This window comes from Sitophilus oryzae, unplaced genomic scaffold (assembly GCF_002938485.1).
Source record: "Sitophilus oryzae breed Bouriz unplaced genomic scaffold, Soryzae_2.0 scaffold_1059_pilon_pilon, whole genome shotgun sequence".
NCBI lineage: Eukaryota > Metazoa > Arthropoda > Insecta > Coleoptera > Curculionidae > Sitophilus > Sitophilus oryzae.
Window position 1 is genome coordinate 197,952 of NW_022145681.1, and position 72,089 is coordinate 270,040.

At 32.8% G+C, this 72,089-nt stretch overlaps 2 protein-coding genes and 1 long non-coding RNA gene across 3 annotated transcripts; 2 read left to right on the forward strand and 1 right to left on the reverse strand.

Annotated features, from left to right (window-relative positions):
• Positions 1 to 15,680: 15,680 nt before the first annotated feature.
• On the reverse strand, positions 15,681 to 17,519 carry LOC115876416. Its single transcript, XR_004049137.1, has 2 exons — positions 17,374 to 17,519; positions 15,681 to 15,807 (listed from the first exon to the last, which is right to left on the reverse strand). It is a non-coding gene; the product is annotated as an uncharacterized LOC115876416 (long non-coding RNA).
• Positions 17,520 to 29,948: 12,429 nt separating this feature from the next.
• On the forward strand, positions 29,949 to 30,731 carry LOC115876161. The gene has a single exon (XM_030891849.1). The coding sequence runs from the start codon at positions 29,949 to 29,951 to the stop codon at positions 30,729 to 30,731; it is 783 nt and encodes a 260-aa protein (XP_030747709.1).
• Positions 30,732 to 32,114: 1,383 nt separating this feature from the next.
• On the forward strand, positions 32,115 to 37,989 carry LOC115876521 (venom allergen 5-like). Its single transcript, XM_030892334.1, has 3 exons — positions 32,115 to 32,437; positions 35,373 to 35,618; positions 37,532 to 37,989. Exons 1-3 carry the CDS (start codon positions 32,250 to 32,252, stop codon positions 37,884 to 37,886), a joined length of 789 nt encoding a protein of 262 aa, XP_030748194.1. The 5' UTR covers positions 32,115 to 32,249; the 3' UTR covers positions 37,887 to 37,989.
• The last annotated feature ends 34,100 nt before the right edge of the window (positions 37,990 to 72,089 follow it).

A 72,089-nucleotide genomic window follows, 5' to 3' on the forward strand; every position in this document is an offset into this window, starting at 1 on the left:
ACTTTTTTGCGGTACCTCGTATATTTTGCCTGATAAAATCGACCGTTCTATCAGCGATCCTGTATATGACTTTTACAATTCCCAGGGTTCAGAGTTGTCGCAAGAGATCTTTAATTTATACTTTTTCAACCAGAAAAATCATACTTTTTGTTTAAGATATTTAAACAATGATAATAATTATCCTTTAATTATTGACTGAGGCTAATACTGGCGGATGTATGGTGGAGGCTGTACAAAGCAAATATACTCAAGGTGGTTTACCATTGCCTTCCTTGAGGTGGCGGCTCGCTTGTCGCTCTATTTAGATAAATCAATATTTTTATTTAAACAAATAAAGCAACTGTACTGGCTGGGGATCGAACCCAATACCATCCCATATAGTAGCTTTAATTCTTCATTTGTTCTTCTAGTCCATATGTTGTCTATCTTCTTTCCTCCAAAAATCTTCCTCAGTGTGTAAAATCGCTATTTTTGGGGCTTACTCAACCGGGTCTCACAATGCAAATTCACCTCAAATATCCATTTAGTTGGTCATTGGCAAGCACTCTCTCATTGTACATGAAAATAACAAAACAAATGATCTGGATAAAATTGATAGTTAAATAGTAAGACTCACCCGGGGGTACTCCGCCCCCTAGCCACTGACATCACTGATATTCTATTCAGTATATCACATTCCATATCTTCCATCTAATTCAAATATTATTCGGATCTATTGGTTAATAATCTTCAACAACTAGCTAGTGTCACCTGAAATAGTATAGGGGCTTCCCCCGGACGCAACTCTGCCGCTAAACAGATTCGCATCCCAATCGAATAGGCTATTGGGTAGCACACTATCCCAACGCCGCATCGTCAATCGAGAAGACATTATGGAGACCTCAAACTCTCAAGACCAACTCGAAGGCAGGACGTCACAAGAGGTTTTCTTACCGTGGTCAAACGACCCCGTTGGCTTACAGTCAAACGACTTGCAACTATATTAGTCAAAAGACTCGCAACCTCCATTTGTCAGCTCTGTGACAAAACACAACACTACACAGCCGGCCGGCCTATCAACAACTGACCTGCCGCGCGCCGCCAAGCTAAGCCTCCTCTTACATCACAATTTTACCTGATCACAAATATTTACATCGCTTGTCAATGAATCATACTATTTTCTCTAATCGACTTTCAAATAGAGTGTTTTAGCATTACTAGATAAATAAATAGAGAGTTGCCGAAGGAATGCATATTTTTTATTAGAATAGTGAATAAATAAAAGCATTATTATGACGAACTTATTTTCCAAGTTTTACAAATGTTTTTCTTTCCCAAATCACTAGCCACGAACTTTCCGATGCATTGAACGTCCACGTTTCACATGCGCACAGCACTATTGCTCATACAATAACATATTTTCGTAACCAATAATTAAACATTACAATCCAACTGAAATAAAATTAAATTTGTAAATTGTTTCCAAATGAATTAATATTTTGTAGAAAATTAATACTATATTGTAAAGCTCATACCATTTCTAATTATATTCGAAACAAATTCAATTTTAATACGCTTGCGTAAAGTAAGGTTCTCGAGAAGGACAAAAAGCAACAGTCTCGACATATTACACAAACATATGGTTTTCTTTTTAAATGGAAACCATAGTTGGCCATGACTTCAAAAATAGCGCTATTTTTTAAACTTTTCAGCGATATACCTATAATAATATATTATATTAACCAATTCTTATCTTTCTTGATTAATTACTTAAAATATCTAGTAAGCCATGAACTTTTCCAAAAACCTGAAGGGCGCATATTTATGACTCCACAAAACTGCAATTCTTTCTCCATTTAACCGTCTTTCTATCTCCAGTAGTTTCCGAGATACCCATAGAGAAGATCGTAGGAAACTCACCCTGTATAGTTGTTTTTTGTAAATATCACTAGGTTAGAATCCAATGTAAACTAACTTTTCAGCTCTTTTAAGAAAGTTTCTTTATTTAACTAGGTAACAACGATAAAAATAACAATTTTCATTTTTTAATTATGTTCATTATGTTCTAATAATAGTTATTTTTTATAAAAGACGATAAAATGGTATTTTATCGCCGACCGATATTTTTATGCCTTATTAATTTACAAGCGATGAAATCGCGAGTGAATTAGTTTCGGGAGACGATAATGAAATTTTATCGTCGTGTATAAAACAATATATTTTCCATAGCGAGTTACGTTTTAAAAAATATTCAAAAATTATTATTTCAAGGAATTTATTACGAGTAGAAAAAAATATTATGCTGGATTGGGGTTGGTTTCTATGTAATTTGACAAATAAATAAAGCTGTCTCTTTAGTTGCCAGTTTTGAGTCAATATTTTTTAATTCTCTTTCGTGTCGATTGCTGATTGAATTGGAGCCAGAAATGGCTCAAAACGAAATAAGTAAATTACCAACAGATATTCAGGCTGAGGAGACAAACTCCGTATCCAAGCTACTTCCATTTAAATCCCGAATAACTTATGAAAAGGAATACAAAAATTTTCAAAAATGGAAGCAATTAAAAAACGTGTGAGAAGAAATACAGTTTTTAACCTATCCTCGCTGTTAAAGTATCATTCAATCTCCCCTTGCGGTTAAAGTACTATTTTTGATAGCTATAAGGCAATTTTAACAGTTGCTTGAAAAAAAATATATCTTCCTTTTTATACAATTATAAATTGTATACAATTTCTAGCAAAGGATTGATTTAGAATATTTAGATTTAGTAGGCCCGTTTAATGTATTTTTTAAATTCCTCTGATCACACCTGTCCAACCAAAAACATCTGTCGAAGTTTTTTTTTCCACGAAAAAGAAAACACGGTTTACTACCGATAAAAAACGGCACGTTTTTCAATTTCAGAAAGGAAGTTAGCAAAAAATCGTTCAATATTTATCATCCACTCATCCGTTTAAAAATGCCTTCCCTTTAATTCGCATTATCGAAAGTAGAAACAGCGATAAAAGAAAAACAACAACCGAGCCAAACCTGCCCTTGCTTCGTTAAAATATGGAGCCGTTATGGAAAAATGCGAACGGTAAAATAGTTTCCGCTAAATTGGAGAACATTGTCAGGCAATTCTTTTAAAGGTAGCAGTAGTAGCAAGCGAAACAAACTTCTGTGTCGGTATATATTCGGTAATATTTTCTCGCCACAAATGTGTCTGAGTGTTTTAGAATACTTTGCTTTCCGAGATAAAGGAGGTATGTTGCCAGTGGCTGAATAAAATTCACGAGAACTTCTAATTTTGCTAGTATATTTTCTTATTAGTGGCTGTTAAAATAATGTACTTAAAATGGACATAATATATGAATAATAGTTATATTATTGTTGGGTAATACCAAAATATAATACTTGCTCTCCATTATACACCAAAAAATGCACAGTCCTTTCCAAAGATGCAACCGGGGGGGGGCATTGAAAATGATGAATAAAAACGTAAAAATATGATTAGTGTTAATATGAGTGTATTACATACATCTGATTAAATAACGAACTTAACAAAAAACAACAGATTTAAAGATTCACTGAAAAAGTAGTAATGTTATTATTAAATAAAACATTATCAATAATAATTATGCGATGGCACCTATCCGTAAAACAAGCAAGCAAAAAAAAAGAATTCTTACGGAAAGTTACACTTTACGATATAATTTTTTAACTGTTAAAGGCAAACCCCATTTAAACACAAAACTTTTTAATACCTACTACTGTATCTAAAAGACTTTTTTTTAAATTACTAAATTCTTAGCCACGCTTCTGTTTTTCTTGGCTGTTGTGCGTCACGTCACAGATTAACAGGCCCACGTTTGCACCACAAGGCGATGCTGCAGACCACTAGGTAGACCGGTCGTAGAAATTTATGTTATACAACTTGTAGTCAATCTACACAAATATTATCAAAAACTTTTTTTCTTTTAAAATGTGTTCAGATTTTGTAAAAAGTATAAGTCAAAATCGCAAAACTTAAATTTGATATGAGTTTCTTAGTTTTTAATTAATATAGTGGCGAATTACAAAAATTCCTTTTCAATGAAAATTAATGAGTTAAATAAAATAATTTAATAAATTACTAGCTTTTTCTCGAGACTACGTTCGCGTTACACCTCGAATGGTTCATGCATTGATTTAAATGATTTTTTACTTCTTTATAGAGAGCTAGTGAGCATAGATGTTTTTTATTTTTCATCTTTTTTTAATTTATTAAGAGCACTAATGCTCTCTTTATAGGTTATTTTTATTCTTTGAAGGATAATTGAGGAAGATATATTTCGTTATGCTGTCACTAAATAAACCCTTGTATAAAATTTTATACTGTCTGGTTTATAATATTATAATATTGCATTTTCGTACAGCAAACTTTCATTCCCTATTCTACTCCCTAAGGGTATAAATTTCATAAATTCGCTTTACCTTGTGCCCATTTTTATGTGTATAATCCAGAGGTCACCAAGTTTTATATAAATTTTTACTAACTTTACCCATTTGGTTGATGAATTTCAAAAATTTCTTCTAATTTTTTTTGTAGGATTTCATTCTTCTAGACCAAATAATAAGGAATTTTCATACAACAAACTGTTCCGAGATAATTTTACTCTCTAAGAGGATGAATTTCCTAAAATCGCTTTGTGTAGCTAATTCACTAATGTCGTTTAAACGAACCTTTGAGCTAATATTTACGTATGTAATGCTGGCGGCATGAACTCACTCTAAAATATCTAAAAACGTAATATACAGGCTCGGCAATGGATCTCTAGGCATAGGAATTACATGCATTGGAATGAAACGCCTATAAAAAGTCTGTGCTTAAACAGAGATGGATAACAACTTCCCCGTTTCCACTTCCACTACGACTGTCTACTTAGCCAAACTCCAATAAGATAACAAATTTCGGAAATTCCGCCACCTCCCATCCACTCATGATACCCATCTCCCTGCCCTTTATTTATCGCCATTATTTTATTTCCCTTCCCGCGCCCCCGCAACTCGCTATTCCGACTCCCGTCAGTTCATCACAGAGTTGCCAGGTCTACCGGTTTCGTCTGTAAGCTACCGATCTACCGATTTAAAGAAAAATCTAACGATATATTCAACTGCGTCTTTAGTTTTTACAATAGAAGCTCTTTTAAAAAGCTGACTTATTTGACTAAAAATTAAGCGACTGCCGCGTTGGAATCTGTATAATCTGACTTTATTATTGTTTCATTAAATTTTATTTAGTAATAACACACATACAGGTCATCGTTCTGTCTAGTTGCAGAGTTACAGAGATATTCCTAAAAATCCTTATTACTCCTTATTAGGCGCGGTATTGGCGACATGCCCGAAGAAGTTGATATCTTTTGAAAAGATTTTATTTCATTCATCTACTAAAGTTGAACCCATATTTTCCCCCAAAAAATGCAACTAAAAAACAAAATTTAAGTTAAGAAACAACCTAAATTCGGACAAATATTTTAGTGATTTTCCAGTCAAAAAAATATATTAATATGAAAAAAGAGTTGAGAGTTGCTACAGCTTTCCCATTGAAATGAAATTAATTTTAGATATCACTGATCAAAATTTGTACAAAGGTAAAAAGTGACTGCTACACTAATTTGTGACTGCTATCCCTACTTGTTATAGTTTTATATGTTTTTATTAATATATTAATATTATTTAATTCAATATTTTTTTTAATATTAAATAATATACCTAGCTATTTCTAATTCTTGTTATATTTATTATATTTGTATTTTATTTGAGTGATCTATTATTACGACACATAGGAATGCTAATTTTGGACTTAAATATTATATTTTATTTCGTTTCTGTACTTTTAATTTTTGTTGAAGATCTACCGAGAATTTTGTTCTCGTATGGAATTATAATCTAACAAACCCGGCAACCCTGTTCGTCTACTCCTTATAAAGTTTTTTTCGGCCTAATTCCTTTGTCCAAGCCGCGGCTTTGTGAAGCGCCGCCGCCGACCGCCTGTTTCGGGGCGACTGCTAGGAAGATCGTACAGTATTGCCATTTCATAGAATTGCACTTGCTATTTTAGAAATGATATCAAAGTTTTGCATGTTACTTTTTTTTTAGAAAGAAGTTATGTGCCTAGAGAAAACATTCTTAAAATTGTTTCGTACTTTATTTAATATTTCATTAAGTAGGCAAGATAATGGGATTAGAAGATTTAGGATTTTGACAAGCCAACATAATTTCGATTTAATTGAATGGCAACACTGTCCGTCCTGTTTCTATTTTTTCGATTCTGTTCTATTACTAGGCGGTAGCCTCCACACAAGCGTCTTAAAGACCCGCCCGGCGCCCCCTCTCGCAGGGGCTCTCTCGTCGTATCACTTCTATGATCACTTCCCTTATACGATGGTAGGGAAAAGACACTTTATCCGTCTCTGTTGCACTGCAGCGTATTTTGCAGCCTTACCATCTTTTTTATCGCATTGAAAACCTCCTATTGCTAATATTCCTTTGCCAGTAGTGTATATAAAAAAGACATGTAACGAACTAAAAACGTTACAGTAATGTTCATAAACACACTTGTACTGTAAATAACTATTAAGTGGTATTTACAATCGTATGATATGATAATATCAATCCAGTAATGCTTTAAATGGTCTTTAATTCTATACTTGAGATCCGTAATGATTTCCTTCGAGCATTTTTTCCCTCAATGGCATTAGAAAAAGCATCTCTTACTGAAGTGGAAATTTGTGGTCGCCGACGCGGATAAAAATTAGAAAGTTTTAATGAAATTTTCTGGTCAGTGAGTCTTCTTTTCCTTTAGTTTCGATCAGTTAGATGTTTTTTAAGACCCTTTTTACTTCAGTGGGTATTAGAGAGTGTAAAATTACTTTAAAAGTGTGGTGTAGAGTTGTTAAAACAAAAATTGCAAAAATGTATAATTATCCGTCGATTTTCAAACTCAATAGGACATGGCTAAAATGCAGGAAACGTTCTACTCTTACAAACATCGTCAGAAAAGGGTACGTTTCCAATATATACCGGGTGAAAACAGAGTCGTTGCTAAAGATTCTGTTTCATTGCATTTTATCGAAAAAATATTAGTAGATACAGACAAAATTAGTAGGAATTTAAACTTTTCTCTAATTCTGTACAGGTTGAGTCAAATTGGACGCTTTTAAAGGGAAACACCCTTTTCTATAGGGGATAGACCAAAACTAATACAGTGTCTGGAGCTCAATTTTTATCAAAAACATGATGGCCCAAACCGCACATTGATATCTGCTACTGTTTCGGAGTTACGGGGTGTTTTTCAAAGATGTGCATTTTTAACAAATCGCTGTAACTTTTGTGCAATGGAAAATTTTGTATTTTTATGAAAACATCTCCATATCACCATTCTACATAGAATTTAACGGTTTAAGTATAATTTTTTTTTAATTAACAATTTAAGAGTTATCAACAGAAAAAAATGACTTTTTATTTGAAACACCCTGTATATTTTTAACTAACTGAAAAGAACTTAAAATTACCTTTTCAAAAATATAGCATACCTGAGTTATCAACAGCAAAAGAGATTTTTTATTTGAGACATCCTGTATATTTTTAACTAACTGAAAAGAACTTAAAATTATCTTTTCAAAAATATAGCATACCTGACATTTTGTTATAGTCCCCATTGAAATACAAAATTTTTTAAAAGTTCGCCACTTTTAACTAGTAGGCTTTGGACCTCTTATTGATGATCTGCCCCTAATGGAACTCGAAACCATATTTTTCCAGTAAAACGAGGCACCGCCCCAGGACGCTGAAGTTATAAGAAAAGTTTTGCAGCTAATTTCGAGAACAATTGAATAGCTAACCAAGATCCCAGCCGTTGGCCGTCGAGGCCGCCGGACTTACTGCTTATGGATTTTTATCTTTGCAGAAGAATTAGGTTTCTTATTTTTAAATTGCCCGTATAATGTAGACAACTTCCCCTAGGAGATGCAAGACCTTGTCTTTGGTGGGGAAGCTCCTGGTCAGGTGCTGGGGGGAATCCCCTCTAGCATTTGGCTTGGTCTAAGAAGCATCTCACTCATCGTCTTGTCCCTGACTGTAGTGTCGTGGCCAGGGAATTGCACCAAGACATATAACGATACCGGGCGGGGCTACGGACAGCCTCAACCTTGGGACACTCCATTGTATTTTACCCCTTACTTCTACATGCGGGGCTCTGTAGAAGTGGGCCGACTGTCCCTAGCGACTCATAGGAACACTATGAGATCTGATAATAATAGTAATAAAAACATCACCGGTGAAGCTGTGGGGAAACCCCATAGCGACACTGGGAACAGTAACAATGAAAGTTCCAAGGGGCCAAACCCAAAGAGAACTACAGGAGAGGTGGCTGACACTTGCGTGAGACCATCCTCCGCAAGTGGCATACAAGCCACCACCTCCTCCAAGGGTCGGGAGCCTACCTCCTACCTCTAAACCCAACAGGCGACACAAGCTACCGTTTCGTCTACCCGGCCTGGGTCGTAGCTCCTCGACTGTGAGGGACACGGGTCTCCGTAGGAAGTCCTGGGACTGTATGATGAGTTATAACTCAAGAAAGGGGGACACAATAGATCTCTAAGGTCGCAGAGATTAACCCCCCTCCCACTTATTCTAATTCTAATGTAGACAAGAACTAGAAGCAGCTAGCGGTTATGCGTGGATATTATCTTTCACCCCCAAAAGTTAATGCATTCCGCTAGAAATGTTCAAAAACGGTCCCGTCTGTCCATAATAGAATACGGTTGATATGTCAAATACCTGTAGCAAAATCTCATATCTCGGTTTGCTAAATATAGTTTATGTTGTTAAATATAGTTGAAGTTGTTGTAAAATTCTGCATCTCCTATTGCAAATATTATTTTCGTTTCAATTGCTACTCACAACTAATTTTTTTTGCATTACACCCGTTCAAAGCCTACTTATTCAAATTGGGCGAATTTTTGTAAACTCTATATCTCGAAGAGGAATCGACCAAAATATCAAGTGTGTTATATTTTTGGAAAGGTAATTTTAAATTCTTTTCAATGAATTAAAAATATACAGGGTATCCCATATAAAAACTCAAATTTTCTGTTGATAATTCTTAAATTATTAATTTTAACAAAATTATACCTAAACCATTAAATTCTAGGTAAAAAAGGTGCTTTGGAAATGTTTTCCTAAAAATACAAAATTTTACTAAAAAAGTTACAGGGATTTGTTAAAAATGCATATTTTTGAAAAACAGCCCGTAACACCGAAATAGTAACAGATATCGATGTGCGATTTTTACCATCATGTATTTGATAAAAATTGAGCTCCAGACATCGATATTAGTTTTTGTCTATATACTATAGAAAAGGGTGTTCCCCATAAAAGCGTCAAATTTGGCCTACATTGTACATGTCTATTTGTGTATATATATATATGCCGTCTATATTGGCAAATAAATTAGGCATGGGTAATATTAAATCAGGGACAGTCGGTAGGATTTGTTACACAAATTACAAAGTATACAGGGTATTTTAAAAAAACGTGCCACCTCTCGTGGGAAGATTACTCACATAAAAATAAGATTTATTTTATATCAACATAGGTCCGATTCTGTTTTGTTTCGTAGATACAGGGGGTTAAAATCTTATTTTTTTTTTCGATTTAGTATAATTTTCTTCCAAGTGCTTTTAGTGTTTCCAATTAAATTTTGAGGGTAAAAGTTACTATAACTGTTACATATTTTAATGATAAAAAAGTGTCAAAGATAGATTTACCAGGGACATGTGAAAATCTATAACAAAATAATATACGTATGAGTATAGATAACATCTAAAACAAGTAAATATAAATATATTTTCTAACTAAGTGGTTAACAAGTAGAATGAATGCACAACATAAATTAATGATTTTTTAATAGATATTTACGATACAAGTGAGTTAACAGCATCATTGATACGCGCGTGAAAGTTGGACAACGAGTGCGTAGTACGAGTTGTGTAACTATAGTATCTTAATGGAGTTAACTCGCCTGTATTGTACAATATTTTATCTACGTCTAACTATAACAACAAACAATTAATTTTAAAAATTCTTGTACTTAACTATATATCTATCCTAAAAATCAATTACCTTAATACCTTTGTTCAAATAACACCATGCATGGCAATGTCAATATGATAGTAAATAATATTGATGTCACTAGTTTAAAAAATGATCGATTCGGAAAGTATTTCCTCTGACATTGAAGAAGAGGCATTCAGAGCCATTTCTATATTGCTTCCAGCAAGATCGAAACAGAAGTATCAATATACATACTCTAAGTATGAAAAATGATACACCCAAAAAAAGTAGACAACTATGGAAATGAAAAGGTACTCGTAACATATTTTTCCAATTTAGTGCAAAATAAATGTTTTACAATATTTTTTTCTCTTTGGTAGTCATCTAAACAAGGAGTGCGGCAATGAAAATGCGTGAGTTAAGAAGCTCTTAACTCACTCAAAATGCGTCAGTTAAGAGCTTCTTAACTCACTGACGTAGATAAAGTTTTTTTATGTAATTTTAATTTAATATATTATCATTTATTACCCCTTTAGGCTATACATAGTTTTAATGCATAATTTGCAATATGGTTCTACATACATAATAATATAACTCACACAAATAGAAGAGCCCGTTTAATTCACGTATTTTATTAGACGCTTTCCATCTAACCCAGTTCACAGAAATAATATATTAACGAAGAACACGCTGAATACGAACACAGAACGCCTAAGGCGATTTTGTTTTATTGTGCCGCTCGAAAATGGGATACGTGTGGTGAAACTTGTCGCAAAGCCACTGTAAATATACAAACATTAATCTTCAAATGAAAATTGTAAAACGCAATTACCGGCATGCCGATAGGACAGTGTCAAATTTGCTACCGTTAGTACAAAGAGAACGAACGTATGTGCGGCTTTAAAAACACTTACCGCATGTGAACATTTTTAACGCGAGAGGCAAACATTTCCAAAAACTAATTTTGAAAATTGGAGAGTGAAATTAACAACCAACTATTACGAAACGGATAACTATAATCACCAGATTATAATTATTAAATCCTGTTATATTTGACAAATAGTAAATATTCTACATCAAAAAACTGTTTGAGTAAATAAAGGGTGTTTCCAAAAAACATCATCCTCACGTAAAAATAAGATTTATTTTTCATATCAACATAGGTCCAATTTTGCTTTGTTTTGTAGGTACAGGGTATTAAAGTCTTAATAATTTTTCGATTTCTTATAATTTTCTTCTATGTACTTTTAGTGATTCGAATGAAATTTTGAGGGTAAAAGTTACTATGAGTAGAGTTAACTACAACCTACCCATCTAACAAGTTTAAATATCTCAAAAACCAAAGATTTTAAACATATTTAACCCTTAAAACAAATGCCTTTTTTTGGGCTCAAGAATCCAAAAATGAAATAAAATACCGGGTGTTCCATAAGAAAAAATATAATACCCATGTATAACTTTGGTATGGATCTTAGTTTTGAAACACCCTGTATATTTCATAACAATTTTAAATTGTGCATATTGCCTCTCCACATATACCCATGTAGAATGTAGAATGTTTAGGAGGGGAGCTAATCACCATTTCCCCACAGAATCTGCATTCGCCGTTATTTCTCAGCTTCAGCCTACTGAAGTGTTCGTTGAGGAGACAGTGTCCTGTTAGAAACCCTGTGACTAATAATAATATGTGACTATAATAAATGCCTTTTTTTTGGGCTCAACAATCCAAAAATGAAATAAAATACCGGGTGTTTCATAAGAAAAAATAATATAACTTTGGTATGGATCTTAGTTTTGAAACACCCTGTATATTTCATAATAATTTTAAATTGTGCATATTGCCTCTCCACATATACCCATGTAGAATGTAGAATGTTTAGGAGGGGAGCTATTCATCGCGATCTTATAAATCTATCGTGTTTCCCCTTTCTTGAATTATAACGAGTTATAACTCACCATACAGTATCAAGGCTTTAACAAAAGCCAGTATCTGAGACGGCTCCACAGAGACCAGCTCTCCATCCTCTACATCAGTCGTACCAAAGTTCATGGTACGAATCGTCGTCGTCTCGGCGCACTCAGTGATAAGGTGTTCTGGTGTTTCCCTATTTCCCCACAGAATCTGCATTTGCCGTTGTGTCCCCACAGAATCTGCATGGTCGTCGTCTCGGCGCACTCAGTGATAAGTTGTTCTGGTGTTTCCCTATTTCCCCACAGAATCTGCATTTGCCGTTGTTTCTCAGCTTCAACCTACTGAAGTGTTCGTTGAGGAGACAGTGTCCTGTTAGAAACCCCGTGACTAATAATAATATGTGACTATAATAAATGCCTTTTTTTTGGGCTCAAGAATCCAAAAATGAAATAAAATACCCGGTGTTTCATAAGAAAAAATAATATAACTTTGGTATGGATCTTAGTTTTGAAACACCCTGTATATTTCATAATAATTTTAAATTATGCACATTCCCTCTCCACATATACCCATAAAATATTTTGTTTCTACATCTTTCGGTTTTCGTATAATCAACCGAGGCGAATGAGGTGCGCCACCTTGTATATTAATAATAATAAAATTAAAGATCCGTCATATTTCTGCCTCAATTATTTTGAAACCAGCAGTAACCATTGTAAGAAAACAATTAATAACTAATTTATGACGTACAGACATATAAATTAAGAATAAAATAGTATAACGAAGAGAATCTTACTACTTTAGTTATGAAGACAATTAATATGAATCTCTAAAATATAATCCGCCATTATCTTGCCATAAAGCCATTATGCACCAACAATTTTCGCTCATGATATATGGATTTGAGAAAATGACAAAAGGCATTTAGCTTGGAGGAATCCCTCAACCCGCCTAGTCGACGTCTAACAAATCTACACCCGTCACTTACAATTAACTTGCTAATTTGCGGCTACGCGTGTTAGTTATATGATGTATGTTATTACAGTGATCATATAGAAGCTTGAAACAGATTCTTAACCACACGACATTTTTTATAAGTCAGTTTTGGAACTCTTTTTAGGGTTCCGTACCCAAAGGGTAAAAACGGGAACCCTATTACCCTTGTTTATATATTAATAGTTAGTCAATGTGCCTGTATAAGTCGATGCTGCCAACTGGTGGCAGAAATTAAAACGTAAAAAGGGGCGGAGACTATTGAATTTGGCAAAGAAGTAGGGACTAGGAATTCTTCGAATTTAATTCTCGGTAAAGAATAAAATATCTTATCTGCTTTGAACCGAATTTTTACCTCAAAAGCGTTATTTACATTTTTATTTTTGGATATGGATTTATATTTATTTTGATTTTCATGGCCCCCTTGTTAAATACTAAATTATTATATTAGGTATATATGTATATATTTTATTTCTAGATGGATAATTAAAAAAATATATGAAACTATACCTACCTACCTCTGTAACTTTGTAAAAAGTATGACGGATTTAACATAATGTTTTTTTTTAAATGTAACATCCTATTTTATTTTAGATCCTGCGTAAAATTATTACTTTTTTATGTATAATCCTTGTATAATGGTGTAACCTAAAACTAGTTTTCTAATATTTCAATTTGTTGATGAAGAAAAAATATTAGATACTATGTAGATATTTAAGGCAGATGCTACAGGGTGTTCAACATATATTAATGGTTAATTCTACGTATTTAAAATTAAAAAAATATCTGCAGACTCTTTCAATGACACAGCCTATACTGAGTGTTTTTTTTTAAAGTGGTTCACCTCTATAACTTTTTTATTTTTTCAGATTCCGAGAAAAAAACTAAATTGGGAATGTTAGTAGGTATATGACATAAATCGAGATTGATTCGTATTCAGTTAGTTTCGGTCACTTCCTGTTTCACCGGAAATGTATACATTTGATTTTTAAATGGTACCCTCGGTATTTTTTATACCGTAAGATCGAATAAAAACGGCGTCAGCGATGGCTATGAAATGAACATCGATGACATTTCTCATATAAATTTACATATAAAATGACAGCGCTTTTCATTTCATAGCCATTGCTGACGCCGTTTTTATTCGATCATACGGTACTTTATTTGATAGAAAATGACATTCTGAATAGAATGACAACTTTTGACATCAACAATCATATGTCAACTTTTGACATTTTCAATTAAATCAAAAATAGCATTTTAAAATTCAATCTAGTGTCATGGCTGTGTTAAAACCATTATTTTTTAATCAAGGATTAATCAAGGAGCTTTGGAAAAATTGATTTGGTCGTCTAATATTTTTTGTGTCTTTTCCTGGTCAGTTGAAATATGCCCATTTCGTATTTTAATCATAACTCAATTTTTTTTAATGAAACGAGAGTGGCTCATTAGCATATTTGGAAAAGCATTTTTTGATACCTAATAAATTTTGGTACCTAATTTTGGTAAATAATTTGGTACCACACACTCCGTATGTCGAGTCAAACTGTCGTTATCTTTACGACCGGTTACATGTTGTTTATTATCATGGCACTCTACTAGATTGAACTTTAAAATACTATTTTTTAAGTAAAAGAGTCAAAAGTTGACATTGAATTATTCTATTGAGAATGCCATATTCTGCAAAATAAAGTAAAAAAATACCGACGGTACCATTTAAAAACCAAAAGTTGTAGTCATTTCCGGTGAAACAAGAAATGACCGAAACTAATTGAATACATCAATCAAGCTACTTTTGAAAAACACCCGATATATTATAATTCTTTCTGATAGATTTTACAAAATCCTTCAACTTCTATTAAGAATGTCATATAACTAAATAAATCACTTTACTTAATGTTTAATAATAAATAATTTTTGTTTTGTCATATGGCAACTTGTTATAATGTAAATGAATTAAAAGAAGGATAAAATTCAGAACAGATTGCAAGCTGTTGAGTATAGGTGTACTTAATATACTTTCTTAACAAATGTTGAAAGGTTTTGTAAAATCACTAGAAAAAATAATAATATATATATCGGATCAGCCAAAAAAAATGTTTGAACACAGTGTAGCATCTAACTGCAAGTATTTTTACATATAAATATATTTTTTTTTCATCTCTGTAAAACACTCCTACCAAATTTGTGTAGTCCAACTTCGGAAACAACTGACAGTTAAGTAACATAGGAATAAAATTTTACTTTTTTTTTAAATTGTAAATACTTACTAACGTTATTTATAAAAAAAAGTTATAGAATTTTAGGCAGAATCGAAAATAAAATAAAAATGGAGTTTTGCATTAAAAAACATGTATCCGCCACATTTTTTGAAGCAACCAGTATACTCAAAAATAACATTTGAACTGTGTCTCTAAAGATTCTCTATACCCTTTTTTTTATTTTTTTGGAATTCCCAAAACAAACGAGATAATTAACTTTATTTCTTTCGTGATATCTCATTTTATAATATTTCGGAAGAATTAATCAGGTATCTTATTTTTATAATTATTAGAAATAAATCGGAATTAAAGGATAAGGGATATGTAAATATATACCATACGATAAAAAAAAACGGCCTCAGAGGTGGTTTGGAAATGAATATCGATGTCATTTGTACGTAAACAAATAGACGCCGTTTTTTTTCGCTCATACCGTATAAGAAAAAAAATTTAATAAAGCAAACGCATTTATTAATACATGTATATAGATTTACATGGTATGAAGAAATTCGCATTATGATCTCTGAAGGTCCCACCAATGCTTGGTTAAAGTGGCGAGTACGACCACTTAGCAGTCACACCTATAATAATTTAATAAAATATGAATATAATAAACAAACTTATTTCTTTTAGATTTTTTAAAAGCGAGTTATATGTGTTAAGTGGTTTTTGATTATTTTAGCTAATTTTTTAGACATATGATTATTTTAGACCAAATTGTCTGCCCACTCAAACGTCTTTCAAAATTATAATGTAGGAAATTCTTAATATGTTTTAATTGGGAATACTTTTTAGAAAGTTTCATTTTCACCAAACAAAACTACGTGTGTATAATAAATTGCAGTATAATCAACTATAATGCACGATATATACTGGGGGCGTCAAAACTAGATGTTGGGTTTTCTCAATTATTTCGAACAGAAGTCCAATTTTTCTCCAAAAATTTTGTCCAACTTTGTTTGAAAAATAATTTTTAAATCCATAATCGATGTTTATACAGCAATGTCCTCTTTTAGAATAGATAATTATTTTCAGCTGCATCGATAAAATAAATCATATTTACTGATGCCAAGTAAAAAAATAATTAGGAAATTATTTTAGACATCTAATTCTTAATTTTTGTCGCTGATAAATAGATACATCACTTTTGACGACAAACCTACTAATAAAAATTGCGTAAAACAAATCATGTTTATTCGCAAAGAGACAATTGAAAACAATTTAATAACTATTAATTTGGGATATAGATCTTAATAAAACAAAAGTTGCATAAAAGCTTTGTTGATTTATGATATAAAAATACAGTGTTTCATTTGAAATAGCAAAAGAAAAATATAATATCTAGTTTTGACTCATCCTGTATATAATAAACAATTTAGTCTATTTTAATATTATTATATGAATTATATAATTATTAATTATTAACTTAAATTAGTTCAGTAAAAAACGTCGATATTACCTATTTTTAACAACTTAGAAAGAGGGCTTTAAATATATATTTTATTATATAAACAATAAAATTCAATCAAAAAGGGTCAAAATATATTCTTTGGTCAAAATGAACTCTATACGACTACGACATTATGGTATTTTTTGGAATGACAATTTAATAACAAATCAAGCAAAAATACAAAATATAGCCTTTCTTTTCACAAACTCATAACCTTTGCTCATAACTAATAACTTTAAAAGTAAATATATATTTGAATCATCCTGTATATCTATAAAAAATACCTCCCTGTCAAATTTACGCTACTTTTGCAAGCATATTTTACAAAAAATATGATTTGAGTGAAAATATAAAATAGGAAATCTGATATGAAGCTTTATCTAAACACAGGGTTGACTGTAGATAAACAATATTTTACGTTATCAAGTTATTAAGAAAAATTCTCGGAAAAATTATAAAATACACAATATATCTGACAATTCCAAAAAAGCAAAGTGAGAAATGAAACAATTTATAGCATAAAATCAGTATTTTTTTTAAACTTTTAAGCAAACTGGGCATTATCGTTTAATCTATCTATCAATCTATCAAATGTTTATTATTAAACTTATCTCAGACTCTATAACATTTTTTCCCAAGAGTGATTTAAAACAAATTTATATGAATTTAGAAATAAATATGAACAGTATTTACTTACCTGTAAAACAGATGCTTTTTGCTTAATTAAATATGTTGGAAAATATTATCCAGTAGGTACAAATACACAACACTTAAACACAACAAAATAAACTAATAAAATAATAGTTTCTAATCCAAATTTCACAAATACTGTTTATGTTTCTTCGCGAGGACGAAAAAACTGAATTTTTAATTACTCAGATATGCATTAAGGTATATTTCAATTCAAAAGCTTATAAATATTTATTTTTATAAGACATAACCTAAACGAAACGAAATTACAAGTCGAGAAAGATCAACAAAACTGCCGAATTTAGAAGCGAATATAACTTTTTCCTTTTTCTTGTCACAGTTGAAACAAACAAGGATAAAGCTATTTTCGTAAAACATGGGTGAAACGTGCTAATAAGTGGCCCAATAGATGTGACCTCGCGCCCTTCCATTTTTGAACGATGGGCGGGTTTAACGGATTCCCCTCAAAGAAAATCGTAGGGGAATACAAAAATTCAGAACGGGCAAGGCGCCACCTAGAAGACGGGCTTGTACTAAGCCCTCATTGTACATCTATTTATACATAATCAAGGCTATTACTAAGACTTCCCTATCCGTTCGTCCGTTTGTCACAAAGGTCTATCTTATGAACCGTTATCGCTAGACAGTTGAAATTTTCACAGATAATGTGTCTATGTTGCCGCTATAACAACAAATACTAAAAACAGAATTAAATAAATGTTTATAAATAAAAAAGTACTTTCACTAAACATTATCTTTTAAGTAAGAATTTTGCATAGAATCTTCTTTCAAGTCCTCAGTGGCCGCGTGGTTAAAGCGTTAGGACTTTACGCTGCTATGACGTTGGAGCCGTAGTAAGGCAGGTTCGAATCCTAGTCAAGGCGACTTCTTTTTAATCGTTTTTTTTTTATTTTTACATATTTTTACATATTCATTTTTACTTTTTACATATTTATTATTGATTATTACAATGAGTGAATTTTTGATATAATTCTCAAGTGAATTTGCAAAACCTGACGTTCGGAACCTATTTAACTTTTCTACAACCATGTATTTATTCAACTACATAAATAGGTACAAAGCAAAATAACTTTCTTAAAGACTACATTAAAAACAGCATCTTAAAATGAATTTTCAAATATTAGATCGAAAATACGTGTATACTAGGAGGATTATGAGGTGTCTATAATAAATTAATATTAGATATGCCTTAATAAACGTTTGATTTCATAAATGTTCAACTTTAAATTTTACATATCTACTATTTCTCTCTTGTATTCACCAAAGATAATTACCAAGTACATTCATGTCTCATGTTTCATGTAATACCTAGTATATTACTGATATAGCAATACTAGACTACCTAGGGTTGAAAGTTTCAGTAAAATGCAAGAAAAATTAAAAATATAGGTAGCTGAAATATTAATAACATCTATAACTAAACTTAAAGTAATAAAATAAGTAATAAGTAAAATGGGGTATAATTAAAAAAATGTATATATGAAAAATATAAATTATACATTTATGAAATAATCTATAGTCTATAGAGGTACCTCTGAAAAACTGAAAAACTTTTGAAGACTTTTTTTTACCTTTCCACATAAAATGTCTTGAATATACCTGTATACACCTGATATATTTTTTATTACATAATAAACAATGAAATTATTAAATTACTGTTCGACTTATGCATATGTTTAATATTTTTAATTAAAAAGCGCAACAAAATATTTCTACGCACAAAAATAAAAATCATGTTTGAAAACCACCGTTCCACGTTTCGGCTTGATCAAGAAGTTTAATGAGAATAAAATAACACATATTCAACATAACTAAATACTAAATAACACATAACTCTAGAAATTTTATTCCTCAGGAGGACCATAGATAGATATTTATTTAACTGTTAATTTTAACAATAAAATTTTACTTTTTACGTGAAAAACTGCCTGTTTGTGCTGAGGGTCGCAGCCATCTTTTTTCGCAAGCGAAATCGACCCTTATCAACCGACTACGGTAGCGCCCTCTCTTCGAGACCTCTTGAACCACGAGGCGATTTATATCACCGAAATCCGAAATCGAAAAATCCGAACAATTACTTTAAACTCAAATCTGTCTCCATAAAAACTTTTTTACTGTATAAAAATACCTACTACCTTAGAATTTATATGGTAATTACCTTAGTATTTATCTCGATTTTTTTCTAGCCATTTTTAAAATACCTTTTAGAAGAGATTTGTTCAGATAATGTGTTGGCTCACAACCTTTTCCTGTTATTCTTCTGGAGTCTGTAACTTGTAGGGGTGATATGACGCTTCTTTTCAGCACTGCTTTTTTTTTCGCTATTACCTTCGAGCACTAGAGCTAGCAGAATGATCCCTCCGGTTTTCTTTTCGCGCTTCGCCGATCCGACGACGATATCCGAAATCCGACGGCGACCCGTATCTGAGACGACCGAAAAGATCCTCGAAACCGACGCATTTACGACACGATATGGTCAAAGGTCAAAGTCAAGTCAATAGTCGTCAGTAAGTCAGAAATACGCCGTTACGGCCTAAGAACGCTGGATTAAACTCATCGCCACTTCTGATGTAATCGGGAGATTAATATATTTAACTGAAATTGATATTTAAAATATAATTCTAACTAGCTTGACAAACAATGTCTTCTCTGGGCCGAAATCAATAATCTCTGACATTCAACTGTTTCCAAAGCCTACTACTCCGCTACTCGCCAACATCAGCGGACACGGGGTGCAGGCACGGCGTGAAAAGGACTGCCTATCATAAGGATCATAGGCGTCGATAACAGAATCAAATAAAATAAAAGGTTCAGATCAATTAATGATAGTGATATCAATATAGGACAGCCTGTATAACACAAAAATGTTTTAACTAAAATTAAAAACGAGCATCTTTTGCATAATCTCTTTGCAAATTTGATACAAGCAAAATCAAATTTTTAATGTCTAAATTATTTAAATTGATTTTGTAAAGGCTATTCATTTCTAGTGAATAAAATTAAACAATATGAAGGTTTAAAATGTCACCAAGGTTTAAATTTACACTGTGAACAAATAATCGCAAAAATAAGTCTCTACAAACATTATAGACCGATATAGTCTAAAAATAATTATTGTTTTAATAAAGTTTATGATTCAAAAATTATTTCTGTTTCTTATAAAGGTATAACGTTCTTTTTAAAATAATTAGGGACTAATTATTATTTTCAGGACGGTCTTGGAAAATAGTCTGTTAATAGAAATAAAAGGAGTTACACAATATGTTTCAAAAAAAATATGGTGATAATTGATAACAGAAAATGTTCGTACACAGGTCGATAAACACACAGAGTTTTTTACATAACACAATAATATTTGTTTGGATTTGCAAAAAGAAATTAGTATGCACAAAAAAATTGTTTTTTATGTTTAACAATTTATACAGAGGAGTTTAAAAGAAACCATTTAATTAATTTCGTGTTGTGTTGACTATATTTTATGTTATGGTTTTAGTAAAGCCCCCCCCTTCAGGATTTTACCAGAAGATAGAGTGTCGGAGGAATAAAAAGTTTAAATAATTACTTTTGTTCGGCCTCAAAAAAAAATAAATAAATAAAAAGAAATAGGAAGTTTGAAATACCAAAAGCTGTAACTTCAGACAATAGCAATTAAAAAAAATAAAGTTTATCAATATAAGAAATCAGACTGTTTTGCAACAAAAATAAAATAAATTAGCATTGAACGCAATGTCCTCACAACATTCTACTTCCTAAAAAAAATATTTATTCTGAATGTTCTCTTTGGAAACAGTATATGACTTCACTTTTTGAATGATTATTATTTTGTTCCATGATTTATTCGCTAATCTCTTTTATTGAAATCTGTTTTAGTGACATGTAAGACATACTTAAAGTGCTTCATGAATTATAAAATTATAAATGAATTGGGAGATATTATCAAGATTCTAGAACCCTAGAGAGAGCAAGGTGTCTCTTTTGGTAGCACAGCCGAGTAGAGTCATTTACAGATGATAAGTTTGCTGAGCGATTTGGAATATGAAGTTTAGAATATGAAGTATCTGTTTCTTTTATATAGAAACAAATTGAGCAACTACCTACTACTTATATAGTTGGAACTTGATTTCAACCATCATATGTATCCTTTCAAGTCATCACACCATTATTCACTCTGTACTATTTATTTAACAAAATTTTTAATGCATTTAAAAAAAAATCGAATTTAATTAAATTAAAATATAATTTCCAATCTGTAGTGTTCATCAACACTAAAGTATCAGAAAAAAACAAAATAATAATTTATGTTTATTACTTATGAATAGCAGTTAGGTACAGATATCAATTTCATTGCCTCCAGCTTTCATGGAATGTTGCAAATTTGACTGCTGTATATAGTTTATCAAAACTCAATAATTTCTTATTAAAAACAATTGAGTAAATATCATTTCCTATTTAACCACAACAGAGTTCAAGCAAAAACACTCAAATTGCACCCTGTATGTTTACAGGATAAAATTTTCTTTTTAATTAAAAATACCAAGAATTAAATATGACTAAGTACTTGCTAAACAAAGAGGATCAGAATATCATCAATATTTCTAATATTTCTATATTTTGTTTTAAAGACAACTGCGATAGTTTAATAAAATGTTCGAAGCATATTGATAAAAACTAAAGTTCTTTGGTAAAAAAAATAACTTTGGTAAAAAAAACCTGTTACAAACAAATTACTGCATACAATTAACACTGTATTTCGTACAAGGAATTATAAAAAAAATATACCAGTCTCTCATGAAGTTGACTATTATTAGTAAATTGATATTTGATATTTAAAACTGCATAAAAAAAAACATCTCCAGTTTAAACAAAAGTTTCAGTTTTAATTAATTTTAAATTTTACAGGAAGGTATAAAAATTAGAACTAAATGTTTTTATACTTTTAGCAACACGTAACTTTTAGCAACACGTGTAAAAGCACAGGGTTACAATGCTGCAACCCATATTAATTAATTAATGTTTGGCTTCGATAATGATCATTGAGGATCTTTGGTTGCAGGGGATTATGGGCCCAATCCTCTTCAACTGGGTTCTGATTGGTGGTCTATTTGAATCTAAACTTTTCAGTAAAAATAGTAAATAAAAAAAATAATAATTAAAAATAAAAACGAAATATCTTTAGTATTAAAAAATAATTGGAATATTATTCATTAATACTTATTAAAATAGGGTCAAAATATGAATCGATTGAAAATATACTTGGTTGGTTACTGTATGAAAAGCAAGGTGAATTTAATTCTCATATTTGGAGAAGTGTGATTTAAAACTGCAAACAGAAGTAAAAGAAAAATAAATCAGTTTATGAAAGCTTTTAGCAGATAAATATTTCTAAATAATAAAAAAAAATTACAGTTCCATAGTAAATAAAATTTTCAGTCAAAAACTAAATGAAATCTATGCAATAATCAAAGAGCAAATGAGTTTGTAATAAATAATTAATTCTGACAATTGGGGTACTACAAAATACAGTATCTGCCATAATGTGACGTCTAATATTAAAAAAAAAGAAATCTAACGTCTAATATAAAATACTCTTTGACTTTATGGATTCACTTAAGGCGAACAATTATTAAGTAGATATAAAGTTTTGTATGTTTCAACATTCAATTCCTTAGAACCATAAAAAGGGACATCCATTTGCAACGATGCTAGTAAGGTCAGGATGAACGAACGTTCTTTTAAAGTTACAATTTACTCTTAATACAACAATTTAAAAGTGGATTAGGTTTTCCCCACTTTACTTATTTTCATTCTTACTTACTATTAAAAATAAAACAAAAATCAAAATTTAAGTAGATCAGGATTAAATGTTTAGATGGTGTTAATATAAGCAAATACTTTAGCAGCCAGTATAAGGCGTGTATTGTCAGTTGCTATATTTTGAAATTTGATTATTAATTATTTTATTAAGGATTAGATTCTGGTCTTTGTTAAGATGAAATTATGAGATTTATTTTTGAATATAAAACACAACGAAGGCATTACTGATTAAAACCTAAAAATAAGTAGAGCTCTAATGCGAGCATAAAACCTAAAAATAAGTAGAGCTCTAATGCGAGCATAAAACCTAAAAATAAGTAGAGCTCTAATGCGAGCATAAAACCTAAAAGTAAGTAGAGCTCTAATGCGAGCATAAAACCTAAAAATAAGTAGAGCTCTAATGCGAGCATAAAACCTAAAAATAAGTAGAGCTCTAATGCGAGCATAAAACCTAAAAATAAGTAGAGCTCTAATGCGAGCATAAAACCTAAAAGTAAGTAGAGCTCTAATGCGAGCATAAAACCTAAAAAATAAGTAGAGCTCTAATGCGAGCATAAAACCTAAAAATAAGTAGAGCTCTAATGCGAGCATAAAACCTAAAAATAAGTAGAGCTCTAATGCGAGCATAAAACCTAAAAGTAAGTAGAGCTCTAATGCGAGCATAAAACCTAAAAATAAGTAGAGCTCTAATGCGAGCATAAAACCTAAATATAAGTAGAGCTCTAATGCGAGCATAAAACCTAAAAGTAAGTAGAGCTCTAATGCGAGCATAAAACCTAAAAATAAGTAGAGCTCTAATGCGAGCATAAAACCTAAAAGTAAGTAGAGCTCTAATGCGAGCATAAAACCTAAAAATAAGTAGAGCTCTAATGCGAGCATAAAACCTAAAAATAAGTAGAGCTCTAATGCGAGCATAAAACCTAAAAATAAGTAGAGCTCTAATGCGAGCATAAAACCAAAAAAATAAATAAGGCTCTAATGCGAGCATAAAAACTTAAAAATAAGTAAAGCTCTAATGCGAGCATAAAAACTTAAAAATAAGTAAAGCTCTAATGCGAGCATGAAAACTTAAAAACAAATAGAGCTCTAATGCGAGCATAAAAATTTAAAAATAAGTAGTGCTCTAATGCGAGCATAAAAACTTAAAAATAAATAAAGCTCTAAAGCGAGCATAAAAACTTAAAAATAAGTGAAGCTCTAATGCGAGTATAAAAACTTAAAAATCAGTAAAGCTCTAATGTGAGCATATAAACTTAAAAATAAATAAAGCTCTAATGCGAGCATAAAAACTTAAAAACAAATAAAGCTCTAATGCGAGCATAAAAACTTAAAAATAAATAAAGCTCTAATGCGAGCATAAAAACTTAAAAATAAGTAAAGCTCTAATGCGAGCATAAAAACTTAAAAATAAGTAAAGCTCTAATGCGAGCATAAAAACTTAAAAACAAGTAAAGCTCTAATGCGAGCATAAAAACTTAAAAATAAGTAAAGCTCTAATGCGAGCATAAAAACTTAAAAACAAATAAAGCTCTAATGCGAGCATAAAAACTTAAAAATAAGTAAAGCTCTAATGCGAGCATAGAAACTTAAAAATAAATATTTTTTTTTTCTCTTTTTTTTTATTTTTTTTATTTATCTTTTCAGAAGCAATAAAGGAGGGAAGTCGAGGACGACCGGAAAGTAGGATGGCCGAGTGTTATGATTTTTATGAGTACCTTGTTTATATAGTGTATTGTTATGATTAACAAATTATGGTTTATGTATTATGTCAGATTGTATTATTCATAATGCATGGTTTTTATGACAGAGGCGATAGAATGTTACGGGAGATAAGATTGGGAGTGAGGCGTCCGCAGCAGTCAGTCGGTACCGTGCGCTCGCACGATATACATGTTTGTGTCGTAATCTTAAGTACTAAAATGTAATAAAGAAGTTATGAGGGAAATCCAGTGTTTTATTTGAAAATACAAGATCTATTGTTACAATATATTTGTACATAAAATAAAATAGACTAGAGAGTCAATTAATTAATATTGACGTAATTACTAAATAAGTACAAGATTTTTTTTCTAATTATTTTAGTGTATTTTTAGTCACCTAATTATAAAGGAGAGATATCCAACCATTGCATTATTTTACTCACAAATAAATGTTTTATGGTTTTTATTATAAAACAACGATTAATTTATTATACACCCCTTAACCCAAACACTCCAAGGAAGATATTTCGTGACCCCTTATTTAAAGTGGACAAGCTTTATTAGTCAATGTTTTAATTACCCAGCGTCTTTAATAAAAATCTAATGTAATTTTTCATAGAAATGATCTGACATAAAAAGCAAATTTTATCAAAAAACTTTTTGATTATCTACAAGGAGTAAACCGCTGACAAATGTCTGTATACTAATGCCAAAAATTCAAATTAAATACCAAAATTTCTCATATAATGCCCCACTAATGTCAAGCTGATTCCAATATAATACCACTAATACTACGAATAATATGTAACACATTAAAAAAGTAAAAACATGTCATGGCGGAAGATATTCAGGTGGCATTTCACACATTTATCTATTAAAATCGAGATTAAAATAATAAACTTGTGTAACATGTTATACACGAGATAGAAAGTTTCAGAATCGATTAATACGCAATACGCTACGCAGTCAACTTATTCCTATGCGCGGATGAGCGTCTTCAAGACTCTTCCTTCGGCCAGGGTCACGACGCCGCCGAAGAGGACTCGGCCTACGTTTGGCTAAACAGGCTGGACACGGTGGAGTACGATATTGGCGAGTCTGAATATTTATAAAAATTTGCAAAGTAAAATATGTTGGAAAAATAATTAATCCATACATATATAAAAGCTCAAAGGGTTTTTTTGTTGCATCCATCCCGCCGAAACCGCTTTACCAATATTGATTCTTTTTTTAAATGAAAGGTATATATGTGTAGATTTGTTATGAAGTATTTTTATAGTGCTTAATGACTATTTATTTGTGTAAAACGACTAAATACTAAAACATACCTGAAAAACACCTTACCACAATACCTCCAGAAATAAATTATTTGTCATTGTCAGTGGTGTATCAGTTAGATTATATATTACGTTTTTAGATATTTTAGAGTGAGTTCATGCCGCCAGCTTTAGATACATAAATATTAGCACAAAGGTTCGTTTAAACGACATTAGTGAATTAGCTACACAAAGCGATTTTAGGAAATTCATCCTCTTAGAGAGTAAAATTATCTTGAAACAGTTTGTTGTATGAAAATTCCTTACTATTTGGTCCAGAAGAATGAAGTCCTACAAAAAGAATTAGAAGAAATTTTTGAAATTCATCAACCAAATGGGTAAAGTTAGTAAAAATTTATATAAAACTTGGTGACCTATGGATTATACACATAAAAATTGGCACAAAGGTAAAGCGAATTTATGAAATTTATACCCTTAGGGAGTAGAATAGGGAATGAAAGTTTGCTGTACGAAAATGCAATATTATAACATTATAAACCAGACAGTATAAAATTTTATACAAGTGTTTATTTAGTGACATCATAACGAAATATATCTTCCTCAATTATCCTTCAAAGAATAAAAAATAACTTATAAAGAGAGTATTAGTGCTCTTAATAAATAAAAAAAAGATGAAAAATAAAAAACATCTATGCTCACTAGCTCTCTATAAAGAAGTAAAAAATCATTTAAATCAATTCATGAACGATTCGAGGTGTAACGCGAACGTAGTCGCGAGAAAAAGCTAGTAATTTATTAAATTATTTTATTAAACTCATTAATTTTCATTGAAAAGGAATTTTTGTAATTCGCCACTATATTAGTTAAAAACTAAGAAACTCATATCAAATTTCAGTTTTGCGATTTTGACTTATATTTTGTTACAAAATCTGAACACATTTTAAAAGAAAAAAAGTTTTTGATAATATTTGTGTAGATTGACTACAAGTTGTATAACATAAATTTCTACGACCGGTCTACCTAGTGGTCTGCAGCATCGCCTTGTGGTGCAAACGTGGGTCTGTTAATCTGTGACGTGACGCACAACAGCCAAGAAAAACAGAAGCGTGGCTAAGAATTTAGTAATTTAAAAAAAGTCTTTTAGATACAGTAGTAGGTATTAAAAAGTTTTGTGTTTAAATGGGGTTTGCCTTTAACATTTAAAAAATTATATCGTAAAGTGTAACTTTCCGTAAGAATTCTTTTTTTTGCTTGCTTGTTTTACGGATAGGCGCGATCGCATAATTATTATTGATAATGTTTTATTTAATTTTAACATTACTACTTTTTCAGTGAATCTTTAAATCTGTTGTTTTTTGTTAAGTTCGTTATTTAAACATATGTATGTAATACACTCATATTAACACTAATCATATTTTTACGTTTTTATTCATCATTTTCAATGCCCCCCCGGTTGCATCTTTGTAAAGGATTGTGAATTTTTAAATTTCAGGGTTCAAAATATACTACCCCTAAAAATATTTGCACTTATTTAAGACCCATCCTGTATAATCTACAGATCGACGACGTTCCGATGTCCGATCTAACAATAAGTAATCCGATTCTATAAGAAATTAATAATTTCAAGTTTCAAATTGTTTCGAACTTAAAAAAATGAAATCTCTATTTTCTTGCTCGAATTAAAAATATAAAAGGACAAAACGTATCTCATTAAAAGTTAAACCATATTGTCTCTTATTTAATTGCAACATTTTGCTGTCTTTCTAAATACCCTTCGTCTTCTTTTCGCTTGTTGATGTCATGTAAACAACCTCATTGATGCGAAAATAGCTTATAAAGCCTCTTTAGCAAAGTTGAATTAAAAAAGTTTCGCTTTAATCTGCGTTTAATCTGATTATATTGTTTTATTATAGAAGTTGCTGGCCCTAAAGGGCACGCCTCGGTCCGACAGATTTCAAAAGTTATTTGCTTATCTTCTTTTCGTATCTTGATGGTGTATTTTGGCTTAAATAGTTGAAAGCTTTAAAACTCAAACTAGACCGTATGATTGGAAATACGGTAATTAAGGAGGTTATGTCGCCTATTCAAGTCTCCAATGAAACTTATACGAAGCGATCAACAATGATTGGATTTTGCTCATTTGGTTTGGTAATAAATATAAAATAAATCTAATATTTATCACCTGTTATCAGCAGTGGCGGCTCGTGGTCATTATTGTAGGGAGGTCAATATCTAAAAATATTGCGTCGATTTTTTTTAAGACGCGCCCAAATTTAATTGGTTTCTTACCAGGTACTTGTACGTTTAGTTAGTTAAAGGATAATAAATCTAAAAATAAATGCAAATTATGTTAAAATGAAACCTACCCTTACTTTTTTAAACAGGTGGTCATTGCACGATTTTACAAACTAAATACTATGTTGTTTATTTGAAAATATCTATTCCAGAATCAGTCAACAGTTCATTTATCCATAACCAGAAAATTATGAATTATTATTACCTACACAAATTTCGCGCTACACCTCAAATCCTCAGCTACGACAAAGCTACGACAACTAAAACTAGATCGGATTTTTTTCGAAATTAAAAATATAAATATTGATTTATATTGACTAAACCAAACATTATACGCGATACGCGATAAACGATACAAAAACCTGTGTTGTTTTATAATTTAAGTATTTATAAACACCCAAAGTGCCCAAACGGCGAAAATTTTCCAGCAATGTGACTGAAATCCTGTTATGAATGACGTGGTCAATGGCCAATATAAACTATATCTATCGCACCTTAACCCATTATATTTTCTATCCGTAGTATATCTTAACTTGTTTGGCGTCACCAGCCGCGGTATTTGTTGTTTAATACGTGTAAAATACAGCGGGAACAAAGGACAAAATGAAATTTTGACCGCCATGCGCCAGTAGGGAAAATGGGTTAAATAAAACGTTTTCAAGCGAAAATTGCACAAATTGAAGATTTTTGTGAATAGTTTTGAATATCTTAGGATGAGAAAAAGTGATTTACAAAAAGCATAATTTAAATAGGTTTTTCTAAATTTCTCCTGATTTTTTTTTGGGAGGGGCATTGACCATTTGATCTCATGGTTAAGCCGCCGCCAAGGTTATCACTAGCTTAAAAACAAACCAGAAATTAAATGATATGATTAATTCTTTGTAGATCGTGTCATTGATCGATGATATGATTAATTCTTGATTAATTTGTGTAGATCGGAATAAAATACCTAATGAATGGAAGTTAGCCTATATCACTTCTATACAATAAAAAAGGAAACAGAAAAGACCCGAATAACTACAGAGATCTTAGTGTGAATTGCACCTTCAGCAGACTTTTTACAAAAATAATTAGGAATAAGTTAGAAATATCTACTTAAACAAAATCAGTGAAGAGCAGAGTGGCTTTACTGCAGGGCGTTCATGTATAGATAATCTATTTACTATCCAATAACTGATAGAAAAACGGAATTCACGTGAAGAAGATACACATCTAGCTTTTGTAGACCTTTAAAAAGCTTACGACTCCATCCCCAGAGTTAAAGTATGGTACATACTGGAACAACTTGATGTGGATGAATGTCTCATAAATTTAATTAAGGTGCAACAACAACACAGCTCGTGTTAAGAGCGGTAACAATCTGTCTGAGGTAATTTTTACAACTAAAGGCCTACGACAGGGATGTCCTCTGTGGCCTCTGTTATTTAATCTGTATTTGAAAGTGGTTCTTAGGGACTGGAAGAAGAGATGTGGGAATGGACGTCTCTGTAGGAGATGACTGTTTGGTTACATTGAATTTTGCCGATGATCAGGTGGTCATAGCTCAAGATGCTTATGACCTTGAATTCATGATGAGCAGGTTAAATTCGGCATACACGGAATGGGGCCTTACTGTGAACATTGATAAAACGGAATACCTGGTGACCAATTCAGATGATAAATTTGATATTTTTATTACTGACAATGCAAAGCTCAGACAGGTTGAATGGTTTAAATATTTGGGGGCACGTATAACCAGAAAGGGATTGGACAAAACAGAAGTATTTGCTAGAATAGAACAAGGGCGGAAGATTATAAGAGCACTGAATGGCATCTGGTGGGACAAAAACATAAGACCAAACATAAAAATATATATTGGAAGAGCCCTAGTGGAGTCGGTAGTAACTTATGGGTGTGAAGTTTGGACCTTAAAAGCTGAACAAAAGCTAGCTTTGAATGCACTCGAAATGGACTATTTGAGACGCAGTGCGAGAGTATCTAAACTGGACAGAGTTAGGAACGTGGAAATCAGAGCCAAAATGGATGCCACACAGACAATAGTGGATAGAGTCGAACAGAGGGGCCTTAAGTTGTTTGGACACTTGCTACGCATGGAACACCAAAGATGGCCCTACAGTATCTACAGCTGGTCGCCTCCTGGAAAAAGGAAAAGAGGACGGCCTAGAAGATCCTGGAATGAGGCGATTAGAAGAGCAATGGAGGACCGTAACTTGGAAGAGGAAGATGTTCTTGATCGTAACAGATGGCGCGGCAGTTAGGCGTGGGGATGCGACGCTAGTTGCGACAACCCTGGAGTATATATATAAAATTATAATAAATCGAAAGATTATTAAGATTTTAACCATATTTTAACACTCTATAGCTACGAAGCAAAGCAGAATCGGACCTATGTTGCTATGAAAAATAAATCTTATTTTTACGTGAGGAATCTCCCAGGTTTTTTGAAAAACCCTGTATAAAAAAAAGAAAAAAAAAACAGCTGTAATAATGTCTTCATCTGAAAAGCCTATAAACGTTTACTTTTTTATCTGTTTAATCATCTGGTCGTGATCTGCTTCAATAAATAAGCTTCTTTGTAATTATAGACGCCAAAATAAGTTAATATCCCGTCAACGTTGACCATTCAATTAAGCGAGCTCTAAAGTACCAAAAAAAAACGAATCTTTCGATCATTCATTGCTCGGAAGTGTTTACTACGCCGAGAAGTGTGTCAAACTCGAGAGCAGGTGGCAGTACCACAAAATCTCATTCGAATAGTATCGACCGACCGTTTTACAGTTAGGTCGTACCGATCGACCACGATATTTTTATTTGTTTTTTCGCCATTTACTTTCCTTCGCATCACTGCTAAATTTAGATGAAGTTTCTAAAATGTCTTTATCCAACGGTATATTTCCCGGACAATATTTTTACTTGTTACCGAAAATGTAGGACATCGTTTATTCATCGATTGATTAGAGAATTTTAGATTCTAGTTCTTGGAGATTAAAGAAAAATACATATTTTTAAGCAAGGGTTCATCTCCCTCTCTTCACCTCATGATTATTTTTTATAAAGATTATAAATAAAAGTATTACTGAACAAATTAAATACCTATAAATCCCATCAAACATAGAATGTAAAAAAATGCCAAGTCTCGCAATACAATTCTTCCACTATAAAAAGTTGTGAGACCTCATGTAAAACCAAATCAGCTTGTTTTATTTAGTTTCTCTTTAAGCACCTATTCAACAATTTTGTTACAAATTGTTAGTATCAATATTTGTTGGTATCTTTATTTCTGTCAGAATTATAAATGACTTGGCAACTGCACGATATGATATTCTCTGCTAATTAATAAACTTTATTCTTAAGGGCACTACTGTTTAGATTTACTTAGTAATCAAACTGGTAGATTATTTTCTTTCAATTATGGTGGTGTGCAATTGTCTACTCTGATATACTAATATATCAGTGTAACTTTAAAAACAAATCCTTTGAAATCAAATATAAACATAAAAAATATTTACATCAGAAAAGGCAAAGGCGCTGGGTTAAACGTAGTCTCTACTAAGAACACGGAGGGGCGCTTTGACCCACCCTTTTGGCGCTTTGACCCCCCCCCCTTTACTATTAAGTTTCATATCTATCTTAATAGAAGATTATTTTCTTTTATCTATGGTTGTGATGGAAATAAGTCACTTTGTACAAAAATTAAATTTATAACCATGGCTACCAATTTCTTTCCACTTCATTTAATGTCATCCAATGTCATCGAAATTTCATAAATATTCGAAATGAGAATTTATATATCTGTTGTTTTTTGCATAATTAACAGCGGGTATTGTATGGACTGGTGCGCTTTAAATTGTAATAGAGGAGAACATATAGCATGTACACTAAAGGGAGATTGTAGCGTAACAGAGCCATGCACTTTTATGACTCTCAATAAGGAAAAAATACTTAAATCCCATAATGCCTTAAGGTAATATATGTCTATAATTTATTTTTTTCCCATTATCGTTTTTGTATATCATAGTTTGAGAGTCTTGGTCAAATTTTCAAACATATCTGATATACTGAGTGTCTTAATAATCTTAATCCTATGAAATAGTTCATTTGTAGGACAAATAAAACAAGTTTATATTTTTTAGTGTGTGGTATATTTATGATTATTAAATCAAAACATTGGTATTGGACTTTTTTGAAGAGGCGTTGAAGTTGTACTTTCATCTAGAATTTCGTATTATTTGGAATAGGCATTTAAATGTAATTTGCAAAAATCTACCTTCAAATTCAAATTACTAAAAAATTTATAATAATTACAGCCGGGCACAGATAAAGTTACAATTAAAATACCAGCAAAATATGCATTTGTTGCTGTCAAATTCGATGTCACATTTCAGCACCCATGCCAAATTTTCTTATATACCCCTATGATTTTAGTATCAAATGAATGCGTTGCGAGCTTTGAATAAGAAGACTAAGGAAGGAGCATATCAAAAATCTTAGGTACACCGCGATGGGCCTCAAGTATGGCCGACTTAAATTCCGGTTTATCAGTGTCGTTCTAATTTTATTTAAAAAATGTAAAACTATGATGTAGGGTAGACGTGGGGTAGACTCAATAATTTGTTGTTTTATTTTACGTTGTGAATAAATGTTGGTAGTTATTAAAATTGTTATAAAAATATATAATTCTAATAAAAATAGATAAGTTATAATAAGTATTTATTACCACAAACATCCGATACGCTACTGAAGCAGGTAAGTCAAATTAACGTACCTAAATTCTTTGACATCTAATTTTTGACAAGTAATAAATAAAAGCTAAAATGCAAGAAAAATATATAATTTAGTTAATTTAAGTGAATTTTATAAATGAACGGTTTACTACACGTATGTATATTATATAGTCACTTATTAGCGAAAAATTGTTCCATTATTTCACTCAATTTTTGCCGAGATCTACCGCACGCTACACAACCAACTATTTTAGAGTCTTTTTCGATAAATCGCGATAGTGTCACTGTTAAAGTTCTGCCACAATTTCCATCTAGATTTACTACCTTTATACAACTATCAGTAGTAGAATAAATAATAAATAACATAAAATAAGCTCCGTAAAGACTGACAAATCCACCAAATTTCAAATCAAATTCAAATGTGTCAAATGCATCGTCAAACAGAACTGTCAAGGATCCCCACCCTAGAGTGCTTTTATGGCGCTTTTTCCGCCCACCATGCATGAATACATGGATAGCATTATGCTCCTTCCTTAGTCTTCTTATTCAAAGGTTACGAGAGAGAAACATGAAAAATAAATTGACGATTGACTCAAAATAAAACAAGTCTAGCAAATTATTGAGTCTGCTTTATTTTATATTATTACGTTATATTACTATATTACGTTAAAAAAATAGAACGCTACTGGCAACCCGAAAGTCATCCATATTAAAATATTTTTATGATCTCTCGCTAATTATGTTTTAATACTTCTTACTCCATAATAAATCGATTGCAAAATGAATAATAACACAATAAAACAAGATAAACATAGGAAAGCGTAAGGAATTTATTAAATTTTAATTTGTGAAAAAAGTCACCCAAAATTGCCAAAAAGGTGTCTTAAAACGGTTACAATTATGTAGCTCCTGTCTTTAATGTATGAATATAAATATAGTATTTTATTTACAACCACATATGTAATACTGACATTACTAACTTTTAAAAAATTTGAAAGTGTCAAATTATTTACATTTCTTCCCTCTACCATTTCCCTCACTCCCATTTTCTTCACCCAGTTCCCTCACTCGGTTTTTCTTATTTCTCGCCTCATTTAATTAAGCAAAATATTCTTGTAATATCTTTATTAAATACTTATCTAACATCAACAAAAATAAACAAGAAGATTAACAATAATAATTGAAGATTTTAATACATTTATTTAAAAAAAGGCCTTACTTTAATAGGAAGGAATTCTTGAGGTGCATTCGTGAGAAAATCCTCCAAGTTTTGCCTGGTAAAAATGCTAGACTTCTTTGGCTTAAAACCTACATTCTGGCGTTTTAAAAAAGCGACGAGTTTGTGATATTTTGATATGTCAGTCTATTCCCTTAATTCTAGAATTGTCCTTATCATGCTGTACGTAGCCCAAAGAGTAGTTGGCTTTTTCTGCCTTGCCAAGTCGCTAAAATATGCCATCACGACTGTCTTCGAAGCAATATTCTTAGCATTTCTTTCGGCACACTATTTTTCGTATACTTTCAATGCTATTTCATATCGCCCCCTACTTTTCTCTGGAAGTAAACTGGCTTCTGCTCTTTTTGCAGCTTCTGTAAGTTCTGGTGGAGTACCAATATTGAAGTAGTCTTCATTATCAGAACTTTCCGATAACATTCTGGCTTTTTATGTTATATAAATTCGAAAAAGCGATAAAAACGAGAAATTCAAAACTGTCACTTAGTTGTTTGTTTTACTGTTGAAGGGTTTGCGCCATAACAACCACTGGTACCGGTAACTAAAGATATGGAAATACCAAAACAGAAAACGACAAATTTTCGCATATTTTTTTTTTCAAAATAAAATACTGTCCCTATTTTTTAATTAATGATGTGGTTGTAAATAAAATAGTATACAAACCTCGGAGGAAAGTTATCATTATTTTCTCGAGATTAGTTAATCTCTCGACAGTAATGAAACACTTCCCTCCTCGGTATGTAATACACTATTACTTCTTCCTTGCTTTTTTACAATCAATAAGCGCGATCAACAATTTTTTAACCAAGTAGACTTTTTGAGAACTGACAAATAGTTATTTTCTAAAATTGCATCAGAAATTGTTGACATTCAAAATAGTGATCATTTTAAGCCAGTTATGGAGCATTACACTTTTTAACTGTACATTATTTCTTCAATAGGGCTAAGTTTGCCAATGGTAAAGAACCGAAAACTTCAGGATTAACCGTTGCCAATATGCGTAGTCTACGTTGGGATGGTGATCTAGCGTTTACCGCTAGTTGTAATGTAGGTAGATGTCTACTTATGGAACATGATTTTTGTCGTGGAAGTCCAGAGTATCCAGCGGCCGGTCAAAATTTATGGCAGGTACAATTTGCTGGCGAAGGGGATTGCGGATCCAAATACGCAGAAGCAACAAGACTTTGGTAAGCACTCAGATTCTTTGTCTGAACAAAATTCCATGCGAATGTAGTGCCACTTATATCGGTGGGTTTAAGATGACCCTTACCATCAATACGTGTTTCGGATTAAAACAATGTAGCAGGAGATGATATCCCAAATTTTCATATTACAAAATATATATGGAGCAATAAGCATAGGAAATAATGAAGTTCATTATATTATATTATAATAAACTAGTGATGTGTCGGTATTTGAGTAATGCGATTTTGGAGCGGTATTTTTTTGCAATGTCGTTTTGCTCTTGAAGTTAGCTTGAACCGTAGTAACCGCATAGCGACGTGTTTAGCTCCAGCCGTCGCGATTTCGTCGGTCGCCAACAGTAGTAACTGGCACTGATATGTACGTAGCGTCGCGCATGTTAGCTCCAGCCGTCGCGCTCCTAGAGCTGTAGTTCCGCCTGTCGCGAACAGAAGTAACTGGTAACTGATTATCGACGCTCGACTTCGGCGGCGACGTAACTTCTCTCCAGCCGTCGCGCTCCTAGAGCCATAGGTCCGTCTGTCGCGATCAGAAGTAACTGGTCCCTGCTGTAACTGGCCATCTACTGTCGACGCTCGACCTCGGCGGGGACGTATTTCGTTCTAGCAGTCGCTGGAGCGCTTCTAGGGTTCCGGTTTTGTCTGTCGCGATTTGGTTGGTTACGATTGGCGTTGGTGCTCCCGTCGCTATGTTACTTTCGAAATAGTGACTTTTGGTATGTACCTACTAGTGCACACACATTTTTTTTTATTTGGACTTTACCTAATCAAATTTAATTAGGCAAGAATAATTTACGACAAAATAAGAAAAATATGTATTTTATATACCATCCAATCTATAAAATAAATAAACATTGAACAGAACTGTCAAATGAATGTATTATTGACATTTTAATTGATTTTTCGCAGAAGTGTAATCCAGTTTTGAAACCAGTTGGAAACCAACGATCCGCAGAAACAAATTGACAACGGGTTGGATATGTCGCTATGCGGACAAAGCTAACGTCAGTTCTAGAAGATCTTTTATTTCACTCCAATTGTTTTGTTAATTTTTACTAAGTCTTAATTATGTATTACCTTTTAAATATGTTATAATTTAATTATATCGTGTGTTGCATCGCCGAGCTGTACAGGGTGGTCGAGATTGGTCTATTTTAACAGAGAAACCCTATTTCCTGACTAGATAGAGCAAAACCGACATAGATGTCATGGGCTCGATTTCTGAGACACGTTTAGTGGCGTAAACCGCCTGTTGATATTTTCACTGCCAACTGAGATAGGGAGTCTTTTTGAATTTTTTACCATTTGGAAAATTGCCCATAACTTTTGTATTTCGCGGAATAATAAAATTCTGTAAAAACGTTCTTAGGGCACTTTTTTAAGCACAATCCAGTGGCGTAGTCAGTTTTTTTTTTCTGTTTGCTCTTTTTGTCAGAAATAATGAAAAATATAAATTTTTAAATGGAAATCATAGTTGGCTATGAACTTAAAAAATGCTGGGGTTTAATTCTTCCCTTGCTCTATCTAGTCAGGAAATAGGGTTTTTCTGTTAAAACAGACCAATTTCGACCACCCTGTATAACTCTTTATTGATAACATTGCAATTAGAGGGGATGCTTTACGGGATCACTATTCTAATCAGGACCGTATTATTTTTTTGATTAATTTAGTATTTTTGTATCTGTCATAACTCAAGAACATATTTGTATAAATCATTCAAAATGAACAATTTATTTCATTTCAAGGATTCTTTATAAAGTTTCAAATACATTTTTCTGTAAAATAAAATGGGAAAAACTTATTAATTTATATGGGATTTCCTATGTCTCCTATATTGAGGTCGGCGATGCAACAGACTGTATGAATATTAAATATATAAAAAATAATTCAAATTGTAGGTATGATGAAATCAGTCTTCTAAACAAGGATCAAATAAAAGAAATGGCTAGCGCTTATCAAGCGATCCAAGGAACTGGACATTTTACTCAAATCATTTGGGCCGAAACAGAAGCTATAGGATGTGCAATGACACAAAAAAAGGAAGAAGGAAATACGATTTGCAATTTAGCTTGTAACTATGGACCAGCTGGTAATGTGGACACGGGTGAAATGTTAGCCGAAGGTGCACCGTGTAGTATGTGTCCTGAAGGTACCAGATGTGGGGATGGTCTGTGCGGATCTGCTGTAAAATATTATCCTATTTTGACAATTTATGCTATGGTTCTGTTTTTAATTATTTTAAATGTTCTGTGAGAGTTCTATCATGTTAGTTAGTTATACGTTATGTTTTCTGTAAATTAAGTACAGAAATTAAGTGTTTACGTAAAGTGTAACATGTAAAATACAAATAAATTGAAAGCCATTGTAGTTTTATTTATCTAGGTTTGTTTTGTACAGTACGTCTATCCGTTCTGTAGCTACGGGGCATCCGTAAGGGAGGAAACGATATTTTATCGATGTTTCTCGTAAAAAATTAGACGAATCGTCCCATCAATAAAAATTCTCAAATTTGCAAGTAGCCAATGAAATGAGTGTGCGGAATATTTTGCGGTGACATAAGCTTCATTCAGAACCTCGAAATCAGTGGAATAAATTAGTAGTTTCAATTAGCCGTAGAAGTTTGTTCACCTAATTTTAATGTAAGCATTCAGAACGTCATAATTAATGATAGTACTTTTCAATTAATGGAAAAAGTTAACAAACTTTTGACTTTTCCACTAATTACACTTCAAAATTTGCGAGGAATATCATTTTGGTCTTTGATTATCACCCGTCCTTTGAATAAGAAGACTAAGGAAGGAGCGTAATGTTGGACGGAAAAAGCTCTCTAGGGTGGGGATCCTTGACAGTTCTGTTTGACGATTCATTTGACACATTTGAATTTGATTTGAAATTTTGTGGATTTGTCAGTCTTTACGGAGCTTATTTTATGTTATTTATTATTTATTCTACTACTGATAGTTGTATAAAGGTAGTAAATCTAGATGGAAATTGTGGCAGAACTTAAATTAACAGTGACACTATCGCGATTTATCGAAAAAGACTCTAAAATAGTTGGTTGTGTAGCGTGCGGTAGATCTCGGCAAAAATTGAGTGAAGCTAGTAAGTGATTATATAATATACATACGTGTAGTAAACCGATCATTTATGAAATTCACTTAAATTAACTAAATTATATATTTTTCTTGCATTTTAGCTTTTATTTATTACTTGTCAAAGATTAGATGTCAAAGAATTTAGATACGTTAATTTGACTTACCTGCTTCAGTAGCGTATCGGATGTTTGTGTCAATAAATACTTATTATAACTTATCAGATCACAGAATCATCGAGTTCAAATTAGGAGGAATCACACCCCAAACAGAAACTCGAAGGAATCCAAGAAAAACAGACTGGGACATGTATAACACCAATCTCGTAGACAACCTAAACCGTATAGATGCAAGTAGGGCCAGAAACCATCTGCATCTAGAATGGTACGAAAGGGAAGTCAGCGGTGCAATATTGGATGCATACGAATCTAGTTGCCCCGCAAGTAAAGGCATACAAAAAAGTAACAACAAGCCCTGGTGGAACAAGAAGTTGGCCAATCTTAGATCGGAGGTCCGCCGACTCTTTAATAGAGCTAAATCCAGTGCCGAATGGCAGCTCTACAGCGAGAAATTAACTGAGTATAATGAGATAAGAAGAGCAAAGCGGTCTGACTTTAGATCCTTTTGCGAAAACATCACTTCTACTCCTGATGCAGCTAGATTACATAAAGCTATGGCCAAGAGTGGATCTATCCTCAACATGGCACTTAAGAAATCTGACGGAAGCTACACGGAGGGAGAGGAAGAGAGAGCAAATCTCCTACTTTATATACACTTTCCAGGTAGCATACCTATTGATACTCATGTAGCTCCCACTGAACCCCACAATCCTTGCAGGGAAGATTGGGAAGTGGCCAAGCTAGTAATAACAGAACAAAAACTGAAATGGGCGATCGACACCTTTCAGCCCTATAAAGCAGCAGGAGTAGATGGGACCTTTCCTGCCCTTCTAAAGGAAGGTCAGCAAATAGCTACTCACCATCTACTAAGCATTACAAGAAGCAGTCTAGCGATGGGATATATACCAACCACATGGAGAAGAGCAAAAGTAATCTTCATACCCAAAATAGACAAAACTGACTGGACAAATCCCAAGTCATTTAGGCCTATTAGTCTCACATCGTTCATACTAAAAACGCTGGAGAAAGTAGTTGACAACCATATTGGAGAAAATCATCTAAAGGTTAAACCACTGCATGATAGTCAGCATGCATATAGAACGGGCAGATCCACAGAAACTGCTCTGTACCAATTAACGGAGCTAATACAGACAAGTCTGGATAGCAAAGAAACAGCAATTTGTGCCTTCTTGGATATTGCGGGGGCGTTTGACAATATACCACATAAGGTGGTCAGGCGATCTCTAGAAACAAGAGGGGTGAACAGAACTATTATTCGCTGGTTTTGGGAAATGCTGTCAACACGAACAGCAGAGGCTCAGATGGGCACCAAAACTGTAGCTGTTAAAACAACGCAAGGAACTCCACAAGGTGGAGTAACCTCCCCTTTGCTGTGGAGCTTGGTGGTGGATGAACTACTAGATGAATTAACTCTAGCGGGAATACACTGCATTGGGTATGCAGATGACATAGTCATGATCGCTCGGGGGAAACATGAAGGCACCTTGTGTGATATTATCCAAAGAGGACTCCGTATCACTGAGAGATGGTGTAGGACTGTCGGGCTGAGTATCAACTCAGACAAAACCGCGATAGTGCCATTCACCAGAAGGCGAAGTCTGAAAAACTTGAAAAGAATCCAACTAGATGGAAAGGAAATACTGCCAACACAGGAAGTTAAATACCTGGGAATAACCCTGGACAGTAAACTCCTGTGGAACAGGCATATTAAGAACACTACCAGCAAAGCCATAAAGGCTCTCATGATATGCAGAAGACTGGCCGGAAATAGATGGGGCTGCTCCCCTAACATTTTGCGCTGGATGTATACCATGATAGTAAGACCCATGATTACTTATGGAGCAGTTGCCTGGTACACAAAAACTAGAGCAACGGACGGCAAGGCTAAACCTATGCAAAGTCCAGAGACTAGCATGTGTTTGCATCACAGGAGCCATGAGAACCTGTCCAACAGCAGCAATGGAGGTCATTCTAGATCTAACACCACTGCACATTGTCATTGGTAGATATGCCAATGCGACAATGATTAGAATGGTCACTAACGGAATTAGTACTGGGAGAATTGTCAGATCAGGGGCTTGGAACACCCTCAAAAAGGAAATACCACTCCTGCAACTCCCAGTGGACGATATGCCAAGAACGTACAACTTTGGCAAACAGGTCAATGTAGTATGGAGCAATAAGAAGGATTGAAGTTAAAAGACCATACCATAACTTGGTATACTGATGCTTCCAAAACCAATACGGGAACAGGGATCGGAGTGTTTGGGCCGAGAGCTAATTACTCCGAACCAATGGGCACTTACCCTAGTATCCTACAGGCAGAAATCTACGCTATCGAGAGATGCGTACAACTTATCTTAGATAGGAACTATCGGAAACAAGAAATAGCCATCTTATCTGATAGTCAAGCAGCGTTAAAGGCGATCAACTCAGTCTCAATCAATTCGAAATTGGTCAAAGAATACATAGAGAAGCTGAATAAATTAGGCAAAGAAAACAAAGTCCTCCTACACTGGGTGCCTGCTCACCAAGGGATAAAAGGCAATGAAAAAGCAAATAATCTAGGTAGAAAAGGAGCGAACACTCCACTAACTGGACCAGAACCGTTCTGCTTTCCAAGTGGTAACCAACTCAAGGAGGAACTCAAGAACTTGGAAGATTCCATCCGCAACCTGGAATGGAAATCTTGCAATGGTCTAGGACACTCGAAGAAGTTTCTGAGGGCTTATGATCAATAAAAATCACAGATCTTCCTAGGTCTGAGTAAGAACAATCTTCGGATTGTCACGGGGTTTTTAACAGGACACTGTCTCCTCAATGAACACCTCAGTAGATTGAAACTAAGAAGAAACGGCGAATGCAGATTCTGTGGGGAAAATGAGGAAACACCAGTACACCTTATCACTGAGTGCGCCGAGACGACAACCATTCGTCCCATGAACTTTGGTACAACTGATATGGAGATGGAGAACTACCCTCTATAAAACCGTCACAGATACTGGCTTTTGTCAAAGCCCTGGGACTGTATGATGAGTTATGATTCAAGAAAGGGGGACACAATGGATCTGTAAGGTCGAAGTGATTAACCCCCCTCCCACTCATTCTAAATTCTAAAAATTCTATTATAACTTATCTATTTTTATTAGAATTATATATTTTTATAACAATTTTAATAACTACCAACATTTATTCACAACTTAAAATAAAACAACAAATTATTGAGTCTACCCCACGTCTACCCTACATCATAGTTTAAAATTAGAACGACACTGATAAACCGGAATTTAAGTCGGCCATATTTGAGGCCCATCGCGGTGTACCTAAGATTTTTGATATGCTCCTTCCTTAGTCTTCTTATTCAACGCACTCGTCAAGAAAAATTTTGGTTAGAAACTTTGAATAAGAAGACTAAGGAAGGAGCATATAAAAAATCTTAGGTACACCGCGATGGACCTCAAATATGGCCGACTTAAATTCCGGTTTATCAGTGTCGTTCTAATTTTATTTAAAAAATGTAAAACTATGATGTAGGGTAGACGTGGGGTAGACTCAATAATTTGTTGTTTTATTTTACGTTGTGAATAAATGTTGGTAGTTATTAAAATTGTTATAAAAATATATAATTGTAATAAAAATAGATAAGTTATAATAAGTATTTATTAACACAAACATCCGATACGCTACTGAAGCAGGTAAGTCAAATTAACATATCTAAATTCTTTGACATTAAATCTTTGACAAGTAATAAATAAAAGCTAAAATGCAAGAAAAATATATAATTTAGTTAATTTAAGTGAATTTCATAAATGATCGGTTTACTACACGTATGTATATTATACCTATAGTTACTTACTAGCGAAAAGTTGTTCCATTATTTCACTCAATTTTTGCCGAGATCTACCGCACGCTACACAACCAACTATTTTAGAGTCTTTTTCGATAAATCGCGATAGTGTCACTGTTAATTTAAGTTCTGCCACAATTTCCATCTAGATTTACTACCTTTATACAACTATCAGTAGTAGAATAAATGATAAATAACATAAAATAAGCTCCGTAAAGACTGACAAATCCACAAAATTTCAAATCAAATTCAAATGTGTCAAATGAATCGTCAAACAGAACTGTCAAGGATCCCCACCCTAGAGAGCTTTTATGGTGGCTTTTCCGCCCACCATGCATGAATACATGGATAGCATTATGCTTCTTCCTTAGTCTTCTTATTCAAAGGTTAGAAATCAAAAGTTTATTGTTTTATAAGCTAAATATTATGCTTTCTCTATGGATACAACAGACTACCGCAAGCTGTTGCTAGGATATGTTATTAATTTTAATTGTGTATTTTAGACATAGTGAATGATCGTAAACTAAAAAGTATGAAGTGTAATTGAAATCACTAATTTATTCCATTAAATTGGGAGGTTGTGGATGAAGCTATACTCGTCAAGTCTACGTGGACTCCGTAGTCGCTTCTACCTTTTTGTTTATTTAAATGTTTTTTTGTTCGCATTCCTTTCATAGACACATATCCAGTAGACGTAAAGTATCTACGTCTAATTTAAAGGTTCGTTCCAACCATGAATCATAAACAAATTTGCAACAATTTGCAAATCTTGTCCAATGCGCATGTCTGTAAAATGAATTGTTCTCTTGCCAATTTGAAACTACGGTTAGAACACCTATTTAACATTTTGTCTGTCAAGTGCCAATTTTAAATAGAATAACATAACCTAAAATTTGTCTAAGCAACATTGAGTAAACAAGGTTGTTGTCTCTGAAAGAACTAGGAAAATGGATCAATAAGGTAATCTTTAAAGAAAATACCAATTTCAGCAAATTATTACATTCAATGGCCATATTTATTGCCATATTGGCCAACTTAGCTATTAAAATGCTGGCTTATTTCAAACCTTTCAGCTACGTGATTAGCACTTTGTATTGTAAGCCTAAAATATTCAAAGAAAACTTCATTGGAATATTGAGGCACGGTTTCCTCTGAAAATATTAACGCAATAAAATATTAGATAAATTTATGTGCAAAAATGTCGATTTTACCTAAATAATTTTCATTATTAATTCTGTGCTCATCTAGTAGCAATTCTAAATCCACCTCAATCAAATTTGCTATTATTTTATTAGTTATGGCGTGGTTATAACGGTAATCACATGCGTCGGATAAATGATAGGAGAAAATTTTGCAAACCGTTCTGACAGTTTTCAATTTAAGATGGAACAGAAAACAAATGATTTACTAACCGACAGTAAATCCGGTTGGAACGCTTTTCAACTTCTGCGCAAACTCCTTACTATAAGAAACCGATTCTTACGCGGGTTGGAACGAACCTTAAATAAACAGCAATACATTTTATACGCCGACTTGACGAGTACGTCACCGCAAATCCCTCCGCCCACTCATTTTATTGGCTATTTATTATTATGCCAAGGTTCCATTATGGAGCTTACTGTTTACGTGGTGTTTAAAATTTAAAAATAAAATTGAAACTTTTACGAATCAACGTGAGAATTTTTGAAATTGAAAATTAATTTAACCCTCAACTGGCGTGGTAGGGTCTAAATTTCATTGGGGTCTGTGTGGCATTACCACGCCAAGAAATGTTTCATTATTAGGATGTGGATAGTCCAAAAAGTGTGCGTCACAGGGACGCCAATTTTGAGAAAGCATTAAATGATTGGTTTGATGAACTTATAGAGACTTAAGTGATATGACGATTATCGAGACATTGATTTTTCTCCGAAGAGTAATGATAACTCCTATTCTGAATCTCTTACTTATAGAAGAGAGAAAATTGAATAATCAATACCAGAAACTAAAGAGATGTGGTATATGTCAAGGAAAAAAAAAGGAAATGACAAAAAACTGCGATTCTATAGTATGAGAGCTAGCAACATCGGAAAAACAAGTATTTTAAGCAGACCCCGGCTCTTTGATATATCTTTTACTATGCTCTCTAGAAGAGCGTGCGGTCCGTCTGGCTGCCGATACACGTTGCGTTCACTACTGAGCATTGAAAGAAGATCTATATATATTTTCTATTAGTCCTTTAAATTATAGTTTTGAAAATAAACCGAGCGAGTCTCCATAGCGCGGCGCGAAAACGTTCCGCCTATGAAGCGAGGAGTCCGAGTTCGAGACCGGCTCGGGGTATAAAATATTTTATTTTATTTTCGATTATATTCTGATAGTAAAGTATTAAATAATTGTAGTGGTTCAAAAAAAAATATAATATTTAATAATTTACTATAGTAAACGCCACGAATGTTTGGGAGTGATTCATCGCTTGATGAAATTAGAATCGACACACGCGCTATCATTTTTACATTAAAAATGTAAATTTTTACCGCAGACGTAGGTTTTTAAAGGCCCGGTCTAATCATCTGCCTGCGCTCCTCCTACTTATTCTAAAATGTTAGCGTGATTGACAAAGACGATACTATATCGCGTTTCTTTGATTGATTCGTTTTTGTGCGTCAGTCCATTGGTGTGCTTGCAATGCGACCAATGGGGCATTCCAGTTTATATTTATAACCAAATATATGTTTTGACAAGACTTTGACAGTTAAAATAACAAATCCAACATTCGTAGCGTTTTCCCAAACATTCGTAGCGTTTACCCAAACATTCGTAGCGTTTACTATATTAGAATATAAACGAAAATAGAATAAAAAAAATTATACCCCGAGCAGGTCTCGAACTCCGACTGCTCGCTTCATAGGCGTAATATCTGCATGCCGCGCTATGGAGACTTGCTCGATTTATATTCAATACTAGAATTTAAGGGACTAAATAAAAGAAAATATAGAATCTTCTTCTGATGAGCAGTAGTGACAAAAGTAGTCACAACGTATATCGGCAGCCCGGCGGCCCGCATGCTGTTCCAGAGAGCAAAGTAAAAGATAAATAAAAATATTTTCTTTATTAATTGACAACGATTTGGTATGTTAGTATATCATATAAATTGGGATTGATTGACGTATTTAATTGTTTTTGTCACTTCCTATTTCACTGGAAATGACTAAACCTTTTGATTTTTAAATGGCACTCTCAGTATATTTTTACTTTATTCGATAGAAAATGACATTCTGAATAGAATGACAATTTTGACATTTTTGCTTAAAACAAAATTGAATTTTAAATTTAAATCTAGAGTGCCATGCCTTGGAAAAATAAATTTGATCGTCTAATGGTTTTCGTGTCTTGTCCTGACCGGTTAAAAGATGCCCAAATCGTATTTTTAATCATATCTCAATTTTTTTCAAATGGAACGAGGGTGGCTCATAAGTATATTTGGAAAAAGCATTTTTTTACGAATAATTTGGTACCACACACTTGGTATTTCGAGGCAAATTGTCATTATGAATCGCATGTTGTAATTTCAAATAGGCAAACCATATTCGAAAACGTCAAAAGTTGACATATGACATGTCCTTCTATTCAGAGTGTGATTTTCTATCGAATAAAGCAACAAAACACCGAGGGTACCATTTAAAAATCAAAAGTTGTAGTCATTTCTCGTGAAACAGGAAGTGACGGAAAACAATACGTCAGTCATATCAAATCTCGATTTTTTATCTGAAAAAATAAAAAAACTTATAGCGGTAAGCCACTTTTGAGACGCACCCGGTATAGAATACTTGGAGAAATAGTCGAAAACCATTGTACCACTGCTTGGTGAATTTGAAAAAGCATAATTTTAAGTCATTTAAATGTTCCGAACACCAAGAATTATTAGATGGGGATGAAGAAGGTAGCACAAATTTTATTCATTTTTTAATTATTAACAAGTACCTACTTAATTTTGTGAATTTCTAAAAAGTGTGTCTCCAAAAAGAATATTTCCACTATATCTCCTAGTTATTTAGAATACGTCAATCTCTGTATGTAATATTTCAAACAAACAACGCTTTATTGTGCAAAAAGCCAAAACAGGTTCATCGTACATCGTACAACAGCTTCAATTAAGTATATATTAAGTCATACTCTTAACATCGATTCAAGCGGAAGACATCGTTACAAACAGCAATATTTCTCAATATTTCACATCCTGGTTTAGCACTACACCACATTAATTTCCTCCGTATCGCCTTTGTCTCAGACCTAATGGTAATTTATTTAGAAACATCCCGCTTCGATTTCGAACACTTAAAAATAATTGGCTCCCGACCAAATCCGGTGACCCGTCGCTGTTTAGTAGTTAGCAGACTAATCCCGCTATAGTTTTATCAGGTGCCATTTTGGCCGAATTAATAATTCTCGTACTGTTTCCCTAAATGCCGAACTCTCTGGGTTTGGGCCTTATCTTGGGATTAACGAGTTTCGTGAAAAGAAAGTTGCGACACGGAAGGACGCCGCCTCTGTCGCTACCTTCCCTTGCACATCCGCTATGGTAGGTGCAAACACAACAAATTTCCGCATTAACTGAAGCTGTTAATAATGGAGGGTTATTAGGCTGTTATCCATTACAATGTGCGAATGGATTTTTGTGTATATATTCATAATTCATAATAAATTTCATAATTACGTGAAACTTTATAGAAGGGTTTATTCTAAAACTATAAAAACTGCCAAGGACATTTATTATAATGGGAGGCTAGCCAAATCCGGTAATGTTGCTAAGGAGACTTGGGTTATTGTAAATGACTTAAGGAATAAGACTTCTACGTCTGGCACAGTCTGAAGATTTAAACACTTACTTTGTTAATGTGGCTAAAAATTTAGTGAACACCATAACTCCTTCCCATGATTCACTTTCATATCTCCCTAAAACAAATGAGAATTTACACAGTTTCTTCGTAGCATTAGAGTAGCTCCGTAGTACAATTAAAAGTATTAAAAACAAATCCTCATCTGGAACTGATGGGTTTACTCTCACAATGCTCCCTGAACTTCCAGAATGAACATTAATCCATCTTATTATTTTAATTGAGTCATTCCAAAAGGGAGTTTTTCGAAACTGCCTTAAGACAGCAATAATTATTCCTCTGCATAAAGGAGGAGAAAAAGATCAAGCTTCGAACTATTGCCCAATTGCACTCTTGCCCACATTATCTAAGATCATCGAAAGATTCGTTAAAAAACGGCTTCTATTTTTTCTCCTTAAATATAAAGTACTTACTACCCATCAATTTAGAATTTCTAAGTAACAGTTGTACATTTGATCCTATATTCGACCTTTTTAATAATGTATACTCTTGCCTGAATAACCATCACTCTACAGCTACAGTTTTCTGTGATTTCTCGAAGACTTTCGACTGTCTAAATCATAATATCTTAATTAACAAATTGCAATACTATGGTATAAGTCATATCTTGGCAACAGAAGGCGCTTGTGAGAATTGATACGTCTATACGTCTATGTTTTGCAAGTCTATAGAATGTGGTATCCCTCAGGGTTCAGTACTAGGCCCTGTTTTGTTTCTGGTGTTTACCAACGATATTGCAAATCTAGACATTAGCGTTAAAATCTGCCTCTTTGCGGACGATACTAGTTTCACTCGGAGCGGCCCAGATGTTACGGCACTATATACTCGTAACACTATATCCAGTGACTTACGCACCATTAAATCTTGGTGCGATTCTAATCACTTATGCCCCAACCTACCAAAAACTAAAGTTCTGTCATATAAAAGTACTATACAACCTTTTGTACTTAATAACACCACTACTGAAGTCGTGGACTCTTAGGACTTGTTGGCATCGAAGCTTTATCAAAGCAACTAAGAGCTGCCTGTTTTGCGGCAAGATCAGTTTCTAAGGAACTTAACTTATCAACCTCTAGAATTATTATCTTATTATGCCCTTTCGATATTTATTGGGACTGAATATTAGAACTCACTGCCAGAATTTCTATAAAAATTTCAAAATACTGACTCTTCTTTCTTTATTCATTTTTGAATCCGTTTGCTTAATGCGCAAGCACATATCTGCTATTCCCGAAAGGCCACCTCACAACTATCCACTTAGGAATGCGGGTCACGATCTTTATCTGCCAACCTTGAGCTCAGAACGAGGAGAAGAAGGAGGATATAGTAGCATTCCATTTCAGTTTCCGTGAAATGGCGAAAAGAAAGAAATATCAAAAATCAAAAAACAGTTACATTTTTGAGATCTCTTTATCTTTTGGAAACAGAATTTTTCAATTTTGGTCTAAAAGCCGAATTCGAAAAACACTTTTCAAATCCGGGCTCCATCCATTAGCGCTTAAAACAAATCCGAAGCTTACTGCTACATCGAAATGCTATAAAACTATTAAAAATTGGATTAAATCGCGAAATTTTTACGTCGTATATCTTTTTGGCTTTTTAATAACAAACTTAAAAGGAGCAAAAGGGCATTACGATGGGAATTATACGGTTGGGTGTCAGGCCAGCGTAGAAAATATGGTGCTTTTTGCGTTAGTAATAAAAACGAAATTGCTAAATAAATAAAACTTGAACGGTTGTCTATTTTCTTTCGAGGATAGTTTTAAACACATTCTTTTGGTTTCTTTATATACCTTATGAACGAGCTGAATGGATAGTTCAAGTTTTAATATAAATTTTGATTGTTTGATATAAATTATGTTGTATTTATTATTATTACAGTGTGTCCGAAAATTAAACAATGTTGTTCAGAATTTCATTTCACGTTTACGCACCAGTTGTCATAAATATTCAGTAACTATACCGGGTGCGTCTCAAAAGTGGCTCACTCTTCTAAATTTTTTATTTTTTTAGTTAAAAAAACGAGATTTGGCATGTTAGTATATGACATAAATTAGGATTGATTGATGTATTCAATTGTTTTGGGTCACTTCCGTTTTCACCGGAAATGACTACAACTTTTGATTTTTAAATGGCACCCTCTGTATTTTTTTACTTTATTCGATAGAAAATGACATTTTGAATATAATGACATATCATATGTCAACTTTTGACATTCTTGCTTTATAAAAAATTGTATTTAAAAATTCAATCTAAGGTGCCATGGCTATGTTAAAAACACTAATTGTTCATCAAGGAGCCTTGGAAAAATAGATTTCATCGTCTAATGTTTTTAGTGTCTTGTCCTGGCCAGTTAGAAAATGCTCAAATCGTATTTTTAATTATACCTCATTTTTTTCAAATGGAACGAGGGTGGCTCATTATCATATTTGTAAAAAGCATTTTATTACGAATAATTTGATACCTCACACTTGGTATTTCAAGTCAAATTTTCGCAACCGGAAGTGACCGAAAACAATTGAATACGCCAAACAATCCTAATTTATGTCATATACTACCATACCGAATCTCGTTTTTTTAACTAAAAAAATAAAAAAGTAATAGGGGTGAGCCACTTTTGAGATGCACCCGGTATTGTATACAGGGTCCGGCAATAGTGCGTCAGGCATCTGTAGCTCCTAGAAAGAAAAAAACTTCGGAATTTTGTGTAAGTGCAGACCGAAAGTATGTACGAAAATGTATTTCAGGAAAGTATTTTAACTTCTATAGGGTGGCTCAAAAAAGTGTGAATAGATCGAGATGATTTTTTTTAAATGGAACACCCTGTATACTATTACATTTTTGGCTTTAGGTCACTTTACATAATCCTAAGATATGAGTAAATATATTTCCATAGTTTCAGAGATACATAAAAAAAATATTTTTTAGCCTTTTTTACAAAAAGAGTAAAAGCAGAGTTCTATACCTAATTTATTTTAAAAAAATTTGTATTATTTTTTTTACGTGATTTTTTTCCATTGTTTAAATGCGAAATTGAATTCAACACATTAAATATCATTAAAATCTGTTCAGCCGTTCTTGAATTACAAATTGTGTAACTAACCAGATTCTCTATTTTTAATTTTACTTCAACTTAAAAAATAAAGAAAATATAATTTTATATTTGTGACTATAAGCTATAGAAAATGGGTTTAGGTGAGACAAAAAAACTTGTAATCTTGTTAGCAGATCTTTCCGCCATCGACACATAAATTCTCTTATCCGACATTAAGATAATAAAAAAAGAGGGGAATAAAATAACCATAGATCATTTTATATGTTTTTCTAAAGATAAAAGCCGTATGTAATAGTATAAAAAATACGATTTATTTAATGGAATTGATATGGAAAAAGAACTACTTTAAAAGATTTATCGCTATGACCCGCAAAGACAGTAAACTGTAAAATACTTTAAACATCTCATTGATTGCTGATAGGGTTTAACATAGGGCTAATTCGGATAAAACTTTATCAGCTTAATATGTACACGTAACCAAACTTATATTATGGAATCACTCTTTATTTCTGACTAAAATTTTATAAAAGAATTATAACAGATAAAATGAAAAAAAAAAACACAACATAATGCTGCATAAAAACGTAAAATATTTGCTATTTTACCTAATAATATTAAAACAAACTATTTTACATTATAAAAAATAAATTTTTATTTTTAACTGAGGATAAAAGATATTAATAGGTAATTTTGTAATTAGAGTAATAGTTCTTATGTTAGTGATGACAAAAAAGCGAAAACAGTGTCTAGAAAGTCTGTATCATAATATTTTTCACGTACATTATAATTTTCTTTGTTTAAAAGACGTAATAACGACACGTTTATACCAATAACGACAGGTTTTTTGCTATTATCTCAAAAAGGATTTATTTTGTTTTTTTTTTATCGCTCAGTCCTACACCTCTCGAATGGTTTAAGTCGTATCTGAGCAACAGAAGTCAACTTGTGAGGGTGGATACCACGTTGTCTTCTAGCAAGCCAATAGAATGTGGAGTACCACAAGGCTCAGTACTAGGCCCTATTTTGTTTCTTCTTTTTATTAACGACATTGCTAACATAAACATCAGTGGCAAAATATGTCTTTTTGCGGACGACACTAGCTTCACTTGGAGCAACAAGGACGTCACGGCACTTCATAGGATTATATCAAATGACTTAATCACCATTAAATCTTGGTGCGATTCGAACCTCTTGAGTCTCAACATTTCTAAAACTAAAGCTTTGTCGTATAAAAACTCGCTGCAGCCTTTTGTCGCTTAACCCCACCATTGACGTCGTAAAATCTGTAAAATTCTTAGGGCTTATTGTAGACAATTTTCTGAAATGGGACATGCATATCGAAGCTTGGTCGAAAAAATTTAGCTCTGCCTATTTTGCATTAAGATCTGTTTCTAAGGAGCTTAACTTGTCAGTGGCTAGAACTGTTTATTATGCACTTTTTGAGTCGCATCTCAGGTATGCCCTTCCATTCTGCGGTACGTGTTGTGCGACTCAATTTGGCCGCATTTTGAAGCTCCAGAAGAGAGCTGTTCGATATTCACTGGGACTAAACAACAGAACTCACTGCCCGGACTTTTTTAAAAAATTAAAAATATTAACTCTTCCTTCCTTATTATTTGTGAATCCGTTTGCCTAATACGTATATATATATATATATATATATATATATATATATATATATATATATATATATATATATATATATATATATAATGTATCAGCTTCTTCACTTATCCACTCATGAACGCGGAGCAAGATCTTTATCTACCTACCCCACGCTCAGAGTTAGTTAAAAGTTCAATATTATACAACTCGAAAAAAAATGCACAATCACCTGCCATTTGAAATCAAATCCATAACATTATTTTCTTCATTTCGCAAAGCATTGAATTCTTATTTACTAGACAAGGCTTTCTACGCCGTAAATGAATTATATTTTGATAATCAAATTTGATCTTGTAAACACTGGTCTAATGTTTGCTATTGCTATATTTACTAATGACATCGAAATCAATTTATTTAGAGGTCATTAATATTTACTATAAACTAACTAAATATTTTTGAATATTATTTTTCTTTTTTTCTTTGACATTGTAAACATTTATAAATGTTTATTTTAAACAATAAGACTGACAGTATTATTTGTATAATATTTTGTATTATCTTTTGTTTGTTTGTTTGTGTACCTTGTTTGTTTACTTTGTTTGTTTAGTTTACCTTTGTCTACAAATTGAAAACTTTTTTGACAATAAAGGCATTTATTTATTTATTCTCAATTATTAAAACAAACGTAGATACTTATAGAAATTAACGGGTGTTTATATTAGGTTGGCAGTCCTACATTCAAATTTGAAGACTTTCCATCAAACTGGAATGAAAACCTCCTGCATAGCTTTTAATAGACGTGTTTTTCTTTCTTAAACGGCTCGGAAAGTGACCATTAAAGAATCTTTTTTTTTTCTACAGTTCTCTTACAGATTTTTCGATACTTAAAAACTTTCACTAAAATCGTTTATCAACTGTATTAAATAATTTAAATACCGGAAATAGGCGTCAACTCAAAGGCAGTTAAGAAGATGAACTAAGGAATGCTAGGATCTCCCGAGAGCACCGTGTATATTTTCGCGGAACCTCCTACTTAACGCTTTCACCATAGAGAAATATAGAATCTATTGTGTCTCTCTTTTATTTAGTTTCCCTGTGGCTCTCCTCTCCTTTGACTCGTGCTGGAGACTGCCTCTAGACCGAGCGCTCTCAAGAAGAGACGAGAGGCACCGAGGCAAGACGAGTGTCCCAAGTACACACTCGCCTTGTCTCGCCTCGGGTCCCTTCGGCGAGCGTGTACTTGGTACAAAACGTTTACAGTGCGAGGCGAGAGGGCCCGAGAGCAGGCGAGAGCCCCAAGTATACACTCGCTTCGTCTCGGCCTCGGGTCGCCTCGGTGAGTGTGTACTTCCACCATAAAAATATTAAATTTATAAACATTTCATATTCTATACCCTGTTTCAAAACGTGCAGCTACAAAACCTACATTTTATGTTCATTGTCATTTAAGTAAAGTAGGTTAAAAGTCTAAATAAGATACGTCGGATTTTGAGGCCGGTTTCTAACCAAAGCAGAATATAGGATACGACTGAGTGAAGGTAAAAGATAAACACTTTCTTTAATTTCCCTTAGGATAAGATGCAAGCTCTATATTCGTGGACTTGTGCGACTATATATAAACATTTATCCAGCTTAAACTTCTAAGAAGAGTCTTTCGATTATATCTTTCTATATTTTGTTTGCTAAAAATATTATTTTAATATCAAATTTTCCAATAAAAGAAGGAAAAAAATTAAGAATATATACAGGGTGGGCCACTGAAAACTTACAATGGCTATAATTCTTAAACCAAAAAAGATATCAAAAAAATAAAAAATACCGTTTCTATAATATCGAGGGGGAATATATATGACGTATTTTTTGAATCACCCCGACCTACCCCTTAGGCGGCACCCCTACTCACTTGAAAATCTTAAATGGCAACACCCCACTTGTGGCGCCTTTTTGGAAAGCCCATGAAAAATGCTAAACGATGATCATAAAGTTTTTAGGGTGAAATTGAAAAACTACCCCTTACACGAAAAATTAGGTGGACATTAATGAAAAAAGTGATTTTTTCAGCATAAGTTACAGATTGGGACCCAGCTTAGTGAGACAAATGAGGTATTTTTCAAACCACCCCGACCCACCCCTAGGTGCCACCCACTCACTTCTAATCTCACGATAGCGATATCCCACTTGTGACACATCTTTGGAAAACTAATTGAAATTGCTAAACGATGGTCATACAGATTTCTTCTTCAAACTTCTGTCTTCTTTCAACAATTACTGGTAAGTAGTGACAAGAAATGTAGGTTTGACAATTTGACTCAAAATGACAGTCGTTTTGTTCCATACAAAAATACAAACGATTTTCAAATTCTTCTCTCACTTTTTGGAAAGTCTCTCTCGGAATATTTCGACATGCTTCAGTTATCCTCTGCCGCAATTCTTGCAACGAACCTGGTTTTGTCTTGTAGACTATGGATTTAGTGTAACCCCACAAGAAAAAGTCTAAAGGAGGTGACCTTGGCGGCCAGTCGATTGGACTCCTGCCAATCCATTGCCTTGGATAATATCTATCCAACCACCGCCTTGTGACAATAGAATAATGCGGAGGGACTCCATCTTGCTGAAAGTGTATGAGGTCTTCATTAAGAGTTAAATTTCCTTCCAAATCTTTTTGATTTTCAACCTCATTTACAATGGCTGGCTCTATCAAATTGTACAGCATTTCCACATAAGCATCACCAGTCAAATTTCCGTCGATAAAAAATGGACCTATAATTTTATGGCCTAGTATTCCGCACCAAAAATTGAGCTTTTGGGGATGTTGGGTGTGTCCTTCAACAACAATATGCGGATTCTCATCGCTCCAGTATCTGCAGTTCTGCTTATTCACAATTCCGTTTAAAAAAAATGAGCACTCATCACTAAAACAAATATTTTTAGTAAGTGAAGGTTCCCTTCGAATTTCCTCCGTCATTAGTTCACAGAACTGAATCCTTCTATCTGGATCGTCTTCGCCAAGTTCCTGCAGAATCTTCATTTTGTAGGGATGGAATTTGTGCATTTTCAATACTCTCCTGACAGATGTTCGAGGTATACCTGTGATTGATGCCAACTGGCGTGTTGATGCTTCTGAATTGACCGATACCTGACCAATAACTTCCATCTGCATTTCTTCATTCAGTACCCTGGGCCCGGTCCTTGTTTTACTTTTGACCGATCCAGTTTCTTGAAACTTTAAAATCAAATCTCTAATATAAACATGACTTACGTTTTTGTCCGGATTTCTCTCATTGAAAGCACGGGCCGTTCTCAAATAACACATACCTTCAGCACCATAAAGAAAAACTATTTGAATTCTTTCTTCCACAGTATAAACCATTTTTCTTTCAAATAAGCGAATAAATAAACGTTTAAAATACCACCAAATTTGCAAAGAAGTTATTAGAAGACAGTGCAAAAACGCGAAGATATGCCGGTTTAAGATTCCTGTTTGTTGAAAGTAAAAAATAGATGATAAGGAAGAATTTGCGTTATCGCAAAATTAGGCTGTAAAAACATTTTTGTTTTGCCTTTTTTATTATCTACATTTAAAAAAGGCATTGATGAGATTAGAAGTGAGGGGATGGCACCTAGGGGTGGGTCGGGATAGTTTAAAAAATGCCTCATTTGCCTCATTTAGCTGGGTCCCAAATTGTAACTTATGCTGAAAAAATTACTTTTTTCATTAATGTCCACCTAATTTTTAGTGTAAGGGGTAGTTTTTCAATTTCACCCTAAAAACGTTATGATCGTCGTTTAGCATTTTTCATGGGCTTTCCAAAAAGGCGCCACAAGTGGGGTATTGCCATTTAAGATTTTCAAGTAAGTAGGGGTGCCGCCTAAGGGGTAGGTCGGGGTGGGTCAAAAAATACGTCATATGTATTCCCCTTCGATATAGAAACGGTATTTTTTATTTCTTTGGTATCTTTTTTGGTTTAAAAATTATAGCCATTGTAAATTTTCAGTGGCCCACCCTGTATTTTTGATATTTAAGTATGAAAAATATTAAGCCTATTTAATTTTGTTTTGAAAATATTAGAATGAAAAGAATCATAGTTGATTAATAGTAATTATAATTACGGGAAGAAATTATTTTGTAAGGTATTTTAATAACATAATAAATTAATTGTTTAACATTCTCTATTATTTAATATAATTATACGATTTCACAGGCGTGGAATCTAGGTATACCGGGTGGTAATGTCTACTACTAGTCATGCCTTCGAAACTGGAAACTTAAAACGGACATCATAAGGAAACTGCAGGTCGCAAAACGTTCAATGGAACGAAATATTTATGCTGGGAATAATGGGATAGACCGTAAAAAAATAGAGTGGATACGACAAAAGACCCAGGTAATACATGTCATCCACAGGGTCAAATCCCTCAAATGGTAATGGGCAGGACACCTTGCAAGAAGAACGGATAACAGATCAAATACAAGAATTACAGCATGGTACCCACGAGGAATTAAGAGACCTAGAAGAAGACCGAACTTAAGATAGGACCATGATATTAGAAAATTAGCAGCGATAACTTGAGCCTACATAGCCAGCAATAGACAACAATGGGCCAAACTACAAAGAGAGTATATAAGGGAGGCTACATCATAATTGGAAATGGTTGAATAAGCTGAAAATGATGATGATTAGATGCACAAGCATTGTAAATGTTAAAATAGAATATAAAGAAATATGAAAACAAAAAAAAAAACTTTAAATAATTGTAGAAAACTCGAACAAACAAATATATAATTGTAGCTAATAATACTTAAGCTGTAAGGAAATTTTTTTACTAATTTGTACTAATGCAAAAGAGCTTTAGAATAATGTTAGGGAATCTGCCTACTCTTCTAAATATAAACGCAATATACAACGGTGTAATTTAATATCTTTATCGCCCACCCGTTCATAATAAACGATAGTCGATTTATTAGTTGGAAAATTTTATGTCGACATAAAATGTTCAAAATAATGTGCTGTCGTTTTCAAAGCCTCGTTGCCAATCCGTTTTATTGGTAATACCGGCGAAATAAAAGCGTTTGCAGTTCTCGATTTTTTTAAATAAGTTGGGGTGTTAAACCGCCGACCTGGAGCGCTATTCTGCAATGTAGACGGCATCGACAATAGTCGGTATCGGTAAGTTACCGACAGCTATACGGATAGCCGTGTATACGGATACACGGCCAATGGACGTCTTGTTAAGGTAGTACATATTTTTTTATAGTAAAAAGTAGTGATGGGATAACTCGAGCGAAAGTTCGCTCGAGTGCTCGGTTATTGAAATACCCGACATCGCTCGATTATGAACGAGCGATGCACGTGACGAGTTACGAGCGATGAACGCAAGTGATCTTAGAATGAAATAAATTGAAATCCGATTATAATGTGACATACTCGATAAAAAGCCGAGCGAATTTTCTACATACATTGCAGGTAGCAAATTTATACGACGCCGTATATATTTATCCGTTGCGTATCTGAGAGACAAAATTTTACGACCTACATCGACAATGCTTTGAAATAAACTAAATCAAGCGATCAAGCGAATCGCTCGTCGCTTGCTACTTGCCGTTCGTCACCGAAATAATATGTGCCCTGCGCACGCAACTTACTGCTTGGCCCTAACGAGTACTTACAACAAGCTGTGGATGAAGAACCGTATTTTTAAATACGAGCGATATTTCGCTCGAGCGATCGCTCGGTTACTGCAATCGCTTGAAACTCGGGTACTCGATTATTGAAATTAATCGGTTTTTCCTATTACTAGTAAAAAGGTGTTAAATTGTTGTTATAGTTTTAGCGGTACAGTAAACGTAGCTGACTATTATATGAGGCTACAAGCGCAAAAACGGTCTAACCTCAAAAAGCTGGTTTTGAGAAAACTTGGGATAATGTTTAGTTACAATAACACTACTAGCTAATTTTCGAACAATATTTTGATATTTTGCTGCAAATATTTGTCTAAAGACCTAATGAACAAAAATTTAGATATATGTATAATAATTGTTGATTACTATAAAAGAAAATGTGGACGTTGTCATGATTACGTAATAGCAGATTTTATTGTATGTATATGAATAGATTATTTTTTCAAAACGATCTTTATTTTCTATTTTTTAAGGTTAATACACTTTTAATGTAAATACCTATTATAGTTGATGGGTTTAATCGAGGGGTGTCTCACTTGGGTAAAAATGTACATGTACTACCAAAATATCATTTTACTGCCAAGGGTCTGCCAATCACTGCGAAGGAGACTGCCTATGACTGCTATGTAATTATTATAGGCGACTACCGTAAGACTGCCAATGACTGCCAGTTACTACCAAGAAAATGTACATGTAATTCCAGTGGCGAGACGAGGGGTGTCTCGCTAGGTTTAAGAAAAGGGGTGGAAAATCTTTCATAGATAAACTAAAAAATATCTCTATATAGTATAATTTGCGTGGGATTTCCTACATTTCCAACGACGCTGCACCACGCAGAACACAACAACGGTATAATCAATACTATAATAAATAATACATCTCAAGAAGACAAATATTTTAGTGGACAGACAAATGAACTAGTTAATCCCAAAATTCCAAGACAAGCGGGTGAACCTCAAAGTGGCCAGTGAAAGGTCAAATTCTAAATTATAAACCAAAACAGTGAAAGGGTCGCAGTGCACATCGTAATATTGGTCAACCGTGCCCTGTCCAAGTCCTTAGTTCCAAGATAAATTGGCCGGGGTGTGAAGATGTATTAGCCACTTTAGAATAGTATTTACGTTAAGGGGATGACATTTTTTGTTGTAGCGAGTCTTAAAGGCTATTGGGAGCGTCGAAGGTCCTAATCCAATAAGAACCGAAAGTGGAGAGTTTACAGAACAAAATTGTTAGATTTTATATTGTAACAGTATTATTTTCTCTTAAATTTGTATATATTATTATTTCAGGGCTGGTAGATATCATTAAGAGAGACATATTTTAAGATAATCGAATTATTCTAGTTTGAAAATTAAAAAAAAGTGTGTTGCATATTTGCGCTGTTTAATTTTAGTTACCGGTTTAATTTTAGTTAAATAAAATATCAAGTTTGACAGCATAGACGGCTATTTTTCAAAACGTTACATAATAAAAAATATGCATCCCTAAGCAAGAAACTAAACTAAAAAATCTTTAGAACAAAGATTTTTTGCAAAAAAAGCTGCATCCAGATCTAATGAATAAACAGACACTGTTACACCAGGACAATGTCCAAACTAGGGTTCAGAACTGGGAAATCCCGGCCCCGAAAGTACCGGAAATTCTCGGTTCTTTTGAGGCCATTAAAGAACCGGAACATGGCACTAAAATTCCCGGTATTTTCGGTACTCCCAGGACTTGGAATCAAACTCCTATAGATCACACAAAATTAACTTTCAGTTACGTGATTAAGCTTGACCGGCAGAGCATTGCCCAGTTTTATATATTTTCTTTTAACCAAAATAATTTAGGAAACAAAAATAAATTAATTATAAATATATAAACAGTTATTATTTACATTAACAAAACTCACCTCCTTAACAGCACTTAAGAGATATAAAGGCTTCTTGCTAAAAATAATTTTTCTTAAATGATGCTTAGGGATTGATCTCGCCAAAATTATCATTGATTGTCACTCCTCAGTCGTTTTTGACGCGGTTTTTTTCGATCATACAGTATTTCATGTTTTGTTTTTATAGGCGTTTGCATTTTTGCAAGGTTGTTTTTCAATTTTCAAGTTAGGTTCGTTTATATTGTTTGATGTGCTTATAATTATGCTTCTTAGAGCATAATTTTCGTATAAAAATTTATTGTAAATTTGACTTAGATGTTTATAACTAAGGCATAATTTTATTGTTAAAGACGAAAATTTTGATGGCAGAGGGTAAAAGAAAACTAAGATAATTATTCTATAAAAATGGGTAAGAGATAATAATTATTCTTTTTACTTACACGACACAATTACAACGTGTTTTGAAGGAAAGTCCAGATGAAATATTATTTTTCTATAAAAATGTGTGTATCATAATCCCCGATATTATGCAAGAAGACATATTTTTTAAAATTATTTATTAATTTTTTTGATAATTATTTTTAGAATACATTCTCATATAGGAAATATACTTTTATAAGTAGCTTAAATAAAGCAGTAAATTTACTGATTCTGTAATTTAGAAACAGAAATGTCAAATTATTTAGTTCTTGGTTGATAATTCAAAGGATCAGCAACATAAATTTTTGAAGACACTATACTATTTATGACGACTACTTCTATAAGGCTATATAAAAGCTTGTGTTCACTAATTGACAATACTAAAGCGACCCCTGACTAAAAACGAACGGTATATGTATTGAAATAAATTAGGTTCACACTGAATATTTACTATAAATAAAAATATCAAGCTGACATGATAGTAATTTAATTAGTAAAACTAAAACAATGCTACTTAACTGGGGTTTCTAAACAATCAAACTGTTCTGACTTGTTACAAAAGAATGTTTTTATATTGATTTTTTTTATAAAAACTGAGTGAATTTTGAAAGATACTACCTTGCACCAACAAATTACTCATGAACTAAGGCACTATCTATGGAAGTCACAAGGTAATACCACAGATTAGCTATACTATATGTATACAGATAAAAATCTTGTCCCTAATTCGTGGTACGAAAATTCTTTTTATGACTATGAGCAAACGAGTAAAATTTCCTCTGCGCAAAAATTAACTCGCGTTTAAACAGCGTGATAACTGGGCCGGTCAGGCGCTGTGTACAATTTTAGAGGCCATAAGTGGGCGTGCTATGTGCGAAATCTAGTAACCTAACTAGTGCGCGACTCCAAAAATTGGAACTATAAAAATAGTTCAGTCATTGGGGATCAAAAAAGGGGCCTGCTTGGAAAAAAGTCCGGAAGTTTTGAAACTTTGCAGGTTTATAGGTTTTGGGGTCCCTAACTAAAATCCATAAGGATTTTAGTTAGGATGGCGCGGCGCCGCCATCTTGCCAAGATGGCGCCCTAAATTGGTATTTTGTGAATATCTCAAAAACTATGCGTTTTTCGCGAAAATTTGGGGAGAGCAAAATTAAAGAGAATCAAATTTCCTATAAAAAGGGTTTTACGAAAATTTTCGCTAAAGTCAACCGTTTAGGCACAAAATCCCTGGAAATTTTACAATTTTGTAATGAATGTGATATATTATGTAAGTAGTTATTCTAATACGGGACTGCGACAGTCGGATGGCCAAGAAGGTTACCAAAGATTTTCACCTGTATTTTTTACGTGCTTACCTGTGGGTTCTTGTAAATTTACCAGAGGCTGTTGAAGAGGGCCTTAATTGTTGTGGTTTAGGTATGTAGCAGGTAAATGTAAATTGTGTGACGTCTTTTGTCATGAAACAGTGGCGTATCATTAATTCGCTCATTAATTTATGAATAATTAATTGTCGTGCTGGACAGCATTCATTGCAAACTCACCAGGTTCAGCATTGGTCTGGTTGTACCAAAGATGCCGAAGAATGAGGTTGGAAGAAAACAAAAACAGGCATTACTCCAGTCGCAACGTTGAAAAATCCAGCTCCAAAATCCCTGTTGGCATTTTTATCCTATAAATGCAAAACCAACAAAGCATAATCTAAGGTAAAGCCTACGGATGCCAGAAAAGCAGGATTAAAATGTTCAATGATATGTGCATACTGCAATGGGAAATCCTGTGACAACGTCACTGAAGTGTCACTCGACAAATCCGATGAAGAGGAGTTGGAGTTGCCTGTAGATATCCCTCTGGCGGATGAAGATGAAGAGCTGGACGTATTGAGAGACCATTTTGATGAGCCCAGCACAGCAGATACGATCGACTTTGACATCAATGAGCCAGATCCGTCGGGCTTGTGCAGATAAGTTAAAGTTTTTAATTTATCTAGTGGATTAGGCCTCCGGGGAGACCACGTTAAAATAAACGCGCCATATACTTTACCTCTTGGGTGGTGTGGAAACAAGTATACATTTTTAATAATTAAAATTATTGATTCATAAATTAATGAGCGAATTAATGATACGCTATGACAAAATTGAAGAAACTAAACTAAAACTAGTTTTAGTAAACCGTAATCGACATTTGATTTCGGAAAATCGACTATATACATATAATATATCAAATTTTACGCAAAGTTGTAAAATTTCCAGGGATTTTGTGCCTAAATGGTTGACTTTAGCGAAAATTTTCATAAAATCTTTTTTATAGGAAATTTCTCTTTAAAATTAAAAATTCTCTTTAATTTTGCTCTTCTCAAATTTTCGCGAAAAACGCATAGTTTTCGAGATATTCACAAAATACCGATTTTGGGCGCCATCTTGGCAAGATGGCGGCGCCGGCGGCAAGTCTGGAAATGTGCATTTTATGGATTTTAGTTAGGGACCCCAAAACCTATAAACCTGCAAAGTTGCAAAACTTCCGGACTTTTTTCTAAGCAAAAATCCCCAATGACTGATCTATAATACTACTTCTAGATCTTTTAATCAAATGGACTTTTTGCTAAAAGATTTTTGCTCGAGACATAAAATTACATCTAAAATATTCGAGATATACATTGTTCGAAATGCACACACAAATTCGTTGACGATTTAGTAATTAAACGTTATATTTTCGCTCTAAGTATCCTACCGGTCGCCATCTATCAAAGCGAGTTCGAAATGGATTAAATAAGAGCATACTAATTGCATCCAAAGTGATACGCCTTGCGTTAATTCGGTGTAGCATTTAAAATCGATGCACATCCCCACGTTTATAGATTATACGCAATGAACGGTAGGTCGTAAAGTGAATGAATTTTATTAGTCATGAAATAAATATAAAATGCCAAAAAATGTTAACGTTAAAACGACATACATAATAATTAAAAAATACTTATAACCGGGTGCGTCTCAAAAGTGGCTCACGCCTATAACTTTTTTATTTTTTCAGATAAACAACAATATTTGGTATATTTGTATATGACATAAATTAGGATTGAGTGACGCTTTCAATTTTTTTGGTCACTTCCAAGTTCCATGACTACAACTTTTGATTTTTAAATTGCAGTCTTGGTATTTTTTTTGGTATTTACTTTATTCGATAGAAAATTACACTCTGAATAGAATGAAATATCATATGTCAACTTTTGACATTTTCTTATGGTTTATTAGCCGACCATACCAATAGGTATGGTAGGCTATTAGGATCGGCAAAAAAAGTTTTTTAATTTCACTCAAAATGAGTTACTTGGGTCATAAATGACCTAAATACAAAATATTTTCATGGTGTCTGTCTGTCCGTCTGTCCGTCTGTAACACGATAACTCAAGAATTGCTGAACCGATTTTAACCAAATTTGGCACAAAAATACTGTGGCACCCGAGAATCTGGCCATTAGTTTTGGTGGGGGTGGGGGGTTGGTAAGAGGGTATGGGAGGGGGTTAAACATTTAAAAAAATCGTAACTCCAAAATTACAGTAGCTAGCGAAACGCGGTTTTCAAATTAGGATTAGGAATAATATTTGCAACAAAATCCATACATATATAAAAGCTCAAAGGGTTTTTTTGTTACATCCATCCCGCCGAAACTGCTTTACCAATCTTGATGATTCTTTTTTTAAATGAAATGTATATATGTCTAGATTTGTTATGAAGTATTTTTAAATTGTTGAATGGCTATTTCTTTGTGTAAATCGACTAAATATTAAAACATACCTGAAAAACACCTACACACAATACCTCCAGAAATTAATTATTTGTCATTGTCAGTGGTTTGTCAGCTAGATTATATATCAAGTTTTTAGATATTTTAGGGATCAGTTCATACAGTCAGCTTTAGATACATAAATATTAGAATAAATGTTCGTTTAAACGACATTAGTGAATTAGCTACACAAAGCGATTTTAGGAAATTCATCCTCTTAGAGATTAAAATTATATCGGAACAATTTGTTGTATGAAAATTCCTTACTATGTGGTTTAGAAGAATGAAATCCTACAAAAAGAATTAGAAGAGATTTTTGAAATTCATCAACCAAATGGGTAAAGTTAGTAAAAATTTATATAAAACTTGGTGACCTCTGGATTTTTATGTGTATACATAAAAATTGGCACAAAGGATCATTTAAAAGACATGAGTTAATTATTTGGATAAAGCGATTTTATGAAATTTATAATCTTGGGGAGTAGAATAGGGAATGAAAGTTTGCTGTACGAAAATGCATTACTATAACATCTAGCAGTATAAAATTTTATACAAGGGTTTATTTAGTGACACATCAATAATATAAACGAAATATTTCTTTTTCAATTATCTTTCAAGGAATAAAAAATAACTAGTATGGGCGGCTATACGTGCCTACCGGCGCCAATTTTTTGAAATTAGAATTATAATATTAATATGACATGAATGGATGAATGATAACATAATGAAAATGACTCGAAATATCAAGTCTGTGGTACTAAGTTATTCGTAAAGAAATGCTTTTTCCAAATATGCTAATAAGCCACCTTTGTTCCATTTGAAAAAATTGAGATACGATTAAAAATCGGATTTGGGCATCTTTTAACCGGCCACGACAAGACACGAAAAACATTACAATCAAATTTATTTTTCCAAGGCTTCTTGATTAAAAATTAGCCTTTTTAATACAGCCATGGGGCACTCTAGATTGAAATTTTAAATACAATTTTTTAAGCAAAAATATCAAAAGTTGGTATATGATATGTCATTCTATTCAGAGTGTATTTTCTATCGAATAAAGTAAAAATAGACCAAGGGTGCTATTTAAAAATCAAAAGTTGTAGTCATTTCCGGTGAAACAGGAAGTGACCAAAAAGATTGAAAACGTTAATCAATCATAATTTATGTCATATACTAACAACCAAATCTCGTTTTTTATCTAAAAAAAAATAAAAAAGTTACAGGGGTAGGCCACTTTTGAGACGCACCCGGTATATGTTTTTAATATTCATAGATATTTTAATACAAACAAAATATTACTTTATTAGTAGTTAAAGTAATAATTTTGAAATTAAAACGAAGAAGTTGTTTCTTTAAAATTCTTCACTATAAATAATGAACTGAACTAGTATGGATTATATGGATTCTTAAAATAATAGAGATTATGCGTATGCGAAAGCAAAAACGCGAGAATTTTTAATTAATAAAATTTCTTAAGAATCATATGATGAGCATATATTAAAGTTAAAAAAAATATATCGTACGTGGGTCTTAATTTTTTTAGACGGTTTTTTTAGACGGATCCAATGGTTTTCAAGAATATTTAACTTAAATATTCAATTAAAATACCAAATTGCCAATAGATTTTTGTTTAAGTGTATAAGGTTGTTTAACAAGAGAATCATTCATATTTTTATATTTTTAATTGATAAAATAATTTTATAATTAATAAAATGTGATCGCCAAAAATCAGTCGCTTTTAACGCCTGCATATTTATTACTTTTATGTCAGAAATAACAAACTATCCTAAAATTAGGTTCAAACTTCCCGCTAGATAAAGTTAAAATTTAAATGGCATACATAATTCATCTGCTCCATTATCCTATATCAAAATTTTACCCCTCAATTACACTTTGAGATATTTTTATAGTCGCGTTATTTAATAGTTTATGGCATACTTTTTAGGGTATTTGTATATATCTTATCTTCTTTTTGATTTCGGCATACAGGGTCCGGTAATAGTGCGTCGGGCATCTGTAGCTCCTAGAATAAAGAGCCTGAGAATTTAATTTAAGTGCAAAACTTAGTATGTACGAAGATGTATTTCATGAAAATATTTTAACTTCTATAGAATAGCTCAAAAAAGTGTGAGTGGATCGGGACGTTTTTTTAATGGAATACCTTGTATATTATTGCATTAATGCTTATGCTTAATGTACATACTCGCTGAGGCGCCCGATTTACAAAAACATACGGTCCTAACTAATAACAATGTACATATCGTTAATTTTGTTGTGCCTCGGGTCGTCTCGGCGAGTGTGTACTTTAAGCATAAGATACGAGTATTTTGATAATCTCAGAGATATTAATAAATAAATAAAAACATATATTTTCAAATATTCCTTAAAGAAACCATTACAAATACAAGATCTGCCAATCAAAACTATAGGTATTTTGTTTAGATAGCAAAAATCTTTTAGCAAAAAGTCAATTTGATTAAAATATCTAGAAGTGGTATTACCTTGTGACTTTCATACTTAGTACCTTACTTCATGTATAATTTGTCGGTGCAAGGTAGTATCTTTTAAAATTCACTCATTTTTTTTATAAAAAATCAAATAAAAATATTCTTTTGTCACAAGTCAGAACAGTTTTAGAAGCCCGAGTTAAGTAGCATTTTTTTTGCACAAAGCCAAGTTTTTTTAGATTTTACTAGTTGGATTATTATCATGTCAGCCTGGTATTTTTACTAAATATATTATAGAGTGAACATAATTTATTTCAATGCAGATACTTGTTCGTTTTTAGCCAGGGATCGCTTAGTATTGCCAATAAGAATTGAACGCGAGAGTTTAATTAATTGTACTTATAAAATCAATCGTCATAAATAGTAAGTATAGTCGTTTTAAAAAATTTAGGTTGCTGATCCTTTAAATATTATTAATCAGGGACGAAATAATTTAATTTTTGTTTCTAAATTACAGATTCAGTAAATCTATTTTATTGGGATATCGGGATATCTTATTTTATTAAGATTTCTTGGTTTAACCCACTTACAAGAGTGTATTTCCTATAAAAAATATGCTTAGCCCTAAAAATATTAAGAAAAAAATTACCCCAAATAATTTAAAAAATATTTTTTTTTCATAACATCTGGGATTATGATGCGCACATTTTTATAAAAAATTATATTTTAAATTGACTTTTCTTCAAATACACGTCCTAATTGTCACGTGTAGGTAACGAAGATAATAATTTATTACCTATTTTAATTCGAGCATATTAGTTATACAATAATTATCTTGGTTTTCTTTTTACAAGTAATCCTTATTATTACGTATTATTACGAAACATTTGACTTTTACAAAGAAAGGAGTTTAAAAATTGTAAAAACTACCATCACCAAGTATATAAATTCTATAAGAAATATTATGCAAATTTAAGGACGGGGGGTGGGGGGGCTGATGGAACTTCTGGTATTTATTACATTTTTTTTTTGTTTAAAATATTTATTGTCACATTAAGCGTGAAAATCTATTAGGGGATAGTAATTTAGATGAGGAAATGGTGGAATGGATTTTTGACAATAAGCTTCCTAAATTTTAAATCAAATAACGTTCTGTTTTATTTTTTTTGATATTCTCTAACGGACATAGTGATCAATTAATTTATTTTTGTTTCAAAAATACATAGTAGTTCTATCTATCTAACCTAACCTAACCATCACGGTCTTTCTGCCGAGGAGCAAGGGGAAAGACACCACCTACCTGCTGAGCCTTATCCAGAGTCAGAACTTCAATGTAAGGACATCGAGTTGGCGTGTCATCAACTCGAGGGAGGAGGGTCGTGGTCAGGTCCTCACATTAGGAATTGACCTCAAATCCAAGGAGGCAATAGAGAAAGAGGGAAATATCCTCTATTATAGATATGGGACAACACCGGTATCAGGTCTAAGGAGAGACCAAGTTAAAGAGGTGGAGACAAAGGAGACAGATCCTCCAGTCTCCACCTCACGGGTTCCTCAGCCGGAGGCAAGTTCCTCGACTGCGAAGGGCGGCACGGAGGGACAAACTTTAACCGTGGAAACGTGTGTACCCTCGAAGGAAGAACTGTTGTCAGAGGAGGATGGGAAATAATCTGTCCCCTTACAACAGAGGGTATGATGAGTTATAATCTGTGTGATGACTCAAGGAAGGGGGGCACACAATAGATCTTTAAGGTCGCAGTGATTAAGCCCCCTTCTTACTCATTCTACATTCTACTTCTACCAAGAACGATTAGGACACCATGTATATTAAAATAATAAATTAAAACGTCTATACCGTTGGGGCGGGCTCATTTATTGAAAAGAATTCTGTTTTTTCGTAACTAGACAAAAATCTACAAAATAAAAAAGTCAGTTTTTGTAAACACTACTGCGTTGATCCAACGGATACTAATTGTCAGCAGTGATTTACTAATAAAACAAAATTTGTCTAACCGACAAAAATGCTTAATATTTCAGGAGGTATATCTCTTCCCGTCATCAGAAGCAAACAATATCAATTTAAAATATCTAAATACAACTATTCAAGAACACTTTGTTTTTTAGCAGTCGGTTAGGCAAATTTCGTAAGTAAAATACCACTGACAAATTGGTAACCAGAAAAATAACTTTTAATTTTGGAGATTTTCTTTTAGTGGCAAAAAAACATATCAATTCTCTTCAAGAAGTGAATTAAAAGATTTATTATTATATAAATAAATTCTATAAGTACTAATATGAACTTTAGTAACCACAAAAACATATTTATTTCCCTAAATCAACAATTTTAATTGCATTCAAGAGATCGAGAACTTCTTTTGAGGAAAAGAGGCACGCGAGAGGTATCATTAGGGGAGTCGTTCCTGCATTTCAATTTTATGGGGCGTTTTGATTTCCCCATTTATGTTCACAATAGCGGTAAATCCTATATTAAGTTGCTACGGCTTACCCAAGAACAGCCCTATATTTTTGGACAGCTTCGGGTAAACGTTATATTGTGACACCGCACATAAATATAGAATATGAAATAACATTTTTCAATGAAAAAGAAAAGATAGGTTGAGTCTGTTTTAGAAAGACGTGGCAAGATAGTTCAGAATAATATCTTATTAATAATTTATAAGTGTACAAGGTGTCAATAAATAAGTGAAACATATACAGGGTGGTCCGAACTGTATTCCGGAAACTTCGGCAGCATATTCTGCAGATAAAGAAAAGTTCGTATAAATGTATTTCATAAAATGCTTAATTTCGGAAATACAGGGTGTTGAAGTTTCATTTTTATTTCGATTTTCTTCAAATAATTTTTGAAGTAACGTCAATATCCAATGAAAATTGGTGTCTGGGTGTTTTTTGACATGAGAAATTTGATTTTGATGTCATTATGACTCCTACTTGTAGAGGGCTCCACCTATATATTTTTAACTGGTTTGAAGAGTAATAAATTTTCGTCCGTATCTGTATATAACTACTGAGTAAAAAAATATTTTTTTGAGACGTTTTTTTACGTAAAAAAAGTATCTTGGTAAAAATCGCTACGAGTAATGGTTTTCGAGATATTAGGAATCGAAATTATCAATACCTGTCATTATTGACATAAATTAAACATCTTGACTAAATATTTATTAGACTGAAATCATAAATTTTAAATGCTTTGTGCCAAAAGTTCAACAGAAACTGTTTTATCATTATTTTTTGGAAGAAAAAATATTACTAATTTAAAAAAATAAAACGTTTCCAAATTTATTATTTTAGTCAAATTTAGTAGTCCCTAGTTTTTAGTCCGTTTTTTAAATAAGTCCAAAATGAGGGTTATTCAAGTTTAAAAATTAAAAAAAAAAACAGATTTATTTAAAAAAAATTGGGAATCACAGGATTTTTTTTGTATTCGCATCCCTTTTAGTGTCGCAACCATAGACTAAATCCCTAGCCATGGTAATATCAGGGATTAAGAAATTATACCGTGGACAAATTTGAGTGAACAGGCAATTTTAAAAAGCTTTCTAATATATACAAAAAAATTTACCTCTACCTGGGGTCAAAATATACTACCCATAAAAATATTTGCTCTTATTTAAGAGTCACCCTGTATAAATAATATTAGACTCCTTCCTTAGCCTTTTTACTTAAAGACTGTATTAAATTGAAACATGCAAGAATTTTCGCGTTACTTTTAAATATAATTCAAAAATATACTCAGATATTCAACCGCATATGAGAATATATTGTTTCTGTACCATTCAGTTGCACTATAAAATCTGCAATATGCCCCAACATGACATTCCTAAAATACTTCCGTTGAAATTTCTGTACTAAATTTTTGCATTTCCTATATTTATAGAAGCGTATTAGAGTTGCAAAGAAAATAATATGAAAAATATATTTTATACCAAATACCATGTCTTACGAAAAATATCTCTTCTACAGATAAAAATAGTAAATATTTAATCAATACATTAAATAATACTTACATAGATATACAACATGATCACTCAAAAACAAATGGTTAGTTTTACGGCACCATAATAAAAAAAAACTATCTACAGTACAGGGTGAGTTGCCTACGATGTTCTCTATGGGTATCTCGGAAACTACTGAAGATAGAGAGTCGGTTAAATGGGAAAAGAATTGCAGTTTTGTGGGATCATAAATATAGGCCCTTCAGATTTTTGAAAAAGTTCATGGCTTACTAGATATTTCGAAAAAAAATAATTTCGGCTATTTTAAAAATTGTCCCTAATTCCATTATAATCTATTTTAGACAAAAAGTTTTCATATAAAAGTTGTAGATAATCACATCCCTAATGAGTTTGTGTGCATCGTTTTTTTCTAAAGCCTGCCATTTTTGACATATGACACAAACCTGTTTCTTTAAATGGAAACTATAGTCGGCCATGACTTCATAAAAGCGCTATTTTTTAAGCTTTGCAGCAATATAAGCTATAATATGCTTTTTTTTCGAAAAATTACTGAGTTATAGCCAATTCTTATGTTTCTTGACTAATTTCACTTAGTTGGCATGCTATTCTTATTCTGTTACGATTTATAACTGATAAAAAGAATATTTTATTAAACGGTCCTTTACAATTTGCTACATTACACTAACTAAAACTTAAAAAAAAACTAATAGCACTACACATACACTTTAAGCTATTTTAGCAAATGTTCAAAAAAACCGACATTGTTTTGAGTACATAAAATGCATCTTTTTAAAACTGAATTACAAACTTTTCTCACAGAACGGCCGGTCGACTGTAATAAACTTATCCCGTACCGCCTCTTCGAGTGCATAAGTTCTTTTGTAAACCTTGTTGTTAACCAAAGACATTATAAAGATAGACCGAACATCTCATTCATAAATACTCGTTGGTAGTGTATCAAACATTCTAATGTGTCAAACAAGGACAGAAGAGACAGAGAAGTCTAAAATTTCCGACCCCGGCAACTAGGCGCATTTGGGATTGTTCTAATGGCCAGTGGCGTATCGTTTTTTGGAACGAATTTAATTAGTAAAGTAAAAGTAAAGTAATTAGTAAAATTTTTACTCCATATTAATATACTACATTAACACTTTCAGAATCACTCTATTGATGCGCGAGTATCTAAATTTAACTTTTTTAAAATACGTAAGTAACGTTCATCGGTCAACGTATCCTCGGAAATGTGTGGCCAAGAAAAGTTGAACCAATAATCAATCCTACACGCTTTTCTTCATTTGAAAAATTCATATCTACAATTTTTGTTTATTTTAATTTACAAAGTTTAGATGTGACAGTTTCACCTTACTACTAAACTACGATTGAACTTGTTCCCATGACTAACTAAGTGAAATTGTTTAAAAATGATAAGAGTTGGCTATAACTCAACATATTATAGCTTATATCGCTGAAAAGCTTAAAAAATAACGCTTTTTATCTAAGTCATGACCAACTATGGTTTCCATTTTAAAAAAAACATATGTTTGTGTCATATGTCAAAAAAGACAGGCTTTAGAAAAAAACGGAGGACATTGTGCACAATCTCATTAAGGATGTGATTATCTACAACTTTTATCTGAAAACTTTTTGTCTAAAACCACCGTTACCA

Coding starts and splice junctions, on each gene's coding strand:
- LOC115876161 (XM_030891849.1), top strand. CDS start 29,949: ATGGACGTCTCTGTAGGAGATGACTGTTTGGTTACATTGAATTTTGCC.
- LOC115876521 (XM_030892334.1), top strand. CDS start 32,250: ATGAGAATTTATATATCTGTTGTTTTTTGCATAATTAACAGCGGGTAT. Junction 32,438..35,372: donor AAATCCCATAATGCCTTAAG/GTAATATATGTC, acceptor TTTCTTCAATAG/GGCTAAGTTTGCCAATGGTA. Junction 35,619..37,531: donor GCAGAAGCAACAAGACTTTG/GTAAGCACTCAG, acceptor TTCAAATTGTAG/GTATGATGAAATCAGTCTTC.